We start from the raw sequence: 72089 nt of genomic DNA on the forward strand, positions 1-72089 counted from the left end.
TTGCCGATCAGTGCTGCTAATTAGTGCCCACCTGTGCTGCTAATCAATACCCACCACTGCCATTTATCAGTACCCATCAGCACTTCTAATCAGTGCCCACCAGTGTCACCTAACAGTGCCCATCAGTGCTACCAATCAATGCTCATCAGTGCCACATCATCAGTGTCACTTATCAATACTGCCTATTAATGCTGCCTACCAATGCTTATCAGTGCCACCTATCAGCGCCCATTAGTGCTGCCTATCAGTGCAGCCTATCAGTGTAGCCTTATCAGTGCAAATCAGTGAAAGAGAAACATTAACTGTTTGCTAAATTTTATAACAGATATACTATACTACTTTATAATATATATATATATATATATAATATATATATATATATATATATATATATATATATATATATATATATATATATATATATATTATTTTTTTTTTTCTATGTTTGCCATTAATTTGTTTTAGTGCACAATAAAAAAAAACCCAGTGGTGATTAAACCAAAATAAAGCTCTATTTGTGTGAAAAAAATTATACAAATTTTATTTGTATACAGTGTTGCATGACCGCGCAATTGTTATTCAAAATGTGACAGCGCTGAAGGCTGAAAATTGGCCTGGTCAGGAAGGGGGTAAAAGTGCCCTGTAGGCAAGTGGTCACATCCTTGCATAAACAGAAAGAAAAAGGGATACAGTAGGGTGAGCTTATATTCAGTAACCCATTGACTATGGTATCAACTAAACTAACTTAATTAAATACATGAGTGTATTGTATACAAATGTTTAACCTTATAAATAATGAAGTGGAAGAGATAGAAGAAAAAAAAGGAAGAGGGGACATGTTCATAAAAAACATGCACAATGATTCATTTAAAGCTAGGTGTTGGGTAGATTTCAGTTGGTGTAGCCATCTGCTTTCCAGCTTCCTCTCTTCTTTCAATTCTTTCCTCTTTCATGTCTATGTTTCAAGAGCCCAAAAGTGTATATTTATTTCTCTCCCATCTCCCATCATAATCTTTTAAGACATGGCGAGCTATAAGGGACCTCAAATTACCTGAACGTTTGTCATAAATGTGTTCCAACATCTGTTTTCTCCAAATAATTTTAGTCTTGCCTATTTAGTAGAAATTACATTCACAAATAATGAGTGTATTATTACTGCATTACAAATAACAAAATGTTTGGACTACAATTGATGGCCCGTGGTTAACCTCACATTATTATGATGCATTATACATTGGTACATAGTGCAGAAATTATGTACATATGTGCCTTTGCATCTACAACATTGATCACTGCCACATGAAAAATGACTAGTTTCCAACATATTTCATAAACACCTATCTCTTTTGTATTATTATAATACTAAGCACCATTCTGGCCTAGTCAGAATCACCCATTAGCCAATTCCAATGCTTGGCCAGAATGTCCCTCACTTCACCAGATTGCTTTGAAAATGTAGCAATTAACCGGTTGCCGACCGCCGCACGACTATATACTGCGGCGGTCAGCCCCGGCCAGGCAGAGTGACGTATCGGTACGTCACTCGCCTGTCACTGACTTGCAAGCCTATCGCGGGCGGGCGCGCGCCCGCAGAGGCGCGCGCCCGCCGCGGCTCGTTCACAGGCAAGTCAGTGCGTGTGACCGGCGGACTCGATGTCCGCCAGTCACACTGCGATCGCTCCTGTGAAGGGAGAAAGACAGAGCAGCTTGTGTAAACAAGCTGCCTGTCAGTTCTCCCTGTGTAAAAGTAAAGATCTGACCGTTCTACTATGTAGAACGGTTGATCTTTGCTTTTACACCAATAGGAATGTCCCTACACAGTAGAAAGCACGCCCCTAGGACACACTTAACCCCTCCCTGTCCAATAAAGTTAACCCCTTCCCTGCCAGTGTCATTTTTGCAGTAACAGTGCATATGTATAGCACTGATTACTGCAGTAATGTCACTGGTAACCCCAAAAGTGTCAAAAATGTCAGTCAAGGGTCCGATCTGTCCGCCGCAATGTCGCAGTACCGAAAAAAAAATCGCAGATCGCCGCCATTACGCGTTAAAAAAAAAAACACCAAAAATGACAGAAATCTTTCCCTTTGTTAGTAAACGCAATAACTTTTGCGCAAACCAATCAAAATACGCTTTTTGCGATTTTTTTTACCAAACATAGGTAGCATAAAACAAATTGGCCGAAAAATGTTAAAAAATTTTGATTTTTACTTTTTTTTTTGGGGAATTTCATATAAAAAAATTTGAAAAATATTGTTATTTTTGCAAAATTTACGCTCTTTTTTTGTTTATAGCGCGTGATCAAAAAATCGCACAGGTGATCAAATACCACCAAAAGAAAGCTCTGTTTGTGGGAAAAAAAGGACGTCAAATTTGTTTAGGTACAGCGTCGCACGACCGCGCAATTGTCCGTTAAAGTCACGCAGTAAAAAATCGCAAAAAAACCCCTGGTCCTTTAGCAGCCAAATCCTCCGGGGCTTAAGTGGTTAACCTTGGTTTTGAATAATCCTTTCGATTTTTTCAATACAATTTTTCCTTTTCACCTCCAGATCAATGTTACTTTACCCTCCCATATCCTTTTGTTCAAAAAGTGTTCCCAGTTTTTTGTGCTTCAAGTTCAAAATCCTGGTCTTTTGAACAATTTCTAGAAACCCGTAACTATTTTCCCATTGGGATTCCATTTTTCAATGAAGCAGGATGAAAACTATCAGCATGCAACAAAGTGCTGCCCACTTAAGGTTTCTGATTCAACTAGGTAAAGTTCTGCCCACTTAAGGTTTCTGATTCAACTTGTCTGTTCATCCAACTGAATGTTCACATTAAGAAAGTTAGAGACCTCCTGACCACCCTGTGTGGTATTTTTCTTTGATACCTAACTTAAACTCTTGTTATTTCATTACCTGAGAAAACCTATAAACATCTGTTAAAATAAAATAAATAAATAAAAAAAAAAAAGAGGATGATGTAATACTTAGTCTTACTAACCCCCTCATTTCACTCCCGGCTGCTCACCAAATTCTCCTCTCATACAGTGAGGTTTCTTACTACAAAATGAACTACACTAAATCACTGATTCTAGACATGGGTATTCACCCAACAGCGCGGGCACATCTCTCTACTTCACTGTCTTACGCCTGGGCAGACCGCACTATACCTTATTTAGGAATCAATTTGACTTTCCCCACGTCCAAACTCCTATCATCCACCCTTAACTCTCTCATTGATACTATCCTCGCGGACACTCACGCTTATCAAAAGACCGAATTATCTTGGGCTGGTAGGATTGCTACCTTTAAAATGATGTGCCTCCCCAAGATCTTATACGTCTTTCGTACACTTCCCATCCCAATCCCAAAATGCTTTATTACAACCCTCACCAAGACCCTTCGCAAGTTTGTATGGCAGGAGCGGAGAGCCAGATGCAGCTATGCTCATTCAATCCGGCACAGAAGAGTAGGAGGTCTGGGTCTTCCTGACATCCAGGATTACTACCTGGCGTCACAACTATCGTCTTTACCATCTTGGTTCTCAAGATCCCACTGCCTCCCATGGAAGATGGCGGAATCATCTTTAGCCAAGTCTGAAAACCTATGTCTCCTGCTGTTGGCTGACATGTGGCGTCCCTTGCATCTCTCTTCGCTATCTCTCCCCTCTCAGGCTACTATAAAATCCTGGCAACTTTTTCTAACTTCCTCAGCCACCTCCCTTCCTCAAACAGCAGTACCCCTGCCCATGGATACTCTAGGACTCTTGCTACCCTACATCAACCTGACTAAACTGACCTCAGCCAGTATCCTCACAGTCGACCAACTATATGCACAAGACTCTCTAAAGAGCTTTCAATCACCCCAAGCGGAATTTTCACTTCACAACTCTGCCATGTATACATATAATAGTATATCTAGCTTTCTGCTTCGTTATCCCCCTCCCTCCTTGACCTTGCCCACCTCAATTTGGCAATTCCTCACCTCTCCAAAACCGACCCAGAAGGGCATCTCCGTCTTTTATAACCTCATGCAATCTAAATTGGCCTTCTCTAAAACTGATCCCATGCTGAAATGGGAAAAAGATCTCCAAATTACCTTCTCTGATGACCAATGGTCAGTTGCCATTCGTAGCACTTAAAAAACTTCCCAATGTACCGCTTACTGGGAACAAACACAAAAGCTCCTCACCTGGTGGTACCTAACTCCCCTCCGATTATCCAAATTTTATTCTCAAAGCAGTCCACTCTGCTGGCTTGACTGTGGTCAACCAGGAGACCTCATGCACATTTTCTGGTCTTGCAAAAGCCTGACAGGTTATTGGAGAAGGGTATTTGAGATCATCTCGGAGACTACTGGTGTGATCACTACCCCCAATCCAGCTCTAGTGTTACTATTCTTGGGTATGGACAGTGTCCCTCCTGGTCTGAGGGTGGTGGTGACTCATATACTCCTCGCAGCTAAAACGCTTATCGCTAGGTGATGGAAACAATCGTCCCCTCCCTCACATTTGGAAGTGATACAAAAAAATCAACCTTCAGTTCGACCTTGAAAAAGCCTATGCATATTCTATTTCTAAGAGTTCCAGCTTCTATGCCAAATGGCAACCTTAGACGCAAAGCAGATTCTACTCCTCTTCCTCTAAACCCCCATCTTAAGATTCCCCTCTGACTGGATCCTTCACTCCCACCCTCCCTTCTATTCCCTGTTTCTCACTGGTGTGTTGTCTGTATTTCCTGATGATAAAATACTACATGACTACTTTTTCTGTTCATCTTCTGTTTGATCCTCATTCGAATGTTATTTGAGTTATATACGTTTTTTTTGTTATACTGTTGTAACTATGACTCCTGTACTTTTATTATAGAATTGTACTTTATGTCTCGTTTACCTTTTTAATATTGTAAAAATTCAATAAAAACTTAAAAAAGGTCAGACTTCCTATTATTCCATCATGTAAACCTCAGATTCAAGCCTTTGATATGCAGTGTCTCTACACACCATCTTAACAAGCCTTCAGTGCCAGGCCAGAAAGACAACATTTCATCAATACCTGTACCGGAACAATTTAACCATACAAAACCCCCTATGGGGAATACTACTATAAAATGATTTCCCATCAATAGATACCAATAAAGAGTTTTCAAGAAGTTCTACAGTAAGTTATTCAGTACCTGTAACAAATGTGGTACATCCCTTATATTTAACGGAGGGAATTTAACATGCTCTCTTTAAAATTAATCAGTATATTTTCAGATTTTGCTAGTTAAATATCCCTGGTCTAACATTATCAGTCATCCTGGCGTATTTGCCATTGATCTGGGGATCTCCAGAATGCAATAAAAAGTTAGCATTACTGAAAATTCCTCTCATAAAAAAGCTGTTTTCTAAAGCCCCGTACACACGTACCGATCGTCGGCATACAAACGTTCGTCTTTTCTCCCCGGGATGTCGATGTCTGTTGAAAAGTGCAAAGACAGCTCAAGAATTTTGTCCACCGAATTCAGCTGACTGCAGAAGTGATGTCATGTAATGGTTAACTTTCCCTGTGTTTTTTCTTTTCTGAGCATGCCCAGTCTTGCAAATCTGCAGTCTGTCGGCTGATTTCTGTACTGACTGGCGAACAATCGTCCGTACTGGTGTCGGCATACAAAAAATTTTATGTTTGCAAGAAAGACTCTTGTCCGCAGAATGTGCGCAGACAGCTGTCGGAGGCACCATACTAACAAGCGTACAATCGGCAGATCTTTCGTCCGCCGACGTTTGTATGACGACGATCGGTACGTGTGTACGGGCCTTAAGGAAAACAATTCATTGGAATGTTGTTTGGTAGCTGTAATGGAGATGTTATTCCATTCTTTTTACTATTTTTTTTTTTTTTTTTTTAGGACATTTTCACACATTTTTGCATATGAGCTCATGTTCATCATAGCCACATTGTCGCTTTATCTGCTGATTTAAATTCAAAATCTGAATAAATAGAAAGATGTTGCAAAGATTGAACTTGCACAAAGCTCATGTTGTCAATATTTTCAATGTATTTATTACACTTTTTTGACAAATGCATATGTATTAGCATTCTAAATATTTTTATGAATGGGGGGGAGGGGCAGCAGCGCTATCCCACGGTACATAGTCTACAATGTAACTCAGGCAGGCTTGATGGAAAACCTTGAAAAGTTTATTTATAAAAATTATATATAGTGATGATGATTAAAACATAATAGAATGTATTCCAAACCAGATCTGTGGCGTTGCTGGGGGTCACAGGATGACCGAGCCGCTGGGTGAGCCGGAACTGTGTAGATGATCACAGCAGGGAACCAGGCATAAGGGAGAAGGATCTTATGTGCCAAAAGCAGACCAGACCAGCCGGTAAGGTGGCGTGGCTTCCTCCCACCCGATAGTGTGGCTGCTCGCACTGAAGCAGTGTAGACGTGCCGCGGAGCCGCCAACCAGAGGTATCCACAGCGGAGGCCGCTACTCGTAAGCGGCGTCAGCAAGCGTTGGGACCTGGCCTGGAAAGCATCAGAGTTGCCGTGACGACATGTTTCGCACTGCTGTGCTTTGTCAAAGTCACGGGAGGAACAGCAACCTGAACATTTAAGGTGGAGGAGGGGGCGGGCACCCAGTGTCTCGATATCATCATTAACCCCTCAACATCCACTCTTATAAAAGATTTTTTAAAAAGGAACATAGATAAAAGCAATTGCTACTGCATAAACAGTTGGTAATGCTAGTGGACATATGCATTCAGTACTGGTACAAACATAAAACTGCAGATATGAGAAAGAATAATAAAAAACGCTAAAAAAAAAAAAAAAAAAACGCATAATAAAAACGCATAAAAAAATAAATAAATAAATGCAAAATAGAAACAAAAATGACCGGATGCAAGGACAACAACAACAATGATGAAATATATGTATAACAAAGAAAAAAAAAATGCATAATAAAAACGCATTAAAAAAAAAAAAAAACCCACAGACAGATTACACAATTGTGTGTACCTCCAACTCCTCATTCAAGCCCCCAGGGGCCAAAGACCCAAATTTAAATATCCAAAAGGTCTCCCTCTTACATAGGAGGGAGAATCTCTCATTGTCAGTCAAGGTGCCTTTAGGGATGGATTCTATAGCCATTACCTCAAGCGCCTTAAGATCTTTTTTGTGGACTTGTAGGAAGTGGCGAGGGACGCTATGTTTATCGCACCCTTTGTGGATTAACCTCCGGTGTTCACCTATTCGGGTTCGCATTGTTCTTATAGTCCGTCCTACATATAATAAATTACATGGGCACTTCAAAACGTACACCACATAGTCAGTGGAGCAAGTGATGAACTGCTTGATCTGGTATTCCCTGCCTGACCCATCGCAGATCATGGTCCGTCCATGTTGGATGAACTGGCATGTTAGACAGCCCCTCTTCCTGCATTGGAACACCCCTGTTCGATTGTCAAAGAATGTTATAATGTCCGATAGGGGGCCAGTCGTTGTGCTCTTGAGTTTGCTTGGTGCCAGAATGTTTTTTACCGTTCTGGCCCTGCGGAAGGTGATCTGAGGTGTAGGTGGTAAAAGGGGAGCCAATCTTTGATCTAATTTGAGAATGTTAAAATGTTTCTTTATAATTTTACCAATAAAGAGAATTGGTCATTGAAGGTTGTGATAAACCTAACGCCATTGGTGTTCTTATTTGACGCTACAGATCCCTTGGGACGGCTGGAAACAATCTGTTCGTCAAACGCCTTCTTAACCAACCCAGATGGATACCCTTTCTCTAGGAATTTTTGAGACATATGGACTCCCTGAGAGAGGTACTCACTATCTTTAGAACAGTTTCTCCTCAACCCATTAAACTGGCCTCTCGGAATGTTATTCTTCCATGATGGGTGGTGACAGCTGGAAAAATGGAGGTAAGAATTACCTCCCACCGACTTCACATGATTCTTACTGATGATGTTAGAAAAATAAAAACTTCCGCGCTATGGACTAAATGGATAGATAAGTGAATAAATGAGTGAAAAAAATGTGTATAAATAAATATTAGATAGATAAAAAATATGTAGTAAATATATAAAAAATATATATATAGATATATCTAAAAATAGGCTGCAGCCTCCCTGGATGATAGTCCGGAGACTATGCACTGGATAAAAAAGGAATAGGGGTGATGGCGCTGCCTATATAATTTAGATATAATAGAGATATAATGGACTGTGATTCAAAGTGCTTTAAGCTAAAAACAATAATTTGTATACTCAAACAGTAATATATTCCATAAAACCTCAATTAAGTGCAAGTGCAAGGTATAAAGGTGCCTACCAAAAAAATTGGAAAGTGACTGGTGCAATAATTATATGAGCAATAAATAATATTGATAATATTTAACATGCAATATTAATGTGCTGAAAAATAAGGTGCTATATAAAGTAAACTGTTCCACTCATACCACGTGTTGATATGGGGAATAATAGAAAGTGCCAACAGAGCCAAATAGAAAAAAGTTTTTTTTTTTAAAAATACAGCTTGCAATGTCCAATAAGGAAAGATCCAGTAAAAAAGTCTATATCATGTGCGGTGACTTCAAAAGCAATAAAGGTGACAGCACTCGGAACAAACCGACACTCAGGTGAAAAGGTGACCCCGTGGTGGGTGGTAAGGTGCTGGGATTCCTTTGGTAAAATTGCACACTTACCAGAGACACCCACCCCACACAGGGGTATAGAGCGGGTGTTTTTTAATGGGTCTGGCAACCTAGCGGTATCCTCCTATCCCTGGATGGAGGGCGTGTGCCGAGGATCAGGCTGGTCCTGGTATGGATATACCCTAGGATGGTCCCCTGTGTGCCTTCCTGCCTAGGTGTGTTCCGAGGGATCCACTCAGCTCCACTCCCGATATTTAAACCTTCCCACCAGACAATTTTTTGGCATTTACAAAGAGTTCATCAATGTGTGACGTGAAGGACATATAATCTGGAATCACAAATTTCCTTCGAAATGCTTGTGTGAGCAGCACAATGTTGCTTTGTACACACTTTTTGAAGAGCTCCTTGTCGAGCATTACACCATCAGAAGTAGTCTGAAGAGACAGCCTTAGCATATCCATACATTCTTTGAGCCTTGGATCCGCTGTGCACAGCCCGGTAGCCTTTAGTGCAGTAATAAATTTATGAACTGGGATTTTTTCTTGACCTTCAGCAATTGTGTAGAAGAGCAAATCTTCCAGGCTTGGCAAGAGTCCTTGCTTGTTTATCCTGCTTGTAGTCTGTCACAGCAGAGCTTTAGTTCAAAAGGTTTAAAGCTCTGCTGTGACAGACTACAAGCAGGATAAACAAGCAAGGACTCTTGCCAAGCCTGGAAGATTTGCTCTTCTACACAATTGCTGAAGGTCAAGAAAAAATCCCAGTTCATAAATTTATTACTGCACTAAAGGCTACCGGGCTGCGCACAGCGGATCCAAGGCTCAAAGAATGTATGGATATGCTAAGGCTGTCTCTTCAGACTACTTCTGATGGTGTAATGCTCGACAAGGAGCTCTTCAAAAAGTGTGTACAAAGCATTTCAAAGGAAATTTGTGATTCCAGATTATATGTCCTTCACGTCACACATTGATGAACTCTTTGAAAATGCCAAAAAATTGTCTGGTTGGAAGGTTTAAATATCGGGAGTGGAGCTGAGTGGATCCCTCGGAACACACCTAGGCAGGAAGGCACACAGGGGACCATCCTAGGGTATATCCATACCAGGACCAGCCTGATCCTCGGCACATGCCCTCCATCCAGGGATAGGAGGATACCGCTAGGTTGCCAGACCCATTAAAAAACACCCGCTCTATACCCCTGTGTGGGGTGGGTGTCTCTGGTAAGTGTGCAATTTTACCAAAGGAATCCCAGCACCTTACCACCCACCACGGGGTCACCTTTTCACCTGAGTGTCGGTTTGTTCCGAGTGCTGTCACCTTTATTGCTTTTGAAGTCACCGCACATGATATAGACTTTTTTACTGGATCTTTCCTTATTGGACATTGCAAGCTGTATTTTTAAAAAAAAACTTTTTTCTATTTGGCTCTGTTGGCACTTTCTATTATTCCCCATATCAACACGTGGTATGAGTGGAACAGTTTACTTTATATAGCACCTTATTTTTCAGCACATTAATATTGCATGTTAAATATTATCAATATTATTTATTGCTCATATAATTATTGCACCAGTCACTTTCCAATTTTTTTGGTAGGCACGTTTATACCTTGCACTTGCACTTAATTGAGGTTTTATGGAATATATTACTGTTTGAGTATACAAATTATTGTTTTTAGCTTAAGGCACTTTGAATCACAGTCCATTATATCTCTATTATATCTAAATTATATAGGCAGCGCCATCACCCCTATTCCTTTTTTACTGATGATGTTGCCATCCTCATGCGATAGGACCAGATCAAGGAACACCAGCTCATCCGCATCCAGAACATGGGTAAAAGTCAAACCCATATCGTTGTTATTGCAATGGGCCACAAAGGAGGAGAAGACATCCCGACCTCCATCCCAAATGAGCAGGACATTGCTTGACATCTCGTGTACTATGGCAGATACATAGATGATGTCCTGCTCATTTGGGATGGAGGTCCGGATGTCTTCTCCTCCTTTGTGGCCCATTGCAATAACAACGATATGGGTTTGACTTTTACCCATGTTCTGGATGCGGATGAGCTGATGTTCCTTGATCTGGTCCTATCGCATGAGGATGGCAACATCATCAGTAAGAATCATGTGTAGTCGGTGGGAGGTAATTCTTACCTCCATTTTTCCAGCTGTCACCACCCATCATGGAAGAATAACATTCCGAGAGGCCAGTTTAATAGGTTGAGGAGAAACTGTTCTAAAGATAGTGAGTACCTCTCTCAGGGAGTCCATATGTCTCAAAAATTCCTAGAGAAAGGGTATCCATCTGGGTTGGTTAAGAAGGCGTTTGACGAACAGATTGTTTCCAGCCGTCCCAAGGGATCTGTAGCGTCAAATAAGAACACCAATGGCGTTAGGTTTATCACAACCTTCAATGACCAATTCTCTTTAATTGGTAAAATTATAAAGAAACATTTTAACATTCTCAAATTAGATCAAAGATTGGCTCCCCTTTTACCACCTACACCTCAGATCACCTTCCGCAGGGCCAGAACGGTAAAAAACATTCTGGCACCAAGCAAACTCAAGAGCACAACGAATGGCCCCCTATCGGACATTAGAACATTCTTTGACAATCGAACAGGGGTGTTCCAATGCAGGAAGAGGGGCTGTCTAACATGCCAGTTCATCCAACATGGACGGACCATGATCTGCGATGGGTCAGGCAGGGAATACCAGATCAAGCAGTTCATCACTTGCTCCACTGACTATGTGGTGTACGTTTTGAAGTGCCCATGTAATTTATTATATGTAGGACGGACTATAAGAACAATGCGAACCCGAATAGGTGAACACCGGAGGTTAATCCACAAAGGGTGCGATAAACATAGCGTCCCTCGCCACTTCCTACAAGTCCACAAAAAAGATCTTAAGGCGCTTGAGGTAATGGCTATAGAATCCATCCCTAAAGGCACCTTGACTGACAATGAGAGATTCTCCCTCCTATGTAAGAGGGAGACCTTTTGGATATTTAAATTTGGGTCTTTGGCCCCTGGGGGCTTGAATGAGGAGTTGGAGGTACACACAATTGTGTAATCTGTCTGTGGGTTTTTTTTTTTTTTTAATGCGTTTTTATTATGCATTTTTTTTTTCTTTGTTATACATATATTTCATCATTGTTGTTGTTGTCCTTGCATCCGGTCATTTTTGTTTCTATTTTGCATTTATTTATTTATTTTTTTATGCGTTTTTATTATGCGTTTTTTTTTTTTTTTTTTTAGCGTTTTTTATTATTCTTTCTCATATCTGCAGTTTTATGTTTGTACCAGTACTGAATGCATATGTCCACTAGCATTACCAACTGTTTATGCAGTAGCAATTGCTTTTATCTATGTTCCTTTTTAAAAAATCTTTTATAAGAGTGGATGTTGAGGGGTTAATGATGATATCGAGACACTGGGTGCCCGCCCCCTCCTCCACCTTAAATGTTCAGGTTGCTGTTCCTCCCGTGACTTTGACAAAGCACAGCAGTGCGAAACATGTCGTCACGGCAACTCTGATGCTTTCCAGGCCAGGTCCTGACGCTTGCTGACGCCGCTTACGAGTAGCGGCCTCCGCTGTGGATACCTCTGGTTGGCGGCTCCGCGGCACGTCTACACTGCTTCAGTGCGAGCAGCCACACTATCGGGTGGGAGGAAGCCACGCCACCTTACCGGCTGGTCTGGTCTGCTTTTGGCACATAAGATCCTTCTCCCTTATGCCTGGTTCCCTGCTGTGATCATCTACACAGTTCCGGCTCACCCAGCGGCTCGGTCATCCTGTGACCCCCAGCAACGCCACAGATTTGGTTTGGAATACATTCTATTATGTTTTAATCATCATCACTATATATAATTTTTATAAATAAACTTTTCAAGGTTTTCCATCAAGCCTGCCTGAGTTACATTGTAGACTATGTACCGTGGGATAGCGCTGCTGTCCCTCCCCCCATTCACTGACTTATGCTGAATCAGCATTAATTAGCAGCAGCACCACACGGTAATTTGACTTTATTCATTCCTGAGAGTGAGAGATATCACAGTTAGCGCTGGAAGTCCCTTTGTTGTTTGATCTAAATATTTTTATGGTATAAATGAATTTGATAAAATATTGAAATTTAATTATTTGCATAGCTGTATTTGTTTGAAATAGCTTAATAGGAGATCAAATTGCCACTGATTCTAAGCCCATTCAGTCCTTTTTCTTTATCTTTATCGCTTTGAATCAGCGGGAATGCATTTTCCAATTAAATTATATATATTTAAATAATATCTTACACAAATTCTATATTTTGCCCATAACAGAGAGGGCACATACTGTAAGTGTTCCTTCTTAATTGCAATGCCTCGCTCCATATCGATTGCATTATCGGAGGTATGTAAAACCAGCAAATATACTGCAAATATTAAGAGAAATATGACGTGGGTTTCCATACTATGTGTTTATAGTTCAACAGAGACAAGCTCATTAACTATAACTGAAAAATGCAATGGTTACTTTGAGTAAACTATAATAAAAACAACCAATGTCTGACCCCTGACTACATTATAGTTTCTGGACAGCTTAATATGTATTCAATTTTGATGACAGGAATGTGATTGCACTAGAACTGCTATGCGACTCTGGAGTCAAGAGAGCATCTCTTTAATCAGATTTTTCTAGACATATAACAAACAATTCCTTTTAAAAGTCTACTCTTTTGGGGTCTACATGTGTAGAAAAAAAGTGAATTACTTGTAAACAGACAAAAATAATTTCACTTTTACCATTTCCCTTTCACTAAGTTCATTTCAGAAGAAATATGCAATTAAAAAAAGTGAACAAGAAAAATTGCTTTTGTAATTCATGAAACAGTTTAGAAATGATCAAAAATAACAAATTAATTCCTATAATAGGTTTCAGCACCAAATTATGCACAAAAAGATGACTCCTTATTAATACCAATATTAACATTAAAATTCCCAATTTAAAACATTTTGAATGTCTCAAACATTACATTTATAATAAAACCCTCAAAATAATATTATTGTTAGATTGGCTGAAGATCTAATAAATGAGGGAGGACTTACTTTATTTTTAGGTAAGACAGTGGGACAGGTGCATAGTACCTCTTGTTACCTATTCACAAACAAATACAGTGCCTTGCGAAAGTATTCGGCCCCCTTGAACTTTGCGACCTTTTGCCACATTTCAAGCTTCAAACATAAAGATATAAAACTGTAATTTTTTTTGAAGAATCAACAACAAGTGGGACACAATCATGAAATGGAACTATTTCAAACTTTTTTAACAAATAAAAAACTGAAAAATTGGGCATGCAAAATTATTCAGCCCCCTTAAGTTAATACTCTGTAGCGCCACCTTTTGCTGCGATTACAGGTGTAAGTCGCTTGGGGTATGTCTCTATCCGTTTTGCACATCGAGAGACTAAAATTTCTGCCCATTCCTCCTTGCAAAACAGCTTGAGCTCAGTGAGGCAGGATGGAGAGCGTTCGTGAACAGCAATTTTCAGTTCTTTCCACAGATTCTCGATAGGATTCAGGTCTGGACTTTGACTTGGCCATTCTAACACTTGGATATGTTTATTTGTGAACCATTCCATTGTAGATTTTGCTTTATGTTTTGGATCATTGTCTTGTTGGAAGACAAATCTCTGTCCCAGTTTCAGGTCTTTTGCAGACTCCATCAGGTTTTCTTCCAGAATGGTCCTGTATTTGGCTCCATCCATCTTCCCATCAATTTTAACCATCTTCCCTGACCCTGCTGAAGAAAAGCAGGCCCAAACCATGATGCTGCCACCACCATGTTTGACAGTGGGGATGGTGTGTTCAGGGTGATGAGCTGTGTTGCTTTTACGCCAAACATAACTTTTGCATTGTTGCCAAAAAGTTTGATTTTGGTTTCATCTGACCAGAGCACCTTCTTCCACATGTTTGGTGTGTCTCCCAGGTGGCTTGTGGCAAACTTTAAACGACACTTTTTATGGATATCTTTAAGAAATGGCTTTCTTCTTGCCACTCTTCTATAAAGGCCAGATTTGTGCAGTATACGACTGATTGTTGTCCTATGGACAGAGTCTCCCACCTCAGCTGTAGATCTCTGCAGTTCATCCAAAGTGATCATGGGCCTCTTGGCTGCATCTCTGATCAGTCTTCTCCTTGTATGAGCTGAAAGTTTAGAGGGACGGCCAGGTCTTCGTAGATTTGCAGTGGTCTGATACTCCTTCCATTTCAATATTATCGCTTGCACAGTGCTCCTTGGGATGTTTAAAGCTTGGGAAATCTTTTTGTATCCAAATCCGGCTTTAAACTTCTCCACAACAGTATCTCAGACCTGCCTGTTGTGTTCCTTGTTCTTCATGATGCTCTCTGCTCTTAAACGGACCTCTGAGACTATCACAGTGCAGGTGCATTTATACAGAGACTTGATTACACACAGGTGGATTCTATTTATCATTAGTCATTTAGGTCAACATTGGATCATTCAGAGATCCTCACTAAACTTCTGGAGAGAGTTTGCTGCACTGAAAGTAAAGGGGCTGAATAATTTTGCACTCCCAATTTTTTAGTTTTTTATTTGTTAACAAAGTTTGAAATATCCAATAAATTTCGTTCCACTTCATGATTGTGTCCCACTTGTTGTTGATTCTTCACAAAAAATTACAGTTTTATATCTTTATGTTTGAAGCCTGAAATGTGGTAAAAGGTCGAAAAGTTCAAGGGGCCCGAATACTTTCGCAAGGCACTGTATATGTAAATGTGAATGAAACAAACACAATGACAGGATTTCCAGGTGACATCATTGAAAAAATATAGTCATCACCATATTTGATTTACCACTTGTGATTGTAATCAGCTTTTACAGTAACCATCAAGCAATCATAGTGTAAAAAAATCCTGAAACTTGTTTTTGTACATACTTTCACCAGTCCCCGTCCCTAATTATTGCCAGTCACTCGCAGTTTCCTTAATCACACCAGCACAGTGTCCCTGGTCACTGCCACACCATTATTTGTGTCCCTAATCAATGCTACACCAGTTACACCAGTTGTAAAGAGGTGACCACTACAGAACATTGGTTTTGATACAATTGGTTTATTTGTGTGATACACAAGATAAAATGTCCTTTATATAATCAATCCAAACATTAAAAAAAAGTCTAGGATCAGAGGTATCACCATACTCAGAAGGAGTAGCAGAATGTGTTTTGGGTTGTAATTTTAAGTATGCCGATTGTGTATGTTAGAAATATCTTATTAAATTGTCAACTTAGTGTAAAAAAATATATAATTTTCATTTTTTTTCCCGCATTTTTCAAAAACTTGTGGAAAGATAGGAAATCTTCAAAAAACTCATTATGCCACTTAGAAAATACCTTGGGGTGTTTCCTTTCTAAAATGTGGTCATTTTATGTGTGTTTTCACTGTCCTGGAAAATCATAGAATTTAAGATGGCAACCTGGGGTCAAAAAAAGTGCATTCAAAATGATACACTGTGTTCACTTAACATGTCTAACATTGTGTTATGTATGTCTTACTACAGTATTTAATATGTGACTGGGTTTGCACTCTGACAATGAATGGTCACAGGAAAATCTTGTTTTCCTAAAGAGAGTTTTTGAGCTATCTCATTATGGGGCACAGGGGGGGAGGTGGAAGGGAAACATGGTTGTAAAGTACATATGTGCTGGGATTTCAAACAAAAAAAAACTGAAAGGGAAGAGCCCAACACCAGAAGGGCAGGGTAAAGTCCTGTTATAAGTGGGAATATGTAGCGAGTCTTAAAATCAAACCGACATGCCCACGTGTAGGGCATCTCTTGTCTTTTATAATGTCTGCATTTTTTGAGGGGGGAGTCTGGAGAGGAGTTAATAGTTGGAGTGCTGCCAGGATGGGGGGTCATAGGAGAAGTCAGACATATGTGGACTGTGGAGAGGAGACTATAGGATAAAACCAGAGCCACCAATCTGGAGCCGACTGACTGAGCCCTGTACAGTGCACCTGAGAGGAGGTCAGGGACAGCACTGCCAGGCCAGTCTCAGGGGGGGATCAGTGATGTAAGAGGGGAGTAAATACAATATTGTAAGAGGGCATTGATATAAAGGCCCCCCTTATATCAGTAACCCCCTCTCCCACTTTCCAAGAGTTCCTGGGGTCCCCCTTGATGATTGCTCCACTTTTAACCATAATTTTCTCTTACATATACAGTATAAAAAGTGATGTACCTTCATGTCTGTCTTATCTATATATAATACACTCTTCAAATGTGCTTTAAAATGCATAGTTTTCCCTTTTTCTAAAAAAAAATTATGATGTTATGCTATGGGGCTGGTATGAAATTATTTCCAGGGCTGTTTTTATTCCCAGTCCGGCCCTGCTCATGAGGTCAGATATCTTTTAAAAAACTGAGTTTGATGCAGATTCCAGTCAATAATTCTCCTGAGATGAAATGCCAAGTAATAGCTGTAGACATCCAGCAAACCAACATAACTATGTTGTAGCTAAATCTAGGATGTTTTCGACCCCAGACGAAGAGAGTGCAAGCTCTACGGTATGCATACAAAAGGCATTGAAGTACGTTAATTTTAAAGATGGCTGCCCGTCTGAGCCAAGTGAAAAGCCCATTGTGCCAGGCCTGGAAATGATGTTGGAAATCACGTAGTAGAGGCAGATAGTTAAGTGCTTAGTGGCCAGATAAGGAGGATGGAAGCTGGATCCCAAGTGAAATGCATGCAATTTTGGCAACGTCACATTCAAGGCAAACAACCTCGAAAAATTGACTTGAACATTAGACAGAGTGTTATAGTGTGCAACATTGTTGAGTCAAAAAGGAATTGTACATTTTGGATTAGAAAGAAAAAGTAGAATGTCGTTAGCAAATGCCGCAATTTTTTATGCAAGTCCCAAAACAACAATCCCCATGATATTGTGATTATCCCTAAGTCAAGGGGCTCCAGCATAAGAACAAATAAAAGTGGTGAAAGAGGGCAGCCTTGCCTGGTACCATTAGATATGGAGAAGACATCCGACAGGTAGCCTCTAAACTCCACTGTAAGCAGTGGCGTAGCGTGGGGGGTGCTGGGGGGGCCAACCGCACCGGGCGCAAAATCTGGGGGGGCGCAGTGTCATGCTACCATTTAGGAGCCTGCTCAGCCATCCTGAACAAGCCCCTGCATGGACTGCAGGACTCGGGAGGCAGGAGGCTGATATTGAAGCCAGTACAGCTCCGGATGGAGGGCGGGACTTCAAGTTAACTCGCAGGTGATTGGTTGCTAGCAACCAATCACAAGCTGATTACCTGGAAAAGTTTTGCAGATCCCGTCCTCCTTCCAGAGCTGTCCTGCTTCTGATGTCAACTTCATGCTTGCTGCCATCCATGCGGAGCTGTCCACTCCACTGCTGTCTCCTCTGTGAGTAATGTGCATTGTGGAGGAAGCTGCGGGTGCTGTGAAGGTGGAACTGGGGACAGGAATCTTAAGATAGGGGATGGGGGGAGGACTGAGGACAAGCATCTTAAAATGGGGGATGGGGGGGGGCTGAGGACAGGAATCTGAAGATGAGGTAAAGCTGAGGACAGGAATGTAAGGGGGTTGTGGGGGTCAGGAATGTAAAGGGGTAGTCAGGGTCAGGAATGTAGAGGGGTTGTGGGGGTCAGGAATGTAAAGGGGTTGTGGTGGTCAGGAATGTAAAGGGGTTGTGGTGGTCAGGAATGTAAAGGGGTTGTGGGGTACAGGAATGTAAAGGGGTTGTGGGGGACAGGAATGTAAAGGGGTTGTGGGGGACAGGAATGTAAAGGGGTTGTGGGGGACAGGAATGTAAAGGGGTTGTGGGGGACAGGAATGTAAAGGGGTAGTGGGGGTCAGGAATGTAAAGGGGTTGTGGGGGAACAGGAATGTAAAGGGGTAGTGGGGGTCAGGAATGTAAAGAGGTAGTGGGGGACAGGAATGTAAAGGGGTAGTGAGGGACAGGAATGTAGTGGGGGACAGGAATGTAAAGGGGTAGTGAGGGACAGGAATGTAAAGGAGTAGTGGGGGACAGGAATGTAAAGTGGTAGTGGGGGGTCAAGAATGTAAAGGGGTAGTGGGGGACAGGAATGTAAAGGGGTACTGGGGATGAGGACAGGAATGTAAAAGGGTGGGGGGGGTGAGGACAGGAATGTAAAGGGGTGGGGTGGGGGAGGTGAGGACAGGAATGTAAAGGCGGAAGGGAGGTGATATAAAGGGGGCTAAGGACGGGAATGCAGAGGGGGGTGAGGACAGAAATGTGAAGGAGGAGGGCATGATATAAAGGGGCATAAGGATAGGAATGTAAAGGGGGGGTGATGACAAGGATGTGAGGGGGGGGGTTGCGATGTGCAGGGGGCTGAGAACACTGATGTAATGACAGGATTGTGATGTGAAGGATATGAGGCTAGCTTTATAACATTGCTACCTGTGTTCTGCTGCATGTAGGCAGCCCATTCATTTCATTTTGTGTAATTGTCAGTATAGTAATCAGGTAGGTTAGTGTAGGAATCAGGTAGGTCTCTGTAGTGGTCAGTGTAATTGTCAGGTAGGTCTGTGTAGTGGTCAGGTAGGTCAGTGTAGGTGTCAGTATTGAATTTTGGTAGGTCAGTGTAGTGATCAGGTTGGTTAGTGCAGGAATAAGGTAGGTCTCTGTAGTGGTCAGGTAGGTGTCAGTGTAGGAATAAGGTAGGTCTCTGTAGAGGTCAGTGTAGGTGTCAGTGTAGAGGTCTGTGTAGGGGGCGCAAATTACTTACCTTGCCCCGGGCGCTGACAACCCACGCTACGCCACTGACTGTAAGCGGTCTATCCAGTTTTGGAGAATCAATTGGAGAGAATGGCAGAGCCCCCCTGCCCAAAACACCCCCTAATGTTCTAATGTTGAGGGTATGTGACCTGGTATGGTTCAGGAGGGGAAGGTGCTTGCGTGTCCCTCCCCTTTTTTGGCCTAACAAGCTGCATGCTCGGATAAGGGTCTAGTATGGATTTTTATTTTTTTGGTGTGGCTTTCCATTTCAAATCTATACCAGACCCAAAGGGCCTGATATGGATTGGGGGGCAACGCCATTTTTTCCACATTTTTTTTATTTTTTATTTGGCAGTTTTTTTTCACTAAGCTGTCAGTGCGGAAGCCCGTTGACAGCTGATGACTCATTTGTTGTTAAAGGAAATGTACAGCCAAAACATGTTTGTTCTGCACTTCTTTGACCCGTATTTAGCAGAGAGCGGGCTGAAGTACGCTCTCTGCTGATGTCACAGAAGTCGATCAAGGCACCGACACCTGGCTCAGCCTCTCAGCGAGCCGCTGAGGGCCTGAGCCAGCTGTTCCGCCCCCTCCACATCCCAGTGCTCCAGTGAGGGGGAGGGGGCAGAGCAGCTCTCTGTTTACAGAGCTGTCAGAATCGAGCGGTCAGCGGTGTTCGATCGTTCAGTTCTCAGATCGATTCTGCATCCACCTAGGTAAGTATTATTGGGGAAAAAAAGAGAAATCTATACTTCTCTTTTAAGGACACAGCGCCTGGCTTCCCGACCCACTCTTAACAGATTGACATGGGCACAAACAGCCACAAAGATTAATGTGCCAGTGCGCACACGCATGTGCTATAGTGCACAGATTTTGGTGCCCAGTGGCCTATTTAAAGCCAACAGCATAAGCCACTAGTTTCTGGATTTTCTTAGGCTCCCTCCGTGTTTTCCTGAGTTCCTGATCCTGTTATTATTGGATTTCCTGTTACAGACCCAGCTTGCCTTTGACCTGTCCTGTCTCTATTTCTGGCTTTGACCCTGTGCTTTTTTAAGTGGCTCCGCTTCTGTCTGCTGATTCGTGTATGACCTCTGGCTTGCTCTTCTGATGCCGCTTCTGCCTGATTACCAGTGCATGACCCTGGCTGACTCCTGACTCTGCTTGCTGCCTTACTTCTGGCTGATATTCCATGAATGACTACTGTTCTGGCTCCTGACTCTGCTCCTGGCTTTATCTTCTGCCAAGTCTCATCTGGTACTCCTGAGGGACTCAGCAGTGCATCCTGCTCATCATCTGCCATCTCCTCAGCTTGTCGCAGCTGGCACTCCCAGATACCACCTTCAGGAGCACTCTGCACTTAGCCGCAAGGGTAGCCCTCTCAGCACTTTGGTCTCCAACCAGGTATGTGACAGGCTGAAATAATCTGCATCATATAATAGTTCAAACCATCAGATGTGTTATGTATAGGTAGTTTAGTGAGAGTAGGACTGCCTCTGGGAGGGCCAATATCCCTTGTTCAGATCCAGAGGATAGGTAGGTGACTTTAAACAGACAGAGGCAAGACATTTCCATAACTTAACGTAATAGACCAAAATACTGTAGAATAAATAAAAATCTTTATCAATAAGCCTGTAGTCTAGATATCGATCTGGTACTGAAAAAAGAACAGGTATTCATAGCAGAAGAGCACTTGTATATCAATCTGAGGAAGGATGAGCACAATTTCGTATTTAGATCTGAAATTTAGCACCTCATATCGAAAGTATTAAGCAGGAGTGATACTTCAGATTGATATCAACGAGCAATGATTAAACTCCCTCAAGAGCATTGTATGGGGCATTGGCAAAAGTGTGTGTCCTGAAAAATCAAGAAAGTATATCACAAGACTCATGAATCTCCCCTAGATGCATAAAGAGCTGTCTGCTGCTACTGTAAGTACATCCTGCAGGCTGGGAGAGGTAAGTTTAGCTGTAGACAGTGGTGTGGTGGGGGTGGGGGTGGTGGTGGGGGGGTGGGGGAGTGGGGGAGATCACTTACCAGTGCAACCGGTCTCTGACTCTGCTGTGACACAGCATGCCTAGGGGCCTGTGTACTTGTTGGAGAGAACACTGCCCTATTGGAGTTGCCCTATTGCTTCTGGAAATTAGTATTGAAAATGAGAATGATAGTCTAATTTAGGTAAGACCCGTTGTCTATGGTATCCGGGAGGGTAGACGAGGCCATAGGGAAAATATCTATATTTGCTAACATAACTGTTAGTTTGCAGACAAGAAGTTATAGGATATTGGTGTGTATGTTAGGCAGCTAGGAGATTGTATTCCATTTCTGAGTCCAGTATATAAAGAGCAAGGCTGGGTTTACACTGACGCACAGAGCAGCTCACAACAGAGGACCAGTGCATCCCTGTTCACCGTTTTAGGTCCAATTTCAGTCTGAATTTTTGTCTGAATTCAGACCTAAAACACAAAAAATACCAGAAGACACACAGGACTCCTGTGAAATTTGCTCCAGAGCAACTTCGGAGACATGTGAACCATCTCCATAGAGAGCAGGTTTACAATCTCCTGACAGGCAAATTGGGTGCTGGTTTCCCCGCATCCAGAGAGGCTCTCTTTAATGTCTGCTGCTACAATGAGCACATCCTGCAGGCTGGTAGATGTATGTTTAGCTGTGGGCAGTGGCAGGGGGAGATCACCTACCAGTGCCACTGGTCTCTGACTCTGCTGTGACACAGCATGCCTAGGGGCCTGTGTACTTGTTGGAGAGAACACTGTCCAGAAAATTCTCTAGTATTTGGCAGCTCAATTGCGTGTTTTGTTCCCGCAGAGAGTGTGTGCAGGAGACAGAGCTTTTGCAGGATTTAACCACATTATTGCCGGCTCGGGTCGCTGCCAAAGCCTGTCTGTTGTCTAGCTGGCTGCCGGAGCTCTGGGATCAGGTGGCTATAGTCTTCTGTGGTCAGACTATACCCCCTCTGTATATTTCCATTTACTTATCAAAAATGAATTGAAATAATACTGTGGTGATTAGAAACCTACAAAGCTCTATCTTTCAAAAAAAAAAAAAACGGATAGCAATTTATTTTGGATACTTTGTTTACTTTATTGCATGTATGAGAAGGGCTTTTTTTTAGCTGGAACTTGGTGGAACTCAGTTCCACCACCTTTGGCTCAGGCCCTCTCCTCCCTGCTCACCATTATCACTTGTAAACACAGAGGTTCGGCTTCTATGTTTACAAGTGACAATTTGTCTCCCAATGGCTCCCACAGATCTGATCTCCTGAGTGGCTCCCACTGAGTGCATGATGGGAATAATGGAGATGTAGGTACCCGGCGTGCAGTGCAGATGCCGACACCCCCACTTGATGATCTCCAGATAAGTGAGAGAGGCCATGCTAACTACAATATGTGGGGAGGTACTAGAACCGACTGTGTGCTTCAGCTTAATACAGCAACAAAAGTAAAACATGTGGAAGATGGTGGAGTTTTTAAGGAGGTGGGGAGAAAATGGAGCAGTGGAGGGGGGTTGCATGCAGATGTCAGAGCTGAAGAGGTTTGAAAGTGAGATGTGGATGGTGGGGTGCAGAAGTAAGCAGCTGTGGAAAAAGGCTGACATCAGCACTCTGTATGCAGAGCACCACTGAACTCTGCGCTCTGTGTGTAACCCCCCTCCCCTTCCTGAACTCTGCACTCCTGGTATTTAATGCCCCTCCCACTGTTCGTGAAATGTGACCACACCCGCTATTTGATGCTGTACGGGGCTGATAAAGTTTGGGGGGTCCTGTTTGAGTTCCTGTACCTATTTTCTGAGAAAAAAAGCCCTGTGTACGAGTAATTGTCATTCAAAGTGTGAGAGTGCTGAAAATGTAAAAATGGCCTGAGCAGGAAGAGGGTGAAAGTGTCTGGTGTTGAAATGGTTTAATAGATCACTCATGATCCCCAGCTCATTTGTTTACAAGTAAGTAAAGCCCCTGGTTTATTGACAAAATGCCATTGGTTTGTTGACGTCTGCCCCCAAGAGCATTATTGTAAAAAAAAAAAAATCAGTTTTAATACAACCTACTGTTCCACAACTTCACTTGCAGGTTTAAACCACTTACCGCATACTGTCGGCAGACTTTGCGGGGTTATACCGGGATGATGCCTCTAGCTAGAGGCATCATCCCGGTACCGTGGTTTAAAGCTGAAGGTCGGCTTTCCGTTGGTAGCGACCGATGCGGCTCGGGAGCAGCTTGATCGTTACCCGGGTGAGCGGGAGGGGACGTCCCTCCCCTCCCGCCGCCTTTCCTTCCGTAAATAGGAAAAAAAAAATTTAGCCGCCCCCGTCACCGTTAGCTCGCGCACAAAAAAAACTCAAGTCAAGTCGCGAATGAAATCGCTGTTCAAACCACACATGTGAGGTATCGCCGCGATCGCCAGAGCGTGGGCAATAATTTAAAAAAAGAGCTACACTCTAACTCTAAACTGGTAACCGTTAAATAAATTTAAAGCGTCGCCGATTGAGATTTCTATTGACCGTAGTTTGTCGCCATCCCACGGGGGGGGGGGGGGGGTCACAATTTTAAAGCATAACATGTTGGGTATCTATTTACTCTGCATGACATCATCTTTCACAATATATAAAAAATGGGCTAACTTTACTGTTTAGTATTTTTTAAATGCAGTGAAATGTGATTTTTCAAATTGTTTCCAAAAAAATGGCGTTTTAAAGACCGCTGCGCAAATACCGCGTGACAAAAAATTTTGCAATGACCGACATTTTATTCTCCAGAGTCTTTTCTAAGTAGTTTTCTAGGAAAAAATACTGGTTTTAACTTGTAAACAAAAAGTGTCCGAAATAGGGCTGGGGCTTAAGTGGTTACATAGTTAGTGAGTTTGAAAAAAGACATCAGTCCATCCAGTTTAACCTATGATGTGTGTGTGTGTGTTTGCTTTTAACCGTACATTGTATACCCCTGTATGTTGTGGTCTTTAAGGTGTCCATCTAATAGTTTTTTGAAACTATCAATGCTCCCTGCTGATACGACTGCTTGTGGAAGAGAATTCCACATCCTTACCGCTCTTACAGTGAAGAACCCCTTACGCACTTTAAGGTTAAACCGCCTTTTCCTCAAGTTTTAGTGAGTGGCCACGTGTCTTATTGTATCTCCTCTCTCTGAATAGTTTGTTCCTTATGCTAGGGTCGCCAGTACAGTATTTGTACATTGATATCATATCCCCCCTCAATCGTCTCTTCTCCAGAGAGAATAAGTTCAGTGCTTGTAGTCTTTCCTCATAGCTGATGTCCTCCATTCCCCTAATTATTTTTGTTGCCCTTCTCTGGACTTTCTCCAGTTCCAGCACATCCTTCCTGAGGACCGGTGCCCAGAACTGGACAGCATACTCCAGATGTGGCCGGACCAGAGTCTTGTAGAGTGGAAGAATAATCTCTTTATTTCTGGAGTGAATCCCCTTTTTTTACATCCCAGTATTCTGTTGGCTTTGCTTGCGGCGGCTTGGCATTGCATGCCACTGCCAAGCCTGTTGTCTACCAGTACCCCCAGGTCCCTTTCCATCCTAGACTCACCCAGAGGTTCCCCCCCTAGTGAGTAGCTTGCTTTCTGGTTTCTGGCCCCCAAGTGCATTACTTTACATTTTTCAACATTAAATCTCATCTGCCATGTAGTTGCCCACCCCGTTATTTTGTTCAGGTCCGCTTGCAAGGTTTCCACATCCTGCATAGAAGATATTGGCATGCTTAGTTTAGTATCATCCGCTATCATTAGTATCAATACTGAGATTGTACTAGATATCCCCTCCTCTAGATCATTTATGAATAAATTAAACAGGATTGGTCCCAGGACAGAACCCTGGTTAAAGCATCCCAAAACCTTTTATTTAAAGGATTTCTGTATTTGTATTGTAGCCATTTAAGCCACATTTAAAGACCCTCTCAACACTAAACAATATTTTTAATAAATCTTTTTTTATGACAGTGCTCAGCTATCCATGTACCGTGTTAAACAAAAGCTTGCAAATTGGTCTTGAAAAAGGCTCAGAAATCTTTACCAGATTTTTTGCAAAACTTTGCCCATTTCACCCAACCCTACCTATATGGAGGGCAGCTGGATCTCATCTGTAATAGATGTAGTTGCACTGATAAGCCACCAAGTTTGCAAGTGTATAAATTATTTCAATATTACTTTTTGCTTTAATAAAACTATCTTAGTGAAATGAGAAGTATATACTACTTTCTTACATGTGTGTTTTACTGTATTAGCCTTTGGCATTCCTGGAAAAGGCTTAAGACTGACCTTTATGACATCCATTCACTTGTACGACTCATTTGCAGTTAATCACTTCTTTTATAGGCTTAAATCTATTAAAAATTCTCAGCTTAACTTAAGTTTGTGACCTATTTCTTTCAATGAATCATCCTTTGATTTATTTTAGTCATGTTAAATAAGTAAAATAAAATATATAACAGACATAGATAGATATTAAATACATATATGTGTACTAGAACTTTATAAGCATTTGCGTTGCAGTTGTTTAGCAGTTCTAAAATTAATATTGGTTGAGTAAAAAGTGCTACCAATTAATAAAAGATTGCCATGGCATAGTTTTTCATTATTTTGCATTTTATCATAGTGAATAATTTGAGCACAAAAAGCTTACCAAACTGGTCAACTAGATATGAGCAGATAAATGAAAATATTTACAACCTAAAACTTGACATTCACTCTAATAGTCTCATCAACTGCCTTTCTAGTAGATAGTGAAGTAATTTTATTCTTGTTGCTTTTTCCCTTTATTCAAAAATTTTGGGTGAAATTTAGTGCAATGATTAGAGTTAGGTGAGCAGTTTAGACCAAGAAAAAGTTCAGTCTGAACATTGCCTGTTCACCCGTTCAGCGAACACCTGGATTTGCAGGTCACCGTCTCCTCACAACTTTCTAATACCTTTTTATGGAAAGCATGGAGCTTACTTCTGTTGTTTTCCTTGGTTTCCTTTTTCCTTTGGTTGCCTCTACACCAAGTTTCCTGAGATGTTTTTGGCATTACCCTTTTCTGTGTGTGTACCCCCAGATTATGAAAGCAGCTCTAGGTTCCCATTATGCCTGTTTTTTTTTTTTTTGCAAGCCTTTTTTTACCTTTTTTGTGTTTTGTCCTTCTCTTTTGGCTTTCTACGACAGCTCCTCACAGTTAGCCAGTCACACTGCTGAAGACCTCCATCTGCATCACTCTCTCCTTTTCGTCAATTTCATGGTAACAAACTGTCAGTCCTCAGCCTACAGGAGGAACTTCCTTTCCTCTGATAGCCTAACCCCACGTATGGAGATGTCAAGCAAGAATAAATATCCACCATTACTGCATGTAGATGAATTCACTCCTACTACGCAACCTGATATTTTGCATCAGGAATGCCACTGGAAATAATCTCACTCAATGTCAAAGGTCTTAATTGTCCATTCAAATGTGCCACCTTTATAAAAGAACCTTTTTCTCTCAAAGGGGACATTCTCTTTGCTCAAGAGACACATTTTGCAGCCTCAAAATGTCCTCGATTCCAGTTTAAGCTCTACCCTCATGTATACATGGCTAATGGTCCTAAAAAATCTTGCAGAGTTCTCATTGCTGTCAAGGAATATGTTGCATTCTGCCATATCTGTAATATTGCTGACTCACAAAGCTATTTTATTATTCTTATTTGTAACTTAAAGCAGAGTTCCGGCCTATTTTGCAACTTTAGTGATTCCTGGAGTGCTCGCTATGCTGATTAACAATTGGGCATTTTCATTTTTTTTCGGGGGTCCCTTACCTTATTTTCAGGGCATTTTGATTGTACTTCCTCCTTCTCCCCCTTCTGTGGTCACGGCCGCCGACATCACTTCCGCATTTGCATTGCATCCTGGGAGCTGTTTGTCATCACTCCCAGGAGGCAGGAATCAGGAAGAACTCCCAGAACACTCCCTGGAATCAGGAAGAAAGACACAGCAGATTACACTGCGGCTTCAGATGCCCATGTCTAAGATGGCCGCGCCCAGACAGCGTTTTTAAAAGTAAGATTTTGACTAAAATCCAATACTGTATACCTTGTAAGTATGAGAATAGTGGTAATGTAAAGGGCGATGGATTAGTATTATAAGGGTATTTTTAGTTAAAAAAGGTATTTGAGGCCGGAACTCCACTTTAACCACTTGTATACGTTAGTGAATGTCTATGCTCCAAACACAAAACAAAAGAAATTCCTAGCCTCTCTACTACCTCAAGTCAAGGAGGTACAGCGGGGAACCCGCAAACCTAGGTGGAAATATCAACACAATCATTGACCCATAGATGGCATTATCTGAAAAGGACTTCACTTTTATGGCTGCACCCCATACTCTATATTCTAGAATCAATTTCTTTCTCATGGATAAGAGGTCTTTGCAGAATGTCTTGTGCTGGGATATTGATATAATCTCATGTTAGGACCATGCAGCAGTGGCCTTCGTATTTGTTGACAAATTCACAAACTCTCCCCCTCCCCTGTGGAGACTTAAAGTGATTGTAAAGGCAGAACATTTTTTTTTTAACTTAATGCATTTTATGCATTAAGATAAAAAGCCTTCTGTGTGCAGCAGCCCCCCTCAGCCTCTCTAATACTTACCAAAGCCCATCCCTATCCAGTGATGTTCACAGGTGCCTTGACCATCCGGCACTCTCCCTCCTGATTGGCAGAGACAAAGCAGTGGTGCCATTGGCTCCCGCTGCTTTCACTCAAACTCAGTTAGCCATTCAGGTTAGAGGAGGCGGGGCTGAACCACAGCTGTCTGAATGGCTCGCTGTGGGGGCACTCAACAGGAGGGAGGGGCCTGGAGCACCAGCCAGGGACCAGAGAAGAAGAGAATCTGGGTTGCCCTGTGCAAAACCACTGCACAGAGCAGGCAAGTATAACATGTTTGCTATTATTATAGAAAAAAAATTGACTTTACAATCACTTTAATACATCCATTTGAGAAGTCTAGGGATTGTACTAACAAATAGTGCATGCACATCCATTATTTTTTTTAATCTAACGAAACCCCTGAACCCAATCGTTTCACTTTTTGGAACACATATAAGGCCTATATGCAAGACATTTTGAATAAATTAGCTTCTACTGTTAAAAAATAGAGGATGCTGCAGATAGATGATGTTAGGAACAGGTGTGACCAGAAATGTGTGGACTTAGACAGAGAATAGCAGACACAAGTAAAATGTAAATGCATTTTATTTATTTAAAAGAAGTGAATGAAGTGAATAACATAATTGTAAATACACCTCCAATATACCAAAACTGTGTAAATCAAACCAGAGAACCAAATAAGATGTGAACACAATGAACAACTGCCCAAACCAAGTATATAGGAACAGGATATGCAAAGCATTGTCTTAACAGAGCCAGGGTTATACACAGGAGATCAGTAGAGATGTCCCGAACTGTTCGCCGGCGGACAGTTCCCGGCGAACATCGCTTGTTCGTGTCCGCCACTGCGGGCGAACATATGCGATGTTTGGTCCGCCCCCTATACTTCATCATTGAGGCAAACTTTGACCCTGTACCTCGCAGTCAGCAGACACATTCCAGCCAATCAGCATACCCTCCCTCCCACACCCTCCCACCTCCTATAAAAAAGCAAGGGCAGCATCCATCTTAGATCATTCTGAAGCAGTGTGTTAGTGAGAGCAGGGAGAGTGCTGCTGTTGCTGCTGTTAATAGGGACAGTTGTTAGTCAGTGTTCTCGGTCCACTCCTGCTGTGTAAGGACAGCATCCTGACAGCACCCCAAAAAGCCCTTTTTAGGGCTGGTATTTGAGCAATTTTTTATATATATATATATATATATATATATATATATATATATATATATATACATAGTCCCCAAAAAGCCCTTTTGAGGGCTGGTATTTGAGTATTTTTATATATATATATATATATCTATTGTGTGCAGTTGCCTGCCCGCCGTGTGTGAGAGGCCACAGACCCACCACAAACTGTACTGTGTGCACACCACACTCACTTCTGGTGGCACAGGCACAGTACCTTGCAGTTTAAAAAATATTTTTTTTCCCTCCTCTGTCATAATTGCAGTGAGTGTCAGGTCCAAAGAGTGTACTGTGACCACTGCAGTGCCCACCACATATATATATATACGGTGGCACAGCAGCTTGTTGCAAATTGAAAAAGAAAATATTTTTTATAATTGCAGTTGCCTGGCCTGCCAGTAACTTTAAGGTCCACAGAGTGTACTGTGCCCACTGAAGTGCCCACCACTGATATATACGGTGGCACAGCAGCCTGCAAATTAAAAATATATATATTTTTTTATAATTGCAGTTGCCTGGCCTGCCAGTGACTGTCAGGTCCACAGAGTGTACTGTGCACACTGCAGTGCCCACCACTCATATATACGGTGGCACAGCAGCTTGCAAATTAAAAATATATATATATTTTTTTATAATTGCAGTTGCCTGGCCTGCCAGTGACTGTCAGGTCCACCGAGTGTACTGTGCCCACTGCAGTGCCCACCACTGATATATACGGTGGCACAGCAGCTTGCAAATTAAAAATATATATATTTTTTTATAATTGCAGTTGCCTGGCCTGCCAGTGACTGTCAGGTCCACAGAGTGTACTGTGCCCACTGCAGTGCCCACCACTGATAAATACGGTGGCACAGCAGCTTGCAAATTAAATATATATATTTTTTTTATAATTGCAGTTGCCTGGCCTGCCAGTGACTGTCAGGTCCACAGAGTGTACTGTGCCCACTGCAGTGCCCACCACTGATATATATGGTGGCACAGCAGCTTGAAAATGAAATATATATATATTTTTATAATTGCAGTTGCCTGGCCTGCCAGTGACTGTCAGGTCCACAGAGTGTACTGTACCCACTGCCCAACACTCCTATAGGGTGGCACAGCACCTTGCACTCATAGTACCACAAATCTAAAAAAAAATGACAGGCAGAGGCAGGCCACCACCCAAGGGCCGTCGTGGTCGTGGTGCTGTGATTTCCTTTGGCCCTAGAATAATGCCCAGTGTTCAGAAGCCACGTACCCTGAACTCAAAAAATTCTGAGGACATAGTTGACTGGCTTACACAGGACACCCAATCTTCTACAGCTTCCGCTCGGAACCTTAATGCACCATCCTCCTCCAGCTCAGCTTCGGGCACCTCTCAATTTACCACTCGCCAGCCCGCCGGCACCACCACCAACACTAGCACCACAGCCGCTTCACTTGATCTGTCAGAGGAGTTATTTACACATCAGTTGGAAGAAATAAGTGATGCGCAACCATTAGTGCCAGAGGATGTAGATAACGGGGATATGTCTCAGTCAGGCAGCATTATACACATGGACGTACATTGTGATGATGATGATGATGATGTTGTACCTGCTGCTGCTGCCTTTGCTGAGTTGTCAAGTGAAGCGGCTGATGATGACGATGTGTCCGTGGATGTCACCTGGGTGCCTGCTCAAAGAGCAGAAGAAGAGGGGAAAGTTCAGATGGGGAGACAGAGAGGAGGAGGAGACGAGTTGGAAGCAGGGGGAGGTCATCGCAAGGAGCTAGTGGCACAGTCAGACAGCATGTATCGGCACCCAGGGTCAGCCAGACAGCACGCCAATCAAACATAGAAACATAGAAACATAGAAACATAGAATGTGTCGGCAGATAAGAACCATTTGGCCCATCTAGTCTGCCCAATATATCTGAATCCTATGAATAGTCCCTGGCCCTATCTTATATGAAGGATAGCCTTATGCCTATCCCATGCATGCTTAAACTCCTTCACTGTATTTGCAGCTACCACTTCTGCAGGAAGGTTATTCCATGCATCCACTACTCTCTCAGTAAAGTAATACTTCCTCATATTACTTTTAAACCTTTGCCCCTCTAATTTAAAACTGTGTCCTCTTGTGGTAGTTTTTCTTCTTTTAAATATGCTCTCCTCCTTTACCGAGTTGATTCCCTTTATGTATTTAAAAGTTTCTATCATATCCCCTCTGTCTCTTCTTTCTTCCAAGCTATACATGTTAAGGTCCTTTAACCTTTCCTGGTAAGTTTTTTCCTGCAATCCATGTACTAGTTTAGTAGCTCTTCTCTGAACTCTCTCTAGTGTATCTATATCCTTCTGGAGATATGGCCTCCAGTACTGCGCACAATACTCCAAGTGAGGTCTCACCAGTGTTCTGTACAGCGGCATAAGCACTTCTCTCTTTCTACTGCTTATACCTCTCCCTATACATCCAAGCATTCTGCTGGCATTTCGTGCTGCTCTATTACATTGTCTTCCCACCTTTAAGTCTTCTGAAATTATTACTCCTAAATCCCTTTCCTCAGATACTGAGGTCAGGACTGTGTCAAATATTCTATATTCTGCCCTTGGGTTTTTACGTCCCAGGTGCATTATCTTGCACTTATCCACATTAAATTTCAGTTGCCAGAGTTCCGACCATTCTTCTAGTTTTCCTAAATCCTTTTCCATTTGGCGTTTCCCTCCAGGAACATCAACCCTGTTACATATCTTTGTGTCATCAGCAAAAAGACAAACCTTACCATCGAGGCCTTTTGCAATATCACTTATGAAGATATTAAACAAAATTGGTCCCAGTACAGATCCCTGAGGTACCCCACTGGTAACATGACCTTCTTCTGAATGTTCTCCATTGACTACAACCCTCTGTTGTCTGTCACTCAGCCACTGCCTAATCCACTCAACAATATGGGAGTCCATGCTCAATGACTGCAGTTTATTGATAAGTCTTCTATGTGGGACAGTGTCAAAAGCCTTACTAAAATCTAGATATGCAATGTCTACTGCACCTCCACCGTCTATTATTTTAGTCACCCAGTCAAAAAAATCTATAAGATTTTTTTGACATGATCTCCCTGAAGTAAACCCATGTTGTTTTTCATCTTGCAATCCATGGGATTTAAGATGTTCCACAATCCTATCCTTTAATAGGGTTTCCATTAATTTGCCTACTATTGATGTCAGACTCACTGGTCTATAGTTGCTCGATTCCTCCCTACTACCTTTCTTGTGAATGGGCACGACATTTGCCAATTTCCAATCTTCCGGGACGACTCCTGTTACTAATGATTGGTTAAATAAATCTGTTAATGGTTTTGCCAGCTCACCACTAAGCTCTTTTAATAATTTTGGGTGTATCTCATCAGGACCCTGTGACTTATTTGTCTTCACTTTAGACAGCAATCTTAGAACGTCTTCCTCTGTAAAGACACATGCATGAAACGATTCATTAGTCATCCTTTCAAGTGGAGGTCCTTCTCCTTCTTTTTCTTCTGTAAAAACGGAACAGAAGTATTCATTAAGGCAGTCGGCTAGCCCTTTATTCTCTTCTACATACCTTCCGTCCTTTGTTTTTAATTTAGTTATTCCTTGTTTTAATTTCCTTTTTTCGTTTATATATCTGAAGAATGTCTTATCCCCCTTTTTCATAGACTGAGCTAGTTTTTCTTCTGCCTGCGCTTTAGAAGTTCTTATAACTTGCTTGGCCTCTTTCTGCCTACTCTTGTAGATTTCCTTATCTTCATTGCTCTGGGTTTTTTTATAATTACAAAATGCTAGTTTTTTATTTTTAATGATTTGGGCCACTTCTGCTGAGTACCACAGTGGTCTCTTCCTTTTTTTGCTTTTACTGACAAGTCTAATGCAATTTTCTGTTGCCTTCAATAATGCACCTTTTAAGTAGTCCCATTTCTCCTTTCATTGTCAGTTTAGATATTTCTTCAACTAGTAGATCATCTAGTTCTTTGACTTGACCAGGTGGTCTATATATCACACCTACACGAGTTACTGCATGATTAGGAAACTGCAACGTAACCCAAACTGACTCTATGTTGGCCTCACCAACTTGTATTAGGTTAGATTTAATGCTATCTTTCACATACAGGGCCACTCCTCCTCCTTTCTTGCCTTCTCTGTCTCTTCTGTATAAAGAGTACCCTGGTATGGTTATGTCCCAGTCATTTCTTTCATTAAACCATGTCTCCGTAACAGCCACTAAATCTACATTCTCAGATGCCATAATTGACCCAAGTTCATTGATTTTTTTACCTAAACTGCGAGCATTTGTAGACAGGACTCTGAGCTTATCATTTCTTAACCTCTGTGCTTCTGACCTGTTCTGGCATTGTTTTGGGGGGCAATTGGACTCCACTCTTTTGCCCCCCCCCCCCCTTCCTAGTTTAAATACTCTTTCGCAAATTCTTGGAGTTGTTCACTAAGTACATTTGTTCCTTTGAGAGAAAGATGCAAACCATCTTTTTTGTACAGTTCCTTTCTATTCCAAGTAGAGCTATCATGAGAAACAAAGCCAAATCCTTGCTCTTGACACCATTTACTAAGCCATATGTTGAACTCCTTTATGCGCCTCTGCCTATCATTCTGAACATTATGCACAGGCAGAATTTCAGAAAATGAAATGGTGGATGCAAAATCCTGTATGTCATTTCCAAGTGTGATAAAAGATTTTTTCACCTCTGACACTTCATTGCAAGCCAGGTCATTTGTCCCTAGATGGATAAGAACATCCACGTCCCCTTCCTGCTTTGCTTGCTTAACAATATTAATAATACGTCTTCTATCTCGTCTAGCAGTAGCACCAGGGAGACATCTCACAAAACCATTTTCTTTAAGCTCCACACTTCTTATGATTGAATCACCCAGCAACAGCTGCTTCCTTTGAGACTTCACTTTATCTTTTTTGTCCTTGGCTGCAGTCTTGCATACATTAGACATAGGAGTCGATGGTTTCTCACCCTCTGTGCTTGAGTCCATATCCATGTTGTCCTTACATTCTGAGAGTGCTGCAAATGAATTTTGGAGAACCACCGACTGTGGGACATGTCTTCTATCCACCACTCTAAGCCTTCCTGAACCTACAGTAACCCATCTGCCATTTCTGGGGGTCCTCTGTGGCAGTGGCATTGCAGCAGTCCCAGCTGGAGTTTGTTTAACAGATAATTTAAATATCTCTGATTTCAAAAATGCAATTTCCTGCTGCAGTAAGGAGAATTGTCTACAGATCTGACAGCATCCGAATCTCCAAAGAGTGGAACATGAAATAAATGCAAAACAATTCCTGCACTGAACCAAGTCTGCCATTTTAAAGAGGAGAGAAAAAAAAAATTTTGTAAATTTAAGTCAAACAAATCTTACTTTTTTTTTTCTTTTTTCCACCTTCCAGCCTACCTCCTGACTATCTCCTGCAATATCTCATTCACTGTACTTAAAATGTTGTACTTGCAACGGAGTACTTGCAGCTAATGAATTAGGCCAGCTAATGAGTATTTCTCTATATATACACACTCCTTCACAGCTCCTCCCCCAGCAACAATTGTAACACCTTAATGGGCTAGTATCATTAGCAAATGCACAATAGCAGACACCTGACCAAATTCCTTTCCTCTTCTCAAGCAATGGTCAGCAAAAAGAAACACAGATGAGTTGGTTGCAAACTCCAAGCCAATCTCTTTCAGTATCTCTTCAGTCTCCTGCAATATCTCATTCACTGTACTTAAAATGTTGTACTTGCAATGGAGTACTTGCAGCTAATGAATTAGGCCAGCTAATGAGTATTTCTCTATATATACACACTCCTTCACAGCTCCTCCCCCAGCAACAATTGTAACACCTTAATGGGCTAGTCTCATTAGCAAATGCACAATAGCAGACACCTGACCAAATTCCTTTCCTCTTCTCAAGCAATGGTCAGCAAAAAGAAACACAGATGAGTTGGTTGCAAACTCCAAGCCAATCTCTTTCAGTATCTCTTCAGTCTTCAGTATCTCTTCAGTCTCCTGCAATATCTCATTCACTGTACTTAAAATGTTGTACTTGCAATGGAGTACTTGCAGCTAATGAATTAGGCCAGCTAATGAGTATTTCTCTATATATACACACTCCTTCACAGCTCCTCCCCCATCAACAATTGTAACACCTTAATGGGCTAGTCTCATTAGCAAATGCACAATAGCAGACACCTGACCAAATTCCTTTCCTCTTCTCAAGCAATGGTCAGCAAAAAGAAACACAGATGAGTTGGTTGCAAACTCCAAGCCAATCTCTTTCAGTATCTCTTCAGTCTCCTGCAATATCTCATTCACTGTACTTAAAATGTTGTACTTGCAATGGAGTACTTGCAGCTAATGAATCAACGCAAGCTGTTGCCACCACCAGAATGCCGTCATTGCAAAGCTCAGCAGTGTGGCATTTTTTTTGTGTGTCTGCCTCTGATAGCAGCGATGCCATTTGTAACCTGTGCCAAAAGAAACTGAGTCATGGGAAGTCCAACACCCACCTAGGTACAACTGCTTTGCGAAGGCACATGATCTCACATCACAAACGCCTATGGGATCAACACATGAGTAAAAGCAGCACACAAACTCAAAGCCACCATCCTCCTTCTGGTCCAGCATCTTCAGCCACGTCAACCACTGCTGTCCTCCTTGCCCCCTATCAACAACCCGCCCCTCCGCCTCTCACCTTCAGCCGTTCCTGCTCATCTGCCCACAGTCAGGTGTCTGTCAAGGAAATGTTTGAGCGTAAGAAGCCAATGTCACAGAGTCACCCCCTTGCCCGGCGTCTGACAGCTGGCTTGTCGGAACTCTTAGCCCGCCAGCTTTTACCATACAAGCTGGTGGAGTCTGAGGCCTTCAAAAAATTTGTCGCTATTGGGACACCGCAGTGGAAGGTACCCGGCCGAAATTTTTTTTTCACAAAAGGCAATCCCCAACCTGTACTCTATTGTGGAAAAGGAAGTCATGTCATGTCTGGCACACAGTGTTGGGGCAAGGGTCCATCTGACCACTGATAGCTGGTCTGAAAAGCACGGTCAGGGCAGGTATATCACTTACACTGCGCATTGGGTAAACCTGCTGGCGGCTGCCAAGCATTGAATGCGTGGCTCTGCTGCAGAGGTGTTGGTGACACCGCCACGACTTGCAGGCAGGCCTGCTTCCACCTCCTCTACTCCTCCTACTCCATCCTCTTTGCTAACCTCCTTGGCTGAGTCCTCTTCTGCTGTTGCGTCTTGCTCCACACCAACTGCACCCCCCCCAGCTCCCCAGGGGCTATTCCACATGCCGGATACGACAGTGTCACGCTGTCTTGGGGTTGACTTGACTGAAAGCAGAGAGTCACACCGGACCAGCACTACTATCCGTCCTGAACGCACAGGTGGATCAGTGGCTGACCCCGCACCAACTGGGGATCGGCAAAGTGGTGTGTGACAACGGAAGCAATTGGTTGCCGGCATTGAATTTGGGCAAGTTGACACATGTAAATAAAATTGGGTGTGAAAAGGAACTCTGGAATAACCAGTCCGTACACACTAGCAGCGCTCACTTGGACGATCCAAATATAATCACATAAAATCATGTAAAAAAATATATCCTTAGGTGACAACTCCACTTAAGTGCTGCACGGAGGCATATAAAAGTTCATAAAAAGTTCATAATAGTTCATAACAATTCTTGAGATCTTGGAATAGACCACAATATCCCACGGTGTTAGAATGACTACTTCTGGGCCACCATCACCACACCTCCACAACGTGTCCCCCTTGATAGTGAACACTCACCAGACCATGGACCTTGTCAAGAATGATGAGGTATCCGTTCCGTGGTAAGGGTAATCTGTGTGTCTATGGACTGGTTCAACCAAAATCTCCAATAATAAATCTCCTGAATTTGAGCCTCAGCAGTGTGTGTAGGCACCAGTGGAATTTAAGTCATGTGAAGCAAAAGAAAAGGGGACTAATAGTGTAATTCCGCAAAAGCAACAATATTTTATTAGTTCCCCAATCCCCATAAAATTGCACTCACAATATAAAAAGATACAGTCAGCATGTACAATATAAGATCATGGACGTCTGAAGCCTCGTTGACTCACCGCTAGAAATACAGCCTGCGGGAACACGATCTCAGACCTCCGTTGTGACAGCAGATGGTTGCGTGCTCACGCCCTTACATGTTTCGTCACTCCGGACTTCTACGGAGGGCGCGAGCACGCACCATCACGCTCTCCTGATATACAAACCGCGGTCGGGAGGAGCCGGAATGCCCGGACCAATCAGCAGCTGACGCCGATGATGGAACACGCCGGACTCCACGGACCAATCAATGGCTTGCGCCAGAGACCGGACCCGCCTACCCTCCTCTGACCCGGAAGGTAAATACGCATGACAACATCCTATGGGCTTTATCATTCTGCATAGCACGTCATCCTTTCACTGGTGCCGCTCTCCGCCGCCGGAAGGAAACCATAGGGAAACCATAGCGACAGGGATACACGGCCCAGATCCTGCAGGATTCATCCGTATACTACCAAATAGCCGGAAATAGAAGGACATAATACCATCTTTCTAAAGTGCATGTGTCATATAAAAACAACTAAACCATCTGCTAAAACTTAATCACTTATTAAAATTATATATACTCAATAATTGCATATAAAATCATTTAAAATACATTACATATACAAATGATTTGATTTAAAATGTTTATAGGAAAAGATAGATAGATAATATACCAAAAATGGGTAAAATGGTGATAGATGATATGCACATAATGCCTCTAAGAAAAAAAGGCACTAAAATGTCAATATTCACCATAAGATAAAAAGGTACAGAAAAAGGTTCACAAAAGACATCTTATGGGGTATTGCATACGAGTGACCCTGACATTATCACTCTAATAATTGCTAATGAAGCAATTAATGTCAAGGTTGATATTTAACCCATTAGGATGTAATGCGTTAGTAAGGAAGATCCAGTGAGTCTCCCTCTTGGATAGCTCATGTACTCTATTCGAGCCTCTCCACACCGGATCTACCCTTTCAATCCCCCAAAACTTTAAATTTGATGGATCCTTGTTATGATGTTGTCTAAAGTGTAATGACACACTGTGATATTTGAACCCCTTTCTTATGTTTGCCAAATGTTCCGATATTCTCACGCCCAATTTTCTTTTGGTGCGACCTATATAGATCAGGCCACAAGGGCATTCCAGACCATATACTACATGTGTTGAATGACACGTAATAAGATCCTTGATTTCAAAATCTTGATTATTGGCAGAGGAATGAAAAGCGGTAAAATTACGCAAATGCGTCCGCACTTGTCTGCATGCTCTGCAGTGTCGGCACGCAAAAAACCCACTTCTCTCCTCCCAAAACATTTTAGGTTTTAAAGGGGGATCCAAAACTTTTTGCACTAATTGATCTCCAAAAGTCGGACCCCCTCCTGTATATAAAGGAGGGAGATGACGGCAAGACTTTTCCCAGGATCCTGTCTATACACAGCACATTCCAATGTTTTTTCACCACATCTTCAATTTCCTTGTGCTGTGTATTGTACTGTGTGATGAAGCTCCACTCCTGACTACCATTGGGGCCCCTATCACTCGGCACCAGACAATCATCCTGGGAAATTTCAGCTACCTCTGCAATGTCCTTATCCAGATCGGCAGAGTTATATCCCTTATCAACGAATCTCTGCTTGATAATTGCAGCCTGAGAGAGGAAGTCACTATCCAAGGAGCAGTTCCTCCTTACTCTCAATAGTTGGCCCTTGGGGATATTCCTCAGCCACCGACTGTGATGACAGCTTTGGATGGGCAGATAACCATTTCTGTCGGTAGGTTTGAAATAAACCTTGGTGTCAAGTCTGTTATCATACAACATAACTTCAACATCCAAGTAGTGGATGGAACAGCGACTCCAGTTGAACTCCAAACGGATGTTGTTACAGTTGGAGTTCAACCCCTCGGAAAATATTTGCAAGGAGCTCTCAGGACCAGACCATATAAAAAATAAATCATCAATATACCTACGGTACATGATAAGTTCTGTTCTTTGGGACCCATAGATAAAATGGTCTTCCCATTCCCCCATAAACAGGTTCGCAAGACTCGGCGCAAATTTAGCGCCCATCGCCACACCCCTTTTTTGGTTATAGAACGTCCCATTGTACCAAAAATAGTTGTGCGATAGGCAAAACTCAAGCGCATGTTGTAAGAACCTTTTTTGGGGATCAGGGATATCAGGTCTTTGGCTGAATGCCCAATTAAGAGCTAAAAGTGCATCCTCGTGTTGTATTATTGTATAGAGAGATGCTACATCCGTAGTCACTAAAAATATTTCGGAACCAGTCGGTAAAGTCAGCCCTTTCAAAGATATCAGGAAATCCTTTGTATCCTTCAGATAGGACCTCAACTTGCTTACACTGGTCTGCAAGAAAAAGTCCAAATATTCCCCCAGCCTTGATGACACAGAATTAATGTCATTCACAATTGGCCTGGCTGGGGGATTAATTTGGTCCTTATGGACTTTGGGAAGGGTATATATGGTTGGCACACTACTGAAACTGGGCATGAGGTATCTTTTCTCTTTCTTTGAAAGAATGTTTCTATCAAACCCATAACTAACTAGGAGATTTAACTCTTGTCTATATTGAGAGGTAGGATCACCCCTTAATATTTCATACGTCTGAGTATCCGACAAAAGCTCTAATAGTTGTTTGTGGTAAAATTCCTTGTCGGCGGGTCTAATGACCACATCTTTCCGTTTCTCTAACGACTCCAAACCTTCTTGTATATACCGTGGGTTCACAGATTTTTTGGGTTTGATTTGATTGAGATCCCTGATCAACAAATTCCTGAACACCTCCACATATTTGTTGGAGGCTTGTGGGGGATTGAATAGGGACTTATTTTTTAGCCCACTATCAATCAATGTTTTTTGTAAATTTACGTTGGTAGTTACCGTATTGACCGTACAATTATTATTGAGAAAATACCTCTTGAGATAAATTTTTCTAATGTATTTATGTACATCGACATATACATTAAAATTGTTGACTGGTTTATGCTTAGCGCATTTTAAACCTGCATTTAAAATATTAATCTCACACTTCCGGTTCCGGGCGCCGCATGGAGTGAGTGAGCGATCCGCAGCTCCCGCGGCAGACCCCGAAATCTGCTTATAAATCCGGCCCGACATACCCCACCGGCCCCCCACTCCTTACCTGTGCCCATCGAGCCCCAGGGACCCGGCGGAGGCCAGTCACTGCCCGCCCGATGGATCGCTTCTTGGAGAAGGCCGCCCCACGCCCTCCGCCGGCGGCATCCCAAATCGAGGCCCCGGTCTCAGCCTACTCCGGCGCTGCTGCGGACTCAGCAGCTATGGACACCACTACTGGGACACCAGGTACCCTCCAGCAGCCACCTGCTCCTGTCTCTCCCATGCCTGGCACCTCCACAGAACAGATTGCTCAGGCAGTAGTGGCTCTTTTAACCCCTACCATTGCAGCCTCTGTAGAAAAGGCTGTGGCTGCTGGCATGGCCAGCATAAAGAAGGAGCTGGCAGCACATTCCCAAAGGCTCAACGAGGTGGAGTCCCGGCTATCTAACGTCGAGGATGAACTATATCAAGCCCAGGGAACCGAGCAGTCGCAAGACAAGCTCAATCGTATTATAATGGATAAACTAGAGGACTTGGAGAACAGATCGCGACGGAGCAACCTGCGATTTATTGGGGTTCCTGAAAATGTCGCCCCATCAGCTATCCCTGAACTCTGTGCAAAAAGAATCCCCGCAGCTCTGGGCCTGCACGGCACGTGCGTGGTAGAGCGGGCTCACAGGATGGGTTTGTACTCGGAAGAACGTAAGACTCCGCGCCCTATCATTGCCAAGTATTTGAACTATGCGGACAAGTCTGCTATCCTGCAAAAATTCCTCCAGACTACTAATTTCCAAATTGAAGGCATGAAAATATTGATTTTCGCGGACTACTCTGTCGATGTCGCAAAAAGACGCAAAGCCTTCCAGACCGTTTGCACCAAACTGCACCAGGAACACCTGAAATTCACCTTGGCCTATCCGGCGACACTGCGCCTTCGCGCACCTAACGGCAACCAACTTTCCTTCCAGGACCCTGAGGAAGCAGAGGCCTTTGTCCGCACACTCCATAATGGCGATCAGGGACCCTCTTCTTCTGCTAAAGCCCTTCAGTTTCCCAGACCTATGGATCAAAGGAGCCCCAGGAAGGAATCCCCCAAGCGTCAAAGGTACTCTGACGTGGTTAGCTCTGGTCGCCCGGGCATGCCGCACTGAACTGTCCTTTCACGTGAGTTTTTGTGCCTTTTTCTTGGCACCGTCCTGGCTGTCTAACCCAGGGCTGCCTGCCCGGGGTCACTTGGTGCTCTCCCTGGCACCTTCTCAGGCTACAGTTTATGTGTAATTTTATTTTGCCTTATTGGTACATTATGGGGTGCTGCTTCGTTGTATTTATTACTGCATTTTCATTGTTATGTGCTCCTCTCCTGCTCCGTTTGTGTACACCTCGGTGGCCTGCATCCTCCTTGTCCTGGACCGAGACTCATGCGTCTCTGCGATACTGGGCTGACGAATGGGCCTTCGTATCCCCGTTTCAGCTATGGGGTCCTGCTTGGCGAGCTGTGCTCCGTGTTGTACACATGCGGAAAAAAGCGAAGTTCTTACTGAGTTTACTGTTATCCTGCTGTATTACTTGTTACGTTTCATTTTGGTTCCATCCTATTCTCCTATTTGTCCCCTCCCTATCCCTGTCCCTGAGGATCAAACATGGGTCCCCTTTTCCTTTGGTCACCTGGGTCCGTGATCTCTTGTGGGTCAGTGTGTCTAGAATCGGGCGCCCATTTCTCCTACCCCCGGGTACCGATAGTTTACGTATGATCTCCCTTTTTCCTAGATCCCCTTCTCACGTCTCATGCCTATTGTGACGTGGAACGTTAAGGGTCTCCGATCCCCGGCTAAGAGAATGAAAGTTTTACGACACCTTAAAAGGCTTAAGGCGGACATTGCTCTTATCCAGGAATCGCATCTCCCCGCAGAGGACATGAAACGCATGGAAAAACTATGGGTGGGCAAAATTGTGGGTTCGGCTTCCTCCGGCCGTAAAGCTGGAGTAATGATACTGTTTCATAAAAGACTCCCGGTGGAAATTCTCTCCACGGACGCGGATTCTGAGGGGCGTTATGTCTCGGTTCATTTGCGTCTGTACGACAGTGAAATGATCATCTCCAACGTATATGCCCCCAATGTGTTTGACCAATCCTTTCACGCTGCGATCTCTGCCAGACTTCTCACTCTTCCGAATGTCCCTCGCCTTGTTGGCGGGGATTTCAATGCCGTTATGGACCCTGTCCTGGACAGGTCCTCCTCTAAATTATCGTCGCTTCCCCACTCCCCCGAATGTCCTACTCCGCTAGCGTCGGTGATTGATTCGCTTTCCATGACGGACGTTTGGCGACACTCCCACCCAACGGATCGGGAATATTCTTTTTATTCACACCCCCATAAATTGTTCACGAGACTCGATTATTTGTTCTGCACAGACTCCCTCCTCCCTCTTCTGCGCGAGGCCACCATACACGACATAGCGATTTCAGACCATTCCCCAGTCTCTGTATCCCTGACGCTCTCGGACTCCCCTCCTGCCCCCCGTATTTGGAGATTCCCCTCCTATCTCAAAAATAACACCGACTTCGAATTATTTCTGCGTCGTGAATGGGAAGAATACTCTGCGGCCAATTCTCTACACTCCGGTTCCCCTCTCCTATTTTGGGAGGCGGGCAAAGCCTTCTTGAGAGGCCGTATTATCTCTTATGCGGCGGCTTTTAAAAGATATGCGAACAGCGGGTACAAATCGGCTAGCGACAAACTGCAAAAAGCTCAGCGTGCACATATACAAGCGGACACTCCCACGGCTCGAACGTCCTGGCTGGAAGCTAAACAAGAGTTTGATACATGGGCTGACAAGGTCGAATCTATTCACAAAGCGCATCTATCGGCGACTTTGCACCGCTTCGGCAACAAAGCTGGGAAATTGTTGGCTAGGCTGTGTAAAGGCTCGATGTCCACCACGCACATTGGCTCACTACGAAACAAAGCGGGAGTGGTCGACTCTACCCCTCAGGGGGTTCAGCAGATTATGCGGGACTTTTACGCCTCGCTATATGCTCCCGATGAGGTGGACGGATCTATGGCCGATCGCTTTTTGTTTGGTACTGGGCTGCCTAAAATTACCAGAGAACATCTTGACACACTTAATGCCCCGATTACGGCTGAGGAGATTTCGACAACGATTAAACATCTAGCGGCGAACAAGGCGCCCGGCCCCGATGGTCTTTCCGGGGAGTTCTATAAAGTCATTGCGCCCAGTGTAATCCCCACACTCGTCCAAGTATACTCCTCGATATGGAACGGCGGCCCCTATCTCCCGACGGGTAATCAGGCCATCAGTAAGTTGCTGGCGAAAAAGGGAAAAGATCCCTTGGAGCCGGGCTCGTACCGCCCTATCTCCTTGTTAAACCTCGATGTCAAAATCCTCTCGAAAATCACGGCGTCTCGCTTAGCCAATATTATGCCCTATCTTATACATCCAGCGCAATCGGGGTTCACCAAGGGTCGCTCGGCTACGGCAAATATCAGGAAAGTGCTGGTAGCACTGGAACAGGCCAGATTGCATCCGGACCAAGACATGGCCATAGTAACACTCGATGCCGAAAAGGCATTTGACAATGTGAACTTTACGTGGCTGCGCCGAGTCCTAGATGCTATGGGTTTCAGCGGACCCTTTGTCGACCTCATTACCTCTATGTACCTGTCACCTTCGGCCAGACTATGTGTAGGGGGTGCTCTCACCGATGATTTCCGCCTATTTAAAGGTACCAGACAAGGCTGCCCCCTCTCGCCGCTATTGTTTAATCTTGCACTCGAACCCCTTTCTCGCTACCTGCTGACTAAAGCCCCCCTGCATGGGATCGGTGTGGGCTCTCACGAACTCCGCCTATCCCTGTTTGCGGATGATGTGCTTCTATTTACCTCGAACCCTGCAGTTGACATCCCGGTGGTGGTTTCCACTTTTGACAGTTTCAGGCTCTGCTCCGGTCTAAAAATAAACTACTCTAAAAGTGAAATACTCCCTTTAGGAACCGGTGCTTCTCGCCCCTGGGAGGGGAACTCCCCGTTCATGATAGCATCTAAATATATCACCTATTTGGGTATTAAGATAGGGCGCACCCCTGCCTCTATCTACACACTGAACTACCCCCCATTTTTCTCCAAAATAACGAGGGAACTGGATAATTGGATGGAACTACCGCTGTCGCTTCTGGGGAGATGTCATCTCATTAAAATGGTCAGTTTTGCTCGCCTGCTTTATCTCCTCCAGACTCTTCCCCTGCTGATCAAACATAAAGATGCTCAAACCCTCCAGAGGGCTTTTTCTCGCTTTCTCTGGCGGGGAAAGAGGCCACGGATCTCCTATAAAAAGCTTCATCTCCCCAGGAGTGACGCGGGTATCAATCTTCCTAATCTGAGATTGTATAATCTGTCATGTTTACTCAGGGTGGCCTTGGACTGGATATCCCAGACATCGCATTATTCCAATTATGAGCTCGAATCTCAGATGTCCAGTCCAATCTCTCTGACAGCTCTTATGCACGTTAAGTGGGCGCAACTATGCCCTGCACTCCGCCATAATATACTTCTGAGAGACACTGCCATAGCGTGGAGGGAGGTGAGGAAACTCCTGAAACTACCTTTACATTTCTCCAAGTTTCTCCCGATCCGGGGAAATCCCGGGTTCCCTCCGGGCCTGGACCATTCTGTATATCAACAATGGGAAAGGAAGGGTCTGGTAACTTTTGCACAATTATGTGATTTGGGCTCTGGCGTTACATATCCCCTCCAAACCATAAAGGCTAAGTTTGAACTTCAGGACAAGGACACCTTTTTTGTGGTACAATGCCTACACTTCCTCACTAATACCGCGGGGAAACCAGAAACTCGCTTTAAACCTTCCCTCATTGACACCTTGCTGGACTCTGCCACATTCAATATCTCAGCGATTTACAAACCACTTCTGAAACAGTGTCCGCCTGCGCTTTACACCTCAACGGCTTCTAACTGGCTCAAGGATTTCCCTGGAGAAGATACATTGCCTCACATGATCCAAGGTCTCAACACCACCCTCGGACTCACACCCAATTCGATATGGAAAGAGACCCAGCTTAAAATTTTCCACCGTGCCTATGTACCCTTTCTGTCGGACAAATCGATTCCAGATGCTCACAAATGTCCATTATGTGCTGCGGAAAGACCCTCCTTATGCCACAAGTTCTGGTCCTGTCCCTCTATCTCCTCTTTCTGGGACCAGGTTCTGTCTTTTGTCAAGGAAGTGACCAAGACCGTCATGCCTAAAGACCCTCTATTGCTCTTGTTTGGTTATTGGGACAAACGCCTGCAAAAAATGGTCTAGCACCTCTGCTGTAACACATCACCTGTGGATTCTATCCTGTTTATTGGTGGCTAGAAGAACGATCCTGGCCAACTGGATCTCTACGACCCCCCCATCACTTGCCCGGGTCCGATCAGAGCTTGCCACACTTCTTTCCATTGACTGCATTAATACGGATCTTTCAGCTCGCTCTTCACGGAAACTATTTTCTCAGAAATGGGACGCCTACATCAAGTTTACTCTCCCCCAGACGGACCCCTCCATGGCTAAATTTATGTTTACGTTCCAGGCCTTGCCCAAAGACTCCACTTGATCCCTCAGGTCATATCCGATTTGATGCTCTTTTGACCCCGGACCCTGCTCCTCCTCCCCCCCCTTCCTGTCCCTCCCCAGTCCCTGCCCCCCTCCTCCTGAGGGGCCTATGTTGTATAAAATTTCTGTGTAACTGTAAATGTTTTGTTTATATTGCCGATTATCCAGTGTTATATTGCAAAATTTTAAATAAAAAAAAAAAAATATTAATCTCTTTGTTGTTAAGAGGAATTTTGGCTAGGTTGTAAATGCCCTTCAGTCTATTACCCTCCTTCTTTTTCTGTTGTTGTCTTCTACCTGCTCGGCAGCCTCTGGTGCACCCTCGAACTGAGGGTCTGTCCTCATCTGTGGAACAGGCCTCCATTGGTCCGAATGTGGACCCCTGTCGTTCTGTGAAGGGCCCCAATTCGTAGGGCGTCCCCTCCATGGTCTGCCCCCTCTCTGCCCTCCCCTGCCTCTGCCGCCCCTCCATAAAAAAGGGCGTGGAGGTGGAGGCGGTGCTGGAGACCATGAGTTCTCTTGGTATGCTAAACTCTCATATCTATTTTGTACTGGAACAGATTCTGGATAATGCCCACCAGGTCTATTCCCTTGTTTAGCATACCCTCCTCTGTTATTATTGGGTATTTGTTGCCATTGGGCTGACCGATTATTATTCCCAGAAGCCTGATTTGGAGGGTTATTAACTGTATTCATTGGTAGTGGCCTCTGCTGTGTTTTTATCTTTTTTGCGGGGCCCTTTGGCCTAAGAGGTGTGGACCTGGGTGTCAATGTAAAGCTTAGTGCAGGTGGTCTCAACAATAAAGAGGAAGACTGTTGAACCTCCTCAGCAGGCATCTGCCACAAATATACCCGGTTCTATTCAAAATCCTCCAAATCTCTTTTAAATTTCTTTACCTTTTTCTTATCTACTTCCTTATCTATCTTTTCCAATTTTTTCTTTACGTCTCCATTGAACTTAACAACTAGTGGGGAATACTTATCAGACTCTAAACTAAGTTGAAGAACCGCTATCTTTTTTTCTAAATTGGTCATTTTTAGTTTCTTCCTCTTTAAAACTAACTCTTGGAGTTTAATACCAACCCCATTGAAGAAATCCAACCATTCTGACCTGGATAGATCATCATCCAGGGCATCCTGGGGAGAAACTTCCCATCGTAGGCTCCTCATAATGATGCGCTCCTTGAGATACTGTTCGAAGGTACAGATATCCCACCAGGTGCGCACCTGTTTTTCCAAGAGATTGCCCAAGGTGGAAAGATCGGATTGTAAATCACGAGATGCATCATCACTGATCGTATCTGTGAAGATGCTCTCTATGTTTAACTGTCTATTTTTTAAAAAGGATATGACATCCATAGCAGCTAGGTTAAAATTTAATGTAACTGATTATCATTCCAACAAAAGGCAGGAATTGTGTGCCCTCCGGGATTCCCACCCGGCACGGGTAAGACTTCTTCAATGGAGGTTTTGTACTTTTAAACCTCCAACCATCTGGAGAATAATGCGTTCTCGGAATGACTATACCTGGATGCGATTATGCCCCAGTTATACCATTCTTGCACCCCTATTTTTCTTAGGGGGACACGCACTACCTGTGCCTGGGGCGTTCATTTTTTCTCCCCTTATTAGGCTACCCAAATGACTGTTTAATATGTTAAATTTAGTAAAGCCACAGACTATTAATTAGTCAAACACAAAATGTATTAATTCATCTTACTTTAGATGAAGATAGATGTGATTCAGTATTAGACAAGTTGACTATTATTATTATTATTATTATTATTATTATTATTTTTTGACAAAAGTCTCTTTGTAAATGGGACAGGAAAATGCCATCACAATCTAACCACCTCTGTGGACTATAGATTCCTTGTAAAGCCCTAGGCGGAAGTGCACTCACGCCCCTTAGAAGTAAGGGCGGAAGTGACGTTATCGCCGATCTCGCGAGATTTCCCGTGGGAAACAATGGGCGGATGTGATGTCACGGCAGCTACAGAGGCGGAAATGAGGTCATTACGGATCCCGCGAGAGTTCCCACGGGATCCATAGGTGATTTGCTTCCCCTATAAAGGGGGCGCCGAGTGTCAGCAAGGAGAGTCATCTCTCCCAAGCACAGCGGGATGGTTCGTCCGTTTAAATACTTATGACCTGCACTAACAGTGAGTATCTAGAACACGATGGGGCATACGTAAGTCTTGGATATTTTACAAGATTGAGGTTTACAATAGAGGGGATTTCTCTTTTTTGACCCTTAGGGGGAGCGTCACCAATACAATTGTCTATCTAATTAAGAATATTATTGAAGATACCTACTTGGCCAGCAAATACACATTATAACTTGACTGTAAGTAATAATAATACTCTAATGATATCCTTACATAATTAACAGTTATCAAAAAGTGATATGCAATATGTCCTTTCTGATACATTATAGGCAACTATGAAATTGTAGGATCTACACACCTACTGGGCATGAACTTTTTTTAATTCCTGACCCAGGATTAGACCTCCTGTGGAACAAACACTCAGAGGCTGATTAGACATTATATGCTTCTGACTGGATGGCAAGGTAAGAACGATCAACTAAGGGAAACTTCTTTTCTCTGTTGAATCTACATCGTTGGTTTTATTGCTCCAACCTTTTGTCTCCCCCAACAGAGTGACAAATGCCCAAGCTTTAGGAGATGCACAAATTTGAGGGCAATCTTTCTGGATGTCCGTTTTAATCTTTTTCTCTTTTTTGCACATATTTGAAAATCATCATAACAGGTGAATTTTCTTTACTCCTCCACTTAATTAGCAAATTAACGTGCCGTTCTCCCCATTATAAAGTGCTCTATATGATATATTCACTGTTTATAGGTCTAAGAAACTACTAGAACACACCTGACTCTAGCTTTCGAATCTGGGAGACTAGAGAAACCCTTGGGTAGCAATTCCATGAGGTGCTATTGCTACAGGTAGGTGGCTTACACTGGATCAGTTTTTCCATCAAGGGGCATTTTGTGGGACTTTGTGGGCTCCGTGGGTGGGAAGCTGCTTTTGGGGCTCCACAGGTGGGAGGTGGGAGTGGTCCCAAGTAACACTGTGAGAAGAAATAATCGTGGATGCATATATTTCTCAATTTAAATTGTTGTATCAATTTTTATATGTCCTTGTTTGGGACCTATAACTTATACCAAATTATACTTTGCAGGAGTGTATGCAGATTCCCTGAGGAAGAATTTTGTACTTTTCAGATTTTGAAACGCGTTGGACTCTGTTTGACACACCTCCATTAGTACTGTGTTTCATATGCACCAATGATTGTATTGTATTAATTGCATGAAACTTAAGAAGTCATATGATATTTGAAGTTATGATGATATCTTTACTATCTGTAATTCTACTATAATAAATTTCAAAAAATATTTTAAAATATCTATTAAGATTTTTTTCATGGTTACCCTTAAAGTCCCACAAATCAGGGGGTGTTCTTTTCAAAATGCTTATACCAAGCTAGAAAGGTCAAAACAGGGAAATGGATAAAACCTGAGCCACCATCTACATCTTATTGGTTGAGAAAAATGAATAACATAATAATTAAAGAAATAATTGCCTATATATGAAAAGAACGTGAGAAAAAAATTGAAAAAATATGGGAAGTATGGTTAGAAACTCCTAGTCTGTCACTTGAGATAGTGGGTATTAAAAATGTTCAGTTGTGTTATGTAGTTCTTTTAGGGTAGTGAAGAGGGTGGGAGGGGTAGGGGGTAGGGGATAGAGGGAAGGTTGGGAGGGGATAAAAGTGATTATTATTATATATGTATGGAACTAATTTTGTATGTGAAATTATTTTGTTATTGAAAGAAAATAATACAAATATAAAGTGTAAAAAAGGTAGACTTGCCATTGAGCAGCAGATCATCAGAGGCAGGCAGGTTGTTGGGCACAGGACCTCCAGAGGCAGACGGGTCATCGGACACAGGACCGTCAGAAGCAGGTGGGTCACTGGGCACAGGATCATCAGAGGCAGGCTGGTCATCAGGCACTTGACCCTTCTACTGGGAATCGGGCACAGGACCCTCCGGCTGGGCATGTGGAACAGGACCCTCCGGCTGGGCATCAGCCACAGGATCATAAGACTGGGCATCATGAACAGGCGGATCATCAGGATGGGCATCAGAAACCAGATCATCAGGCTGAGTAGCAGGAACAGGGTCATCAGGCTGGGCAAAAGGCAGATGACCATCAGGCTGGGCATCAGGCACAGAAACATCAAGGTGGGCATCAGGGACAGGATCATCAGGCTAGGCATCAGGAACCAGATCATCAGGCTGGGCATCAGGAACCAGATCATCAGACTAGGCATCGGGAACCAGATCATCAGACTAGGCATCGGGAACCAGATCATCAGGCTGGGCATTGGGAACGATCATCAGGCTGGGCAAAAGGTACAGGATTATCCAGCTAGGCAACAGGCAAAGGACCATCAGGCTGGACAGCAGGCAAAGGATCACAAGGATGGACAGCAGGCAGAGGACCATCAGGCTGGGCAGCAGGCAGATCACTACCAGGCTGGGCAACAGCCAGAGGACCACCACAAGGAAAAGCAGGCAGGTAAGAGATTGTCACAACCCACCTGGGGTCTTGAAGTGGAGAGGGAACTCAGTTGCAGTTGAACAGCACTCCCTTACAATCACGACCCTTAGGAGTCCCTGGAAGTGGGAACAGGGCCCTGTAGGGACTGTGGTGGTACGGGGGCCTTTAATGAAGAGGAGGAGGTAAGGTCGACAACTCTGGAGTCAGGTCTGGCAGGCAATCAAGGAGTATCCACCTGAGGGAGAAAGGATCAGGAACACAGACAATGCAATTAGCAGACACACAGGAGCAAGGAAAATAACCAAGCACTGACTGGAAGGTGTGCTTGGTTTATATAGGGAGCCAGGATCACATGACCCGCCACCTCCCACCAGTAGGTGGGGCTGCCAGGGGCTATAAAGGGAGGTCACAGACCCAGCGCCATCTTGGTTTGCTTCATAGAACCTGATCTTACCAGATCTTCAACTCTCCTCTCTCCCTCTGTGTAAAACACTAACCGCATGGCGGCCGCCATCTTGCTATGACAGTGTGCTGCTGCAGTCCTCAGAGGTGAGGGGAGGAGAAGGAGCCACCGCAGACCCGGAGGGGGTGTCTCTGTGACCGGCAAGCACCGAGACTCTGTTGCGAGAACGCCGCAGGCGCCCAGACGCAGGTGAGTATGCGGCAGTGCCGTGACAGAGCCCCCTTCCTAAACGCGACCTCAGGGCGCGAAATAGGGTTGGTCGGCCAGGGTGTCTTCTGTGGAAAGCTCTAATCTTGGCAGGTGCATGAACATTCTTAGCTGGCTCCCAGGATCTCTCCTCTGGGCCATACCCTTTCCAGTGGATGAGATACTCCAGATTTCCCCTACAACGTCTGGAATCAAGAATCTCTTGGACTTCAAACTCTTCAGAGCCATCCACAACCACTGGAGAGGGTGGAGCCACAATACGGGAAGGAAATCTGTTGGGTTTCCAAGGTTTTAGGAGGGATACATGAAAAACCGGATGTAACCTGTAGGTGGAAGGGAGGTCCAGGCGGACGGCCACAGGAGATAGGATCTCGGTTATAGTGAAAGGCCCTATGTAACGTGGTCCCAACTTCCATGAGGGGCATGACAAACGCATATGTTGTGTGGACAGCCAGACTTTGTCTCCTGGCACATAGGTGGGTGCTGGTGACCTTTTTTTGTCTGCATATCCTTTGTAGCTTTGTTGTGCTATTTTCAGGGTCTGGTACAACATAGGCTTAAGATGTCTAAGTTTGTTCAGTTGTGAGGCTACATCAGGCACTGTGTTTGGACAAGGTAGCTCTGGAAGGGCACATGGATGGAAACCATAGTTGGCATAAAAAGGTGTCATCTTGCTGGAGTGGTGCATGTGGTTGTTGTAGGAGAACTCTGCTGTGGGAAGCAGAGATAACCAGTCGTCTTGCAGATGTGTAGTGAAACAACAAAGATATTGTTCCAGAATCTGGTTGGTACGTTCTGTTTGGCCGTTGGTCTGAGGATGGTAAGCCAAGGATAAACATCGTTGGATCCTTAGATGACGACAAAAATGGGACCAGAAACGGGAGATGAACTGGGTCCCACGGTCAGTGATGATGGTTTGGGGTAATCCATGTATACGAAAGATGTTTTGCAGGAACAAGGAGGCAGTCTTTGAAGCAGATGGAAGTCCTACAGAAGGAATGAAATGTGCCATTTTTGTGAATCTATCCACTACCACCATGATGGTGTTGTGTTTGTGTGATAAGGGTAGATCCACAATAAAGTCCATGGCTATGTCGGTCCATGGCCCTTGAGGAACTGCAGGAGGTTGGAGAAGACCCACAGGTTTTATCTTTGGGGTCTTTGATCGAGCACATATATCACAAGAAAGGACATAATCCCTGACGTCCGATTTAATAGAAGGCCACCAATAATAACGGCTAATGTTTTCAAATGTCTGGGTAATTCCTCCGTGACCTGCTGAAAGGGTATCATGGAACTGGCCAATTACCTCAGACTGGAGTGAAGGTGGTATATACAGTTGTTCACCATGGTACCATAAGCCTTGTTTCTGGATCAGAGGAGGTATCATCACCGGTGGTTGGACCGATGAATTGCGTATACGGTCTAGGTGTGATACCTGTATTGCTAGGAATTGGTTTGGAGGTAGGATAGTATCTTGGGTTTGATCTGTTGGGTTTGTCTTTTCATACATGCGTGATAGAGCATCTGCCTTTTGATTTTTTGAGCCAGGGCGGTAGGTGATCTGCAAATTAAATCTGGAAAAGAATAAAGCCCAGCGGGCTTGACGGGGACGCAGTCTCTTAGCAGTACGTAGGTACTCTAGATTACGGTGGTCTGTATATACAGTTACAGGTAAGGGTGCTCCTTCAAGTTGATGGCGCCATTCCTCTAGAGTGTTTTTGACAGTAAGAAGTTCCCTTTCGCCCACGTCATAGTTAATTTCAGCGGGCAGGAGTTTTCGTGAGTAGAATGCCACGGGGTGAAGTCGATCATCCCTCTCACCTCTTTGGGACAGGATACCCCCAATGGCAATATCGGAGGCATCAACTTCAAGGAAAAAGGCCTTTGTGGAATCGGGCTGGATGAGAATAGGAGCCTGGGTAAACAGTTCTTTTAGTTTCTCAAAGGCCTCTTGAGCTTGGTTGGTCCATGTGAACAGGTTGTGGCTTTTTGTCAGGGCTGTAATGGGGGAGCATACCTGGGAAAAACCTCTGATAAAACGTCTATAGAAATTGGCAAACCCAATGAAGCGCTGTACAGACTTCTTGTCCTTAGGGATAGGCCATTCCAGGATAGCTGTGATCTTACGAGGGTCCATTTGTATTTGCCCCGGAGAGATCAAGTACCCCAGGAATTCCACGGATTCTGTATCAAAAACACATTTCTCCAACTTGGCATAGAGTCTATGCTCACGGAGACGGAAAAGTACCCTTCTCATATGCTCGTTATGTTCAGCAGAAGAAGAGGAGAAGATCAGTATGTCGTCTAGATATATTACGACAAAAGAATCCAGTATATCACGGAAGACATCATTCAGGAAGTGCTGGAATGTGGCCGGGGCATTGCAGAGCCCGAAGGGCATGACAAGATATTCAAAATGTCCGTAGCGTGTCCTGAATGCTGTCTTCCACTCATCCCCCTTGCATATGCGGACCAGGTTATATGCCCCTCGTAGGTCTAGTTTCGAGAAAATCTTTGCTTTCCTTAATCGATCTAGGAGCTCGGGTATCAGAGGTAAGGGGTATCGATTCTTAATAGTGATGTTATTCAAGGCACGGTAGTCAATACATGGGCGAAGACCTCCATCTTTCTTACCAACAAAAAATATACCTGCTCCTGCTGGTGACGTGGAAGGTCTGATGAAACCTTTGGCGAGGCTGTCAGAAATGTACCCCTTAAGGTGCGCGAGTTCAGTTTCCGACAGAGGGAATACACGTCCATAGGGGATAGGGGCACCTGGGAGCAAATCGATTGGACAATCATATGGACGTCTTGGGGGCAACTGATCTGCATTCTGTTTGTTGAAGACATCCTGGAATTCCTTGTATTTGTCTGGCAAGATAACTGGAGGGTCAAGGTTTATCGTGAGTAGATGCGTGGGTGCCTCTTTTAAGCAAGTGGTGGTGCAAAAGGTGGAAGAGAAGGTGAGAGTACCCTTAATCCAGTCTATCGCTGGATTGTGGGTGCGAAGCCAGGGAAGGCCAAGGATGAGTGGGAATATTGGTGAGGGTACAATATCCAAAGTGATAGTCTCTTTATGGTGACCAAGGAGGAGACAGATGGGACCGGTTTCATGTAGTACGGGTCCAGTTTTGATAGGAGTCCCATCTACCACGAATAGGGATAACGGCCGTGACTTAAGTTGCATAGGCAGATGATGTGATCGGACCAAGGTCTGGTCTATGAAACACCCGCTGGCTCCGGAGTCAATGATGGCCGTAATCTGGAGATCTCTACTTCCCCACTGGAGAGAAAGAGAAACAGATAAGTAAGAAGAGGTGGATGGAACAGTAGAAGTCCAGGAAGAAGGGGCTAAGGAACCCTTACCAGGTGAGGTTGTGGGTCGGACGGGGCATGACCGGAGTTGGTGATCGGCTTTCCCACAATAGAGACAAAGTCCTTGAGAACGGCGTCTCTTGCGTTCTTCTTCCGTTAGTGGACGGCGAACCATGCCTATTTGCATAGGTTCTTCAGATGAGGAAGAGGATGGAGAAGCAGAAGGCATAAGCCCTGGGGAATCCAAGGACCGGAGATTAGCTGGAGCCTGTCTCTCACTTCTTCGTTCACGGAAGCGTCGGTCTAATTGGGTGACTAGGAGGATCAGACTCTCCAAGGAAGGGGGTACCCCAACTCTGGCTAATTCATCTTTTAAGGCCTCGGATAGTCCTAGTCGGTACTGTTCTATCAGGCCAGTTTCATTATAACCAGTGTCAGACGCCAACTCCCGGAAATCCGTGGTGTAGTCCTCCACAGGTCTTCTTCCTTGCCGGAGGGAACGGAGGGCTGAGCGAGCAGCGGAGGGTCTCAAAGGGTCATCATATAATGTACGCATAGCTGCAGCAAAAGAGTCCCAGGTCTCCAGTATTGGACTCTTTGAGTGCAGGAGTTGGTGTGCCCAGGTTTGTGGTTGACCTGACAGCAAGGCAATGGTTGTGCGGACCTTCACGTAATCATTGGGGTAGGTGCGTGGTTTTAGGACGAAGAGTAGTTCACAAGCTGTGATGAATGATCGCAGTTCAGACTTCTTTCCAGTAAACTTGTCAGGCATAGGAATGGCTGGTTCTGGGAATGCAGTTAGTACCGGACCAGTGGCTGGGGGTGAGTCTGGAAGGGGTACAGACTGAGCCCTTCTTTGTTCATGTTGAAGAAGCATAGCGTTACTGGCTTGTAGATCTTGGACGGCTTGAGCCAAGGCTGTCATCTGTTGGGTGAGAGCAGTAATAGCTTCGGCTGTTCCTGCGGGTTCCATTTTTGCGGCTTGGTTATTATGTCACAACCCACCTGGGGTCTTGCAGTGGAGAGGGAACCCAGTTGCAGTGGAACAGCACTCCCTTACAATCACGAGCCTTAGGAGTCCCTGGAAGTGGGAACAGGGCCCCGTAGGGACTGTGGTGGCACGGGGGCCTTTAATGAAGAGGAGGAGGTAAGGTCGACAACTCTGGAGTCAGGTCTGGCAGGCAATCAAGGAGTATCCACCTGAGGGAGAAAGGATCAGGAACACAGACAATGCAAATAGCAGACACACAGGAGCAAGGAAAATAACCAAGCACTGACTGGAAGGTGTGCTTGGTTTATATAGGGAGCCAGGATCACATGACCCGCCACCTCCCACCAGTAGGTGAGGCTGCCAGGGGCTATAAAGGGAGGTCACAGACCCAGCGCCATCTTGGTTTGCTTCATAGAACCTGATCTTACCAGATCTTCAACTCTCCTCTCTCCCTCTGTGTAAAACACTAACCGCATGGCGGCCGCCATCTTGCCATGACAGTGTGCTGCTGCAGTCCTCAGAGGTGAGGGGAGGAGAAGGAGCCACCGCAGACCCGGAGGGGGTGTCTCCTTGACCGGCAAGCACCGAGACTCTGTTGCGAGAACGCCGCAGGCGCCCAGACGCAGGTGAGTACGCGGCAGTGGCGTGACAGAGATTGGGCTGCAGGGTCAGGGTCCAGGATCAAGATGCAGGAACACAGGAACATAGGTCAAGGGCACATGGAAACAAAACACCAAGGCAAAGAGAAAAAGCATAGGCAGGGCTTAAATACACTTCCCACAAAAAGAATCAGGTGATGCCTGATTCCCATGAGCTTCTGGCTGCTGGGAGACACCTGCTGGTGGACACTGGAACTTCAGCCTATAGATCTGGGAGCCACAATGCCACCAGCAGGTGAACCCTTTCCTGACAGATGACCTGCTTCACTCTATAATGGGGTACAAAAGATTGAATAAATCCAGTCCTGATCCTCAACGCACACTAGCTCCTAACACAGCTAGACAGCAGTTGTGAATCCTGCTCGTTTATAAATATGAAAACGATTTGAAATATCTAAAAGCTTATTTGTATAGCCTTAACAATAGAGTGGGAACATGGTAAGTCAACAAGGTTAAAGCAAAACAGCTTAAACAAAAAAATTCCCATATCACACACCCTGTATCACAGAATAGGCTTTCAAACCCACGAGACATAGTCAATTCCTTCAGCGTTTACTACCAATTCTTGTAGGATCTAAAATCAGACCCTGCAACTCTTCAACCTACATCCTCCTCCATTGCTGCCTTTCTCCAAGCAGTCAAATTACCAACTCTTTTGAAAGAACAGTTGGCTTCCATATCTTAACCCTTCACAACTCAGGAGATATGCTCTGCTATTAAACTGCTTTCCTGTCAAAAGTCCCCAGATGGCTTTTTCAACAAATTCTATAAGAAAATGTCTTATCTCATTGCCCCACATCTACTGTCAGTTTTTAATCTTTCCACCTCCTCTGGTCCCCTACCACTAAAAATGCTACTGGTCGTTATTGTGATGATTCCTAAACTTAACAAAGACCCACACATAGTTACAAATCATAGGCCGATCCCCCTTCTTAAGACTGATGTCAAATTGCTTGCAAAACTTTTGACTCCCTGGTAGCAAAGTATCCTATCCCTCCTTATTCACCCAGATCAAGTGGGATTTGTCCCAGGTCAGCCCTTGATGGAACCTTATTACGCAAGCTGATCTCTCGCAAACACATTCTCTGCTCCAGTCTTTGAATGCGGAGAAGGTGTTCCACAGAGTACGCTGGGGATCCCTCAAAGAAGTCCTCTGCAAATTTGGAATCAATGGCTGGTTACAGTTATAGTGTTTAACCCCAAAACCTCTATCCTAGAAATACACAATGTCCTACCCCCAATTTAGTAAAGCCTTCTTTATACCTGAAAGCCACTAAGTCCCAAATCTTGGGATTGAAACTTCCAACAAGTTTCTGTACACTCCTACTTAGCAGATCTCCTAAGATGTGGGCCCCGAACTCCATTTTCCTTTTTAGGTATCCAACTCATGTCAAAAATATATGATCACAATTTTAAGACCTTTCAAGCTTCCCTTCCTCAAGTCCTGTCCCAACTTAAAGCCCAATAACTATCTAAAGTGGGCAGAATAGCAGCTTTGAAGATGATATTACTTTCATAATTGCTATATTTATTTTGAACTCTTATCATCCTTCTACCCATCACTTTCTTCAAGAACGTCCAAAATGTTTTAATCAGTTCATGCTTTGTTCTCATAATGATGGTACATACAGTATCTCACAAAAGTGAGTACACCCCTCACATTTATGTAAATATTTTATTATATCTTTTCATGTGACAAACTGAAGAAATTACACTTTGTAAATTGTTACCATGTAAAGTAGTGAATGTACAGTTTGTATAACGGTGTAAATTTGCTGTTCCCTAAAAATAACTCAACCCACAGCCATTAATGTCTAAACCGCTGGCAACAAAAGTGAGTACCCCCCTAAGTGAAAATGTCCAAATTGGACCCAAAGTGCCAATATTTTGTGTGGCCACCATTATTTTCCAGTACTGCTTTAACCCTCTTGGGCATGGAGTTCACCAGAGCTTTATAGATTGCCACTGGAGTCCTCTTCCACTCCTCCATGACGACATCACGGAGCTGGTGGATGTTAGAGACCTTGCGCTCCTCCACCTTCCCTTTGAGGATGCCCCACGGATGCTCAATAGGGTTTAGGTCTGGAGACATACTTGGCCAGTCCATCACCTTTATCCTCAGCTTCTTTAGCAGGGAAGTGGTTGTCTTTGAGGTGTGTTTCGGGTCGTTATAATGTTGGAATACTGCCCTGCGGCCCAGTCTCTGAAGGGAGGGGATCATGCTCTGCTTCAGTATGTCACAGTACATGTTGGCATTCATGGTTTCCTCAATGAACTGTAGCTCCCCAGTGCTAGCAGCACTCATGCAGCCCCAGACCATGACACTCCCACAACCATTCTTAACTGTTGGCAAAACACACTTGTCTTCGTACGCCTCACCAGGTTGCCACCACACACTCTTGACACCATCTGAACCAAATACATTTATCTTGGTCTCATCAGACCACAGGATATGGTTCCAGTAATCCATGTCCTTAAACAATTGTATCCCGCGCAAAATGTATGGGTATGAAAAACGTAAATGTATTGATAGAGCTGCTGCCTACCTGTCTCCTTCCCCTAGAGAAAGTTGATAGAGATATAGAATTGGTTAGGTAATGGCGCTGCTCTAGACTACTATTAGGTGTCCCTGCACCTTACTATAATAAGTTCATGCTATAAGTATGCACAAACTTCTTGATAAAAGTATATCAAATAATCTTTGTGTGTTAAATGCTACTCCCAAAACTCCCTATTCATGAAAACGTGACCTTGGGCTCCAATGTCCTACGAAAAAAATTTATTTGCTAATAAATTATCTAGAATTCCAGTGTGCTAAAAATCTCACAACTAGAGTGGGTTCTCTAGTTGTTTCTACAGAACAAATATGCAATATAAATGTGAATGCCAGATTAATAATGTGTCATTCACATTTATAGTACATTGTTTGTTATGTAGAAACAACTAGAGCACCTTCTCTAATTGTGAGATTTTTAGCACACTGGAATTCTAGATAATTTATTAGTAGTCATGAGTCGAACACCTCCCTGTTCGGTCCTTACCAGAACGTCTCAAACAGGGGAAATGTTCTAGCGAACATGCAAACTCCATTAAAGTCCATGGGACACGAACATGAAAAATCAAAAGTCCTAATTTTAAAGGATTAAATGCAAGTTATTGGCCCAGAAAAATGTATGGGGACCTGGGTAAGGCCCTGGGGGACATGAATCAATGCAATTTTTCTTTAAAACGATCATTTTTACAGGAGCAGTGATTTTAATAATGATTAAAGTGAAACAATAACAATGATAAATTCATTTAAATATCGTGCCTGGGGGCCCCCTTAATGTGCCTGTAAATTAGCGCATTTGTGCGATGTATGTAGCCTGCTGCAGTAATACTGACATTTCTAAAGGAAAAAAATGTAATTTAAACTTGCTGTAATGTATTGTCAGCTTCCGGCAATACAGATAAAAAAAAAGAAAAAATCGGCGTGGAGTCCCCCCCCCCCCAAAATCCATACCAGGCCCCTCGGTCGGTTATGGATTTTAAGGGGAACCCCAAGCTAAAAATGTGAATAAAAATTGCATGGGGTTCCCCCTAAACTCCATACCAGACCCATATCTGAGCACACAGCCTGGCTGGTGAGGATGGGGGTGGGGGCGATTGAGTGCCCGCCCCTCCTGAACCATACCAGGCCACATGCCCTCAACATGGGGGTGGGTGCTTTGGGGCAGGGGGGCTCTGCCCCCCCACCCTAAAGCACTTTGCCCTCATATTGATGTTGACAGGGGTCTCTTCCCCCACCACAAAAGGGCACTGCCCCCCCACCCCAAAGCACCTTTAACAAGGAGGCCCCCGGATCCCGGCCCCCCCATGTGAATGGATATCGGGTACATCGTACCCCTACCCATTCACCAAAAAAGTCTACAAAAAAATAAAGACAAAAGCCAGTTTTGGAAAAGTCAAAGGCAATCTTGGCAATCTTCTTATAGCCTAGGCCATCTTTATGTAGAGCAACAATTCTTTTTTTCAGATCCTAAGATAGTTCTTTGCCATGAGGTGCCATGTTGAACTTCCAGTGACCAGTATGAGAGAGTGAGAGCGATAACACCAAATTTAACACACCTGCTCCCCATTCACATCTGAGACCTTGTAACACAAACGAGTCACATAAAAAATATAAAAAAAAATTGAAATTCATCCAAAAAACTTTTGGTCTTTCTGATTAAAATTTCAGTAGCGCAGGGATGGTGGTAACCTCTTACCATTCAAAAAATAGATACAACTAAACCAGTGCGGGTATTAATATTAATATACCACAATGATAAACTTCACAAATGAATAAATACATGAGATAAATACATGAATTAAATTCAAATCAATAGGAGTCCATCAAAGTGCATTGACATAAAGTGCATGGAGCAGGAGGAAAAGTGTTCATCCATAAAGGATCACTGGTGTAAGTTTATAGGGAACACCCTTGCTTGCCACCACCAAAGTGATGGGAATAATAGCTGGATTTCAGACTCACCAGAAGAAAATGCCTCCCCACTTTCATGGAACAGGCAACCACAGCATATGATACAATAATGGTTCCTCCGATCCACATCCCTTGATACATTGCTGACAACTCCTCTCAAACAATGTGTGTGGATGACAAAAACAGAAAAGCCTCCAATAGCGTGATACTGTTTCAAACTTAAAATTTATTCATAAAACGTAATACATCACACTCACTTTTAACACTTATAGCAGATAGCTTTGCACAGAAATATCCATAAACTCCAAGGGTAGGGATAAGGGGTTACCGGCGTTTCATCATTTCCGACTTCGTATAAATATTAGTATTTATCTGCTGTTAAAAGGATCTCCTGCTGTTACTATACAGAGAATTGTTGGATCTAGATATGCAACCTCAACTTTCTCTCAAACACTTCCACTCCAAATGGGAAGCCTACATGGAAGTTGCTGTTCCATCAACTGGGAAAGCATCAATAACCTTCATGCTGACACAACTGGAATACAGTATCATCAAGCCTACCTGATGCTCACCACTGCTATGTCTCCCCATTTGTCTTCCTAAACCACAGCAGGGGGCATCTCATTTTCCCCCTCTCTCTATGTCCCAAGCTTGTAGCCTCTCCCTCTATGTAACGAGTGAATCATGATAGTTCTCCCCTCCCCCCTTTCTTTCACATACCCCTTCCCATATTTCTTCTTCCTATTTTTAGTTCACCCTCGTTAGGTTTAGTTTAAACAACTCTGTTGTCTTAGAACCGATTATTACCTTGCATGCATCTATGTTGTTGACACTCAAGTCCTCCCTTATGCTGGGGGTTAAACTGTCTCCCCATCTAACGTTTCCATCCATGCTTCCAGGAAATTTGTTACTGAAATTAGTATTTTTATTTGGCTATGCTCAACTGTTATAATATGTTTCACTTCCATAGGCTGTTAAGGCATAAGTATGTACCCAACATAAATGTGTTTATTACATCTGATTATGTTTAATTGTTTTGTGGCATACCTTCTGCATTTTTGACTGACTCTACCTTGTTTTATTTCTCTTTTACTTGGCCCCCTTTTTCTCCTGCTTTATACTCTCCCTTCTCTCCTTTACTCCATCTTTACTCCCCCCCCCCACATTTTCCTTTCTTTCTTCCCTTTTGCCCTCTCAAGGTAGGCTTCTAATAGACCATAGGAGGATCCAGGCACATTATATTCTCCCTGTACCCTTGATAGGCACACTCTGTTTTTGTCGATGCTCTAATGACTATGACTACAATGCCTTACCTCTTTGTTTCTGTATTTGCTTGTTAAATGTCTAACTAAGAAATATTAAGACTAAGGGTGCTTTTTTTTTTCACATTTTTGTATGAACGAGTGGGGGTATTATGTACCCCTTATTCATTCACATTGCAGGGACCTCTAGACACCAATAAAGCTTCACCTGCAGACCCCCACAAACACAGGGATACAGTTGTGGGGAAGAGGCTCTTGTCCTCATCAAAATGGTAACAAGGTGCTTTGTTAGGGAGGGCTCTGGCATGGATGAAGGGAGTGGCCTAGTATGGTTCAGGAGGAAAGCTTCATGCTCACCGACTCCTTTCTTTTGACAACCAATCTGCATGTTCAAATAGGGATCTGATAGAAATGTTTTTGTTTTTTGTTTTTTTTTGTGTAGAAATCCCTCCTAAAACCATACTAGACCCAAGGGTCTGATATAAACATTGGGGGGGGGGGGGGGGGTACACCTTTTGTTTTGGTCCACCTTGACATTCGTATTAGACCCTCATCAATGATAAGGGTCTCACGGAGTCATTACATTTTCCATAAATTATAGGAAAATGACACATGGTATGTTCTTTTAGGGAGAACCCTATGCCATTTTTTGGTGGGGGGATCTCCCATTAACATTTATATGAGAGCATCCTCTAGAATGAGGGTCTGGAATAGAGAAAGGAAATCCCTGGACACTTTGCTTACAAACAAAAGGAGACTGTTAGGACCTGTCATTTACCTAACATTTAAATTGCAAATTTAAACCTTTTTTTTTTTTGTAAATGTTCTCCCGTGCAGTGTCCACCCTCCAATGCCAAATTGATCAAAATCCTTTGCCTATACACCTAGAAATCACTCATTACTATTTGACCACTTCAAGACCAGGCCTATTTTTGACATTTGTTGCTTACAAGTTAAAATCAGTATATTTTGCTAGAAAATGACTTAGAACTAACACACATTTTATATATATATATATATATATATATATATATATATATATAAATATTTTTTTTTTGGCAGAGACCCTAGAGAATAAAATGTTGGTCATTGCAATATTTTATGTTGCACTGTTTTTACGCAGTGGTCTTTCAAATGCAATTTTTTTTTTTTTTTTAAATACACTTCAATTAATTAAAAAAAAAAAAAACAGTAAAGTTAGCCCAATTTTTTGTTTAATGTGAAAGATGATGTTAAGCTGAGTACATAGAAACCTAACATGTCATACTTTGAAATTGTGTACACTCGTGGAATGGTGACAAACTACTGTACTTAAAAATCTCCATATATGACGCTTTAAAAAAATGTAATGGTTACCTGTTTAGTGTTACAGAGGAGGTCTTGTGGTAGAATTTTTGCTCTCACACTAACAATTGCAGTGATACCTCGCATGTGTGATTTGAACACTGTACATTTTTAGACGAGACTTACGTATGCATTTTCTTTGGTCCGTGAGCACAGAGGGATGAGATGCTTTACATTTTTTTTCTGATCACTTTTATTGCTGTCTCCTAAATCCGTACTTGTACATTGTATTGCAAATATGGTTGTTGAGGATAATTTGTAAATATCATGTAAGCCAGGGGACATACACTGTATATTGTGTTGTAAATACTGTCTGTTGAGTGATTTGTATATATTATGTAACCCTTTCAGGCTTTCAATAAATTTGTATTGCAGATGGAACTACCTCTTTTGTGTAAGAACTCTCAGATCTAGAGGTGTATATGTAAGTGTCACTAAAACGATTGAGATGTATGCACATATACACATAAAACTAGGCAACAAGCTGTTCCTTCCACCACTCATCACAACATATTATGCAATAAACAAATAAATCTAAAGCACCTTTACTAAAAAATTCTAATGGTTCAACTCACATTCAAAAAGACTTGTCCGATATGTTCGATAGGCACAGGTACTCACAGCTGTTCTCAATATCCCAGTGCTTTCTGAGTCCTTAACGGCGTATAACGCCATGTGCAAATTTTTACACAGACTTCCTTAGGTGATAGCCTATTTTTCTTAAAATATACACAATCATTCAATTTTTGCAGTAGATTTGAATGGCATACAGGTCATTCCATCCAAAATGCAGAAAATATTCTACTTTTCATAAATATTTCAAAACAATATCTAAAAGGTTGGACAATTATTTCTTACCGGTAAAAAATGTAGTTTTATTATGTTCAATTAATTTGTTGATCATAAAAATCTTTCTAAAATGACATTAATACTGAAACTTTTTCCAGCGTGACCTTCAAATACCAATCTAGCTAATACAAGATGCAAATAAATTAAAATATGAATAAATGTATAACTTGTCCTAAATTTTTATATCACTCATGTTTTACTTTGAGTCATACAAATCAGCTTCAGGGCAGATAAACTAAAATTATTCAGCTTCTCCATGAGTGAGGTCACTGTTCAAGAGCTTACATGTTGTCCATGGATATGAGAATAGCTAATTCAATTTGAGAATGTAATTTACTACTATATATTATATATATATATATATATATATACATACATATATATACATATACCTATACAGTGCCTTGCGAAAGTATTCGGCCCCCTTGAACTTTTCGACCTTTTGCCACATTTCAGGCTTCAAACATAAAGATATAAAACTGTCATTTTTTTGTGAAGAATCAACAACAAGTGGGACACAATCATGAAGTGGAACGAAATTTATTGGATATTTCAAACTTTGTTAACAAATAAAAAACTGAAAAATTGGGCGTGCAAAATTATTCAGCCCCTTTACTTTCAGTGCAGCAAACTCTCTCCAGAAGTTCAGTGAGGATCTCTGAATGATCCAATGTTGACCTAAATGACTAATGATGATAAATAGAATCCACCTGTGTGTAATCAAGTCTCCATATAAATGCACCTGCACTTTGATAGTCTCAGAGGTCCGTTTAAAGTTCAGAGAGCATAATGAAGGACAAGGAACACACCAGGCAGGTCCGAGATACTGTTGTGGAGAGGTTTAAAGCCAGATTTGGATACAAAAAGATTTCCCAAGCTTTAAACATCCCAAGGAGCACTGTGCAAGCGATAATATTGAAATGGAAGGAGTATCAGACAACTGCAGTTCTACGAAGACCTGGCCGTCCCTCTAAACTTTCAGCTCATACAAGGAGAAGACTGATCAGAGACGCAGCCAAGAGGCCCATGATCACTCTGGATGAACTGCAGAGATCTACAGCTGAGGTGGGAGATTCTGTCCATAGGACAACAATCTGTTGTATACTGCACAAATCTGGCCTTTATGGAAGAGTGGCAAGAAGAAAGCCATTTCTTAAAGATATCCATAAAAAGTGTAGTTTAAAGTTTGCCACAAGCCACCTGGGAGACACACCAAACATGTGGAAGAAGGTGCTCTGGTCAGATGAAACCAAAATCAAACTTTTTGGCAACAATGCAAAATGTTATGTTTGGCGCAAAAGCAACACCTCATCACCCTGAACACACCATCCCCACTGTCAAACATGGTGGTTTTGGCCTGCTTTTCTTCAGCAGGGACAGGGAAGAATTGTTAAAATTGATGGGAAGATGGATGGAGCCAAATACAGGACCATTCTGGAAGAAAACCTGATGGAGTCTGCAAAAGACCTGAGACTGGGACGGAGATTTGGCTTCCAACAAGACAATGATCCAAAACATAAAGCAAGATCTACAATGGAATGGTTCGCAAATAAACATATCCAGGTGTTAGAATGGTCAAGTCAAAGTCCAGACCTGAATCCAATCGAGAATCTGTGGAAAGAACTGAAAACTGCTGTTCACAAATGCTCTCCATCCAACCTCACTGAGCTCGAGCTGTTTTGCAAGGAGGAATGGGCAAAAATGTCAGTCTCTCGATGTGCAAAACTGATAGAGACATACCCCAAGCGACTTACAGCTGTAATCGCAGCAAAAGGTGGCGCTACAAAGTATTAACTTAAGGGGGCTGAATAATTGTGCACGCCCAATTTTCCAGTTTTTTATTTGTTAAAAAAGTTTAAAATATCCAATAAATTTCTTTCCACTTCATGATTGTGTCCCACTTGTTGATTCTTCATAAAAAATTACAGTTTTATATCTTTATGTTTGAAGCCTGAAATGTGGCAAAAGGTCAAAAAATTCAAGGCGGCCGAATACTTTCGCAAGGCACTGTGTGTATATATATATATATATATATATATATTTATATATATATATATATATATTTGATTGTAAGAGGTTTCCTTTCAAAGAAATCAAGGCAAATAGAAGTTCAGAAGGTCATTGTGGCTTCATTGTGGCTTCACCTTTGAGTCAGGTGGGGGGCTGCAGTTGCTAGAAAACTACATACAGTAGAAAAAGCGCTGTCATAAGATTTTTTTTTTTCTTTTGCCTCTGTACCCACTAAATAGATTTCCTATGATTTTTTTCTCCCCCCATGTGGTGAAAAAAATAGTTTAGTATAAAAAAATAAATGAACAGGATTAAAAAATGAAAGTTAAACCCAAGCACAATAAATCCCGCCCCAATCCCCCCCCCCCCTCTACATTCACACACAAACATAAATGTGCATGTCAGATGCACCTATGTATGAAAAATGTTGATTGTTCTACACATGACATGTTACATATTGTCACACACACTGGAGTAATAGCAATAATTCTAGCACTGAAGCTCCTGAGTAACTCTAAACTTATGACCTTTAGAAGCTTTTAAAGTGCCACCTAAGGAAAATATGGGGTTATGTAGTGTGTTGCCATTTCACAGGTACAGTATATGCAATTTTAAGGTTTGACATGTCAGGTAATTACTTATTCTGTACAACCCCAACTTTTATATTTTACCAAAATATTGGGTAATTTATTGTGTTTGGATGCCCTAAAATAAACTTTAGTGTACCTTTTACAAAAAATTTCTATTGCGCTAATATTATGTAGCATGAAAAATTTTGAACTACCGCCATTTTATTCTCTAGGGTGTCTGCTTTCAGAAGATATGTAATGTTGTGGGGTTTATTTAGTCTATTTCATTTATTTTTTAGTTTATTTATTTAGTTCTTTAGACCTAAAATTTTTTTTCTTAACTATGTGTGCAGAAAAACACAAAAATGGCTCTGGCAGGGAAAGTGTTAAATGTTCAGATCACGCTTTATATGATGGACATTAATTTCAAATGTATTGCTACCAGCATTCTGGTATTTACAAAGTAAGAACAACTTTTGCTAAAGTAAATTATTATTCAGCTTTTAATGCAAAACATATTTCTATGTCCTTATTTTCAAGACAAATCCAAAACACATGCAGTTTACCATTTTTTTACTTTCAATAGTATTTATTCAAGAAATAAGTGAACATAGCATTGGAATACAACAACAATGTTGAGAGAGTAACATAACTAGGAGACAGACCAATAAGATCAGTACAGGGTGATCAATAGGAAAACATCAACATAAGCACATAGAAGCAGACTGCGTGGAGGATCCTAAGCAAAATCCTCGCTCTTAACATGGATATATGGTAGAAAACAGTACAACTAATAATGGTAATGCAAGATCTAATATTGCAAATCTGCCAATCGGCTCACTGCCCGGAAGGAAAACATGAGTGTGCCAAGTAAGACAGTACTCCTTAGGAAAAAGCTTAACATGCCACCCAGATTCCGATAAAATGCAGGGTGCCATCTCCCATCGTAAATGCAACTGTATTGAAATCTGTTATCTCTCGTAAACCCAGAGAAGAGGCCAAGAGGCCTAGAAAATTGCTAGGAAGCAGAGAAGACTAGGTAGAAAAAAAAGGGGAAAAAAGAAGGAAATGGAGGAAAGAAAGGGGAGAGAATAGGAAAGGAGGAATAAGGGCACAGCCAGTCCCCAGGAGCTGACAACAGAGGAAACTAATTCAAGGTTACTCCAGGAATCAGAGATATGCCTACATATGTCGCCCAGGGCTCCCAGATCAGTTCAAACCTGGGAACCGTGTTGGACAATACGCTGACCATCTTTTCCTGGGTCATTATCCAGGTGATCTTATTCCTAATTTTCCTGATGGAAACTGTAGGCGATTTCCAGGAACCCGCAATGGATAGTTTGACACCTAGAAGGATATAGTGAACCAACTTTTGCGTGTGTTTCGGTATACCAGGAGGTTTTGAATGTAGGAGTGCCACCAGGGCAGTGTTAGGAATCCTGTGACCGGTAACTTTAAATATCATGTGAAAAATTTTGTTCCAAGTACTACGCAACTTTGGGCACTCCCACCAAACATGTAGCATAGAACCGGGTATCTGGCATCCCCTGAAGCAGAGAGGAGAGGAAGAGGGATACATTTTGTGTAGTCTGACAGGTACAAGATACCACCGAGTCAATACTTTTAGGCTCGCCTCCATCAGAGGTACACTACCGATTCCCTGAAAGGAGCGAAAGCTTGCCCTACCCCATTCCTCCACCTCCCAGGTGACCGCCAGATCTTTCTCCCAAGCCTGCATATACGGAAGCTTCGCTTGGTCAGAGACTAGAGATTGATAGATTATGGAGATGCCCCCTTTCTGCTCCGCAGGATTACAACACCATACCTCATAGCTTGTGAAAGATAATGGAAGAGTTTCATCCTTCGAGATGGTTGTGAGAAAGTGAGAGATTTGTAAAAATCTATATATTTCCGATGGTGGCATCTTAAGCTTGTCGGAGCAATGTTTGAGGGTAAAAGGGCCCTTTGGGGTGAAGAAGTGACCTATGCGGTAAATCCCTTTATCTAGCCACCATTGGAAAGCCTTGATGTCCATACCGGGTTGGAATGCTGGATTATGGAACAAATGTGCTAGCGGTCTCATGCTAGACGTGAGGGAAGAGGACTGTTTAACAGTATCCCATAAAGCGAAGGAAGACGACAAAACTGGGGACATTATAGGGGGTCTCTGTCGAGAGGGGATCCATAGGAGAAAGTCCAGAGTGTGTGAAGGGACCGCCTGCCTCTCGATTTGTATCCAATCAGGTTTTTCAAATCTAGAGTAGACGACAGAAAGTTGAGCCAACCGCGCTGCCTGGTAATAAAGCCAGAGGTTAGGCACCCCCAACCCCCCCCTCCTTCTATGAGTATACAAAACCTTGCGGGAGAGTCTATGACCATTGCCCCCCCATATAAATTTGATTATCAAGTTTTGGAATTTGCGCAATGGTTCCCTTTGGAGGGGGATCGGCAGAGCCCTAAACAGGTAGAGGAGTCTAGGAAGTAAGTTCATCTTTATAGCATTGATTCTGCCTAGCCACGACAAGCGGTAGAGTGACCAACCCCGTAAATCCCTGCCTAGGGATTGGTAGATAGCTGGGTAATTTATTTTATGTAGATCCTCGATCTTAGCCGTGAGGTTAACCCCCAAGTATCTGATATGGGTATCAGACCAGGAAAAACCAAAGGAGGATTGTAGACGCTTGGCTTCCTCCTTTTTCACCGAGACATTCAAGATAGAAGACTTGGCTAGATTTACTCTAAGCCCGGATACGGTCGCAAAGTTCTCCAATGTCTTGCAAATATTGGGGAGAGAGATGGCGGGGGATGTGACGAAAAGTAGCAGGTCATCTGCGAATAGAGCGCATTTGTGTTCCTGGGGACCGCAATTAACCCCTTTAATGTCAGGATGGGATCTAATTGCGATGGCGAGGGTTTCGATCGCAATCGCAAATATGAGCGGTGACAAAGGACACCCCTGCCTCGTCCCCTTGGAAATTGGGAACAAGTCAGAGTAATAGCCCTGGTACCTAATCCTTGCTTCGGGGGAGGAGTAAAGAGCCTTGACTATACCGAGGAAGTTTGTACCAAATCCCCATCTTTCCAGTATCGAGAATAAGTATGGCCATTCGACTGTGTCGAATGCCTTTTGAAGATCTATGGAAAGGAGTAGGCCTGCCTGCGGGGACCCCCCCTACCCAGCCTGACTGTAATATAGAGATAATGTCAATAGCTCGTCTCACTTGGTCGGGGCCCTGTCTGCCGGGGATAAACCCTACCTGGTCTTTATGAATGTATAGTTTGATGAAGGATGCCAACCTATTCGCTAGTAGTTTGGTGAGTATCTTCAAGTCATTGTTAATAAGTGAGATGGGCCTATAGTTGCTGACTTCCCCCGGGTCCTTGTCTGGTTTAGGTATGACGAGATGAAGGCCTGATTATTTTGCTTGTCAATCGGTGCACCCTTTCTAAGAGTGTTAAAGTACCTGACCATGTACGGGGAGAGCAACCCTGAGAACGTCTTGTAGTAAAGGTTAGGGAAACCATCGGGTCCCGGTGCCGAGCCTAATTTAAGGTCTTTTATCACACCCATAACTTCCGCTTCAGTGAAGTGTGCTTCTAAGATCTCACTATGGTTCTTGGCTATATTGGGGATTGGTAAATTGTCCAGGAAAGATGTCAGGGCTTGTGATTTGTCAGAGCGGGCATCGCTATACAATTCTTTAAAAAAGGCCGCAAACTCCTGTAATATGCATTGTGGATTTTGGGTCTTGCCTCCCCCCCCCGATGGACATTTTGGGCATTGCATGGGATCTCATTCTAGGTCTAAGTTTCAGGGCCAGTAAAGTCCCTATTTTGTCCCTCTGGTGGTAGAATTTAGCCCCCTGCCATCTAACGTGTTTTTCAGCTGAGCTGGTCAGAGCCATATTGAGGTCGGCTCTGGTTGCATCGAGAGCCTTCAAGGACGCCCTGGTGGGTTTACGTTTATGTTTGGCACTTAAGGCAGCAAATTCTTTTTCTAAGCGAATGACGTGAGCATTCCGTTCCTTTTTGATGTGTGACGAGATTTGTATGAGTTTTCCGCGGATGGTCGTTTTATGGGCCGCCCAGAGAGTTTCAGGAGAGATTTCAGCCAGGTCATTCAGCGAGAAATATTCCGTGATGGCACGTTCTATTTCCGAAACCCTGCAGGGTTCGCTGAGAATGGACTCATTAAGTTTCCAGTGGAAAGGACCTCTGGGGCCACAAGATCTAGCTATCCTGACGATCACCATCGAGTGGTCCGACCAGACCACATCCTTGATAGAGGCCATCAGCAGGGAAGGGATCAAGGCTTGAGAGACTAAAACGTGGTCTATACGGACAAAAGTCTGGTGGGGGTGAGAGAAGTGTGTGTAGTCTTTCGCGGTTGGATTCATTTCCCTCCAGCTATCCACCAAACCCATTTGATTAATTAGTTTAGCAATTTGTGAGCTACGTTTGGGTGGCTTAACTGTTCGGGAGCCCAGTGGCTTGGATTTGTCCAAACCATAGTCAAAAGCTGTATTGGAATCCCCCCCGAAGACCACACGACCCTCTAAATGCGGCAGAAGCCGGCTAAACATATTCTGGAAGAAGTGAGTTTGATTCTGGTTAGGTGCGTAATATGAGATAAATGAGTACAATTGTTCCTCTATGGTCCCTTTAACTAGGATAAATCGACCCTCAGGATCCCGGTGCTCGGAGTGGAGGGAGAAGTTGCATGACTTGGCAAAGAGGATCGCTACTCCTCGCTTTTTGTCCTCTGCGCTAGCTAGAAAAAAAGTGGGATACTTTGCATGTAGGAAAGACGGACAGTACGATCGAGGAAAATGAGTCTCCTGGATTAGTAAGACCTCGATCCCCCTGCGATAAAAGTCCTGAAAAGCCTTCCTTCGCTTTATGGGAGAGTTGAGACCCTGGGCATTGTGGGATGCTATTTTAAGGTATGGGGCTGTAGTCTTAGAAAGAGCCATGGAGCAGATTAAGTGGATGCATCTGATAAATCGTATCACTCACCCATCTCCCAAACAAGGTACCTGAGGCGCTCATACGCCACTGCATGAGGATCCCGGTTGGTTCAGACGTGTTGAGCATTGTTCCCCTGGAGACCGGCTGTGGAAAAAGAAGGGAAGAAAAGAGAAAGAGGAGCAAATGAATAAGTAGTAGTAGAGAGTGCGTAGGAGCTTGTGGACCTGCGTCCAAAAAGGACTTCCAATGTCGGATTGAGGTCCACCGCAATCCGACAGGGTTGAGTACAGGGTTCCAGCCCCCTAACAGGGGGGACTGGAGGTAGTCGCCCGGGAAAATCGAGATCTTCCCGCGTGACTGGTGGAGGCGTCATCCGACCACTCCG

The sequence above is a fragment of the Pelophylax lessonae genome (assembly GCF_965119305.1).
Source record: "Pelophylax lessonae genome assembly, chromosome: 1".
NCBI classification, from domain to species: Eukaryota; Metazoa; Chordata; class Amphibia; order Anura; family Ranidae; genus Pelophylax; species Pelophylax lessonae.